This window comes from Pseudopipra pipra, chromosome 13, assembly GCF_036250125.1.
Source record: "Pseudopipra pipra isolate bDixPip1 chromosome 13, bDixPip1.hap1, whole genome shotgun sequence".
Classification (NCBI taxonomy): Eukaryota; Metazoa; Chordata; class Aves; order Passeriformes; family Pipridae; genus Pseudopipra; species Pseudopipra pipra.
This window is the reverse complement of record NC_087561.1, coordinates 13,984,257-14,056,345: the sequence shown is the minus strand read 5'-3', so window position 1 is coordinate 14,056,345 and position 72,089 is coordinate 13,984,257. Positions and strand designations below refer to the sequence as shown.

Sequence of the window (72,089 nt, the reverse complement as noted above, 5' to 3'; positions counted from 1 at the left end):
GACCTGCTTTCCAAGACGAAAGTCACTGACTAGGGCAGTACAGAGCTCAGTCCACCCTCAGCTAACTTCTTTTTCGCCAAAATTTAGCTTCAAAGTATCATCCAGGGCCTGTTGTCCCATGGAACCTTTCTTTTCACAAAAGGACAAATGGTCAATCGAACACAAGTGCATTATGCTCATTTTATTATGTTGGCTCCCAAACAGATCCTCAGCGGGTGAAGGATTCAATGAGATATTGAAGTGCTCAACACCTCCAGCTTACCAAGTACAAGTCTGTATTATAGTTTTCTTTGTACGCAACCATTTTTTGAGACTTGAAGGGCAGAAGGGTTAAAGAGCAGGAGGAAAGGTCAAGCCAGATAAGTAAAAGTCCATATTTCATAGAATTACTGTTGTACTTATCACTTTTCTTGAGATTTGACGGGCATACCAGTAATTAGGTTATCACCTTCAAATAGATTTATAGGCTCTCAGGAATTTTTATTCAATTTACCCTTGGGGATGTCTTAATATTCTGTCTCTATGTTGGAATTTGTGATTCTTAAAGGTCTCACAAAATGAAGAAAGACATATGCAGCAAGTATCTTTGGATTCACTATATATTCTGGTAGCAAATACACACCACCATTTCCAAGTATGCCTATTTGCATTTCACTTTGCTTTTGAATGCACACTGTCACTGTTCCAAGATAGTTTTAAGATGGTCAAAGTAGAAATACTGGTTTTCATTCACTGATATTGGTATTTGTGATCAGTGGTCTTCCTTGATGTAACATTAATTAACTTCAAGGGATTCTTTCATATTAATTGGACAGGTGAGCACTGAAGCAAACACAGTAAAGGGTCTAAACTTCTCAAATGCAGGAACAAGTGTGCACACCCTGGTACAATACAGCCAGCAGGAATTTAATAGGGAATTTTTCAAAAACTTGTGACTTTTGACAAAATGCAGCTGAAGCGCTGCCTTGAAACTAGGCATCATAAACCTATGGATTTACTCAGTAGTTGATTTCTCAGAATATTTTCAGTCTGTTTTTGACAGAAAGGTGGTCCTTCCAAGTTTGCCACAAAAGACATTCCCATCTCTACTAAGAAAAAGAGCTTCAGATACCATTTTATGTAAAATGTTAGAAGCAGCAAACAGAAGCGACAGCCAGATCCAGACAGACAGTTGCCTGTTCAGCAGTAACTCTCCACTGGCTGATTTGTGGGCTGCTGTGTTTCATTCTTCTGAATTTCAATGCTGTTTTTTGGTAAAATCAGCCAACAGCAGTAGGTAAGGCTTATTATGATGCCTCAACAATCACTGTCAGACTCATTTCAATTGTAAAGATTTCACTGCTATCTGGGTGACCCACCCCTCAAGTAAGAAGTCTCTCAATTTAAACCTAATTGCAGTGTTTCTGTTTCACTGAGCCAATGTACAATGCCTACACACAAAAATGAACAGGATCTTTCCTGTCCTTTGTTGTTAAGACCCATCAAATATTCATGTGGTTTGTACAGACACCTCAATATTATGGCAACTGTTCAGTGCGGCAAAAGAACATTTCCCCACAGGAAGAAGCTTACTCAACTTAACGTTTCTTCAGCTTCAGAAAGAAGATCCCTCCTGCTTCAGAGGCTGGGGAGGGAGAGGGGAGAGAACTGTCACTGTTCCTTTCAACCTTTTGAGACAAAAACATTGACCGTCAGCGAGTTTGTGACAATTGGCTGTTATTAAACTCCAACTTACTCGGGCCAGCTGTGCCTAATTTGAGTCACTGGTGCAAAAATAACCAGTCAGCAGGAATTGAGGCAATTATGGGTAATTCTGCTATAGAGCAGTCCTGCATCAGAATCCCAGGATTAACTTTAGGCTGGCACTCCAAGGTGATTGAATGAAGAACACAAGGCTTCAGTAAAATTATCAGTGGCTGAAATCAGCTTTCATATAAGCCGATTTTGGCAGTCTGTAACCTGTATTGTACTTCCTTACTTACAGGAAGATTGTCAAAACTCTTTTACAACTTGGATATGCATAGAAGTACATGATAATATTTTCGTGGGCTATTTTCTTTGCTTTTAAATATCCAGCCCTCTTGTCCAAATGGTAGCATGTAATAATTTTAGAACCAAAACAATATACGTTTAGCAATTTCTATACCTTGACTTGTTTCTGCTCTGCCGCACTTCAAAATAATACATTCAATTTCCTCCTTTTTTAAAAACCCCAAAACTTTAATTTTAAGAAAATGCTTCCTTCTTCCTTATTGAAAATTGTGTAAGGCTATTTTTGCAAGTACTGCTAAACAATAAACAAGTTCAGAGAATAAGTATTCTTCTAAGCAGTCAGCCCGAGTTTTGTTTCTATGTAAAAAAAAAAGAGTATGTAGAAATTAAATTTTAAGTACCCATGTCATTTTTACAAACAACTGCAGAAAAAACAGGTACAACTTTATACTGCATGACATATAGTTTATTTTAAGCTTTTAATATGAAAACAGCAACTAGTTGTGCTGTATCACTCAGATAGCTTCATTTAAAAAACAATGTGCAAAAAACTCTATGAAAAGAACCCAGCAAAAAGTGTAAATTTCATGGAGCCATTAACAGCAGTATTAGCCAGATCAAAATAAAATATCTGTAGTTATGTTTTCAAAGATGACACTGCATGTTCAGCCCTTCTGACTCTGTTGTGTCACTGTAATGGAGAAAACTTTTCATAGAGAAAATTAATAGTATCTTTATTGTAAATGAGAATTACTACAACTTCTAGTTTTTCAGCTTCTTCAGATATATGTGACAGACAAAAATATCAGGTATACTGACACTGTTTCCTGAAGTCAGCTTCTGTTGAAACAAAGCATAAGCTCTCTACCTCTAACAAGGTATAATTTAGGACATCAAGCCTCTATTCAAGCTAATAAGTAGATCCATGTCCTTTCAATTATTTATTCCTCTGGCAGACAATTCCATTAACCCCCTCCTGTGCAATAATTTGTTCTGCCACATGTTAGAAAAATTATTTTCCAGCTGCTCAGCAATGCTGCTACAGTAAATTGAAAGTATTTGCTGGTAGACAGCTGATACTCGGCAGAGAGGTGAGCAGTGATGTCCAATACATGGAGGGTAATGTAGGAGTAAATAGCATAAGACAAATGTTAAGTTTCTCCAGCACGATGTTTGTGGGCTGACAGCAAGAAGACATGCAAAAATACCAATGAATAATTCACTCAGCTCAAGAAATACGTTAAAGCTGTTCCTGCTGTATAGGTGAGACCCAAGCACGGAGTGAACAGCAACACTTGTTACACAGAAGTTAACTTAGTAGTAAATAGTACAGCACAAGCATGTTTGAGTTCACCCACCACAACATCTGTAGACTTACAATGATGAGACGTAAAATAGTAGTGAATTATTCACCTACCTTAGGTAAACAAGAAGCCATTTCATTTTCTGCACCCAGGAGGACTGTTTGGTGAGTCAATACAGACAAATGTATAACGAGAGCAGTCTCTGCTCCCATATTTCATTTTATAGAAGGCTGCATAGCCCAGAAAGCAACACACCTAGTGGAGGTTTTACACAAGGTTTTACAGCTGCACCAACTAGTATCCCCTCAATAGGTCGAAGTTTTTGAGTGGGTATCCAGTAACATATAAATCTAGACTGAGTGGTAACAGCAGAAGCACTCCCACTATGCTGGAAATGAGCAGCTATGAAGGCAAGACAACTCAGGCTTTGTACAAGTGTCCATTCTTGAGTCAGAACAGCCTAGGATTACTACAAGGTCATGTAGTTACTCCTAATATATGACCAAAAAACAGAGAATTAAGAAGCAGTCACAAGAAAATCAAACTCCTACACTATCCAGAAAGCCCTGTCTCATGGCTCACATACCAGATGTCTCTAAACAGAAGAGGTAACAGCAACTAGTAATCAAGACCAGGTGGCTGAATTCCTCTTTTGGTCTCTCCCTCTCTTAATTTTCCTGGAGGACTTATTTGTTTGTATTGTTTTTTGCAGGTTCATTTCCCATATATTCAATCAAAAGATAGACAGTTATGTTTTTGGTTTGATTATACATACACACATGCATATATATACAGATGAGTTAATCTTGTTCCATGGTTAGAAGACAGGAGGGCACTTGTCATGAGAAGTTTGACCAGAAAAGACATAGTTTTAAAAAAAATATAGAAAAAAAGAGAAATCCAGGCACCAGGAGAAGCTGGTTTAATGTAGAGAAGAAAAGGCACACCACTCTACCAATGCTATTGCATGTGACAGAAAATTATCAACATAATTTCTCAATAGAAAATTTAAAATTCCAAGTTTAAATGGTTTACGAAAAATTACACAATAAGTCACTGCTAAATTCTGAAAGTAATCCCAAACCTAATCCCCAGACCACAGTGAGTCTCTAGGGAATTACTTATGGGTGTATTTTTCACCGAAATTGTGCTTTCTCCTGTTTCCTTTGTATTTAATAGAAACCATGGCTCAACACCCTTTAAATTTATTATATTATATTTCATAAGCAGCAGGCAGAGATAAGCACAGGCTGAAGTCATTCCCTCACTCCTTGTGGGTTAGTCAGTCCTATGCAGATCCCACCCTCAGGAATTGGATGCCTTTGGTTGTGTGAGGGGCCCTTGAACCCCCAGATCACTTCTCTCTCCCACCAGTCGTCAGGTGAACCCAGGTTGCCAACCCCCCACCAGATCTGATTCCCTCTGCACTCCTGAAAAACAGTATCTGTAAAAACTAAATCCAGGTTTGAATCAAGAAATGCATGTTTGGGAAATTTTCATAAGTCATTGCAATGTGTGAATAAAATTGGGAAATAGGTATTATAACCAGAGCTGTAGAGACAGTGACCTACTACCCTATCAGTTCTTCCTCAAGCTGAAATGGTTCTTAATTAACTTGAGAAACTGTGTACCAAACAGTGGTTTTAAGCTTTCTACATCACCTATTTATTTGCTTATATTAACTGTAGGTAGAGCCATTATTTTCTAGACCATTTAAAGAAAATTTAGGGTGCCATAAGAAAATTTTATATATCCCAGGATGACTGTACTTACACAATAATAAAAGTGCAGCTGAAGAGGGCTCAGTACAGACACATCACCAAACTCAGCAGAAAAATCAATTTTATTCTAGAATTCAGGATGCTGCTGTCAGTCAATGGAAAAAAATAGAAGAAAGTGCTCTGACAGTATAGAAAGACATGAAATATCACTTATATGCTTATCATCTGGACTGAGAGGGACACTTAGGAAGGACTGAGTGAGGACACTGGGATGGAAAGCCTATTTCTGAATATAGAGGGACTGAACTAAAAATGAGTTTAGGAAAAAAACTCTTGGCTAAGTGAAGAGAATGAACCAAAAGAACAGACAAAGGTAGGGAGAAATGGCTTCTATGAAACATTGTATTGGATTGAGACACAAAACTGAACATGCTTTTTACAGGAGATATCTGAAATCTCCCAGTAAAGTGTTCCCTCCTACCCAGAGTCAGTTGATGTACCAGCAGTAAGATGTTATCCCAGCAAGGTGTTCTGCTGGGCTGAGCAGCAAAGTCTGAGCACTGCATTGAAAAACCTCCAAAACTGATGCTAGAAGTGGAAAAACAATGTAATGAAAAAACAATGAAGAAATTTCACCAATTAAAAAGGAGCCACGAAAGTGTCAGAGCTGCAAAACAAAACCTAAAACATGAGAATAAAGCTTGCCTGAAAAGAATGATTTGACTGTCTCATATTTAGTGACTGATTAGTGGATGATACAAAAACCTGTTGTACATTTGTTTGTTCCAGTTCTTGTAGAAACTGGAATGTAAATGTATCATTGTTAAAAAAAGAAAAAGGATTGTTTGACAGATGTTTTAAAATACAAATTAGAATTGCCTTTGTTGCACAATTCACATGTAGTGCTATGCAATACTTTAAGTTTTAAGATAGGTAGTCATTTTCCCATGGAAAGTGTGGTATCCATTAATTCCCAAACACACAGCTTTGAAAATTGATCTTGCCTATAGATATGGTATTACAGCAGCTAATCAAGTCACTGAAGCTATGGCATAAAAATACAAAGTTCCACATAATTATGAATGTACTAAAAATACCAGCATTTCCTTCCTTGTTTTGAGCATCCCGTACTGAGAGAGTATTTGTATTATTGAGAGAGTATTTCTATCTCCTTTTTGTACTCTGATTCCCTAGTTATAATTCCTTTGTTACCGGGAGATTTTTCATCTTATTGTCTTGACAGTAAACTTTTCAAATTCTATACAAAAACCAGATAGAGACTAATTCCACCTTAATAGAGTGATTTTACTTGCACATCATAACTTAGGACAAGAAAAGGAACAAAAATGAGCATTAGTTGAGCACTGAGCATTTTGTTTTAAAGGAGGTAGAGTCCAATGGAAATAGCATCATGGTTGTTTTAAAGACACTGAAATTCAGATTAATGACAGGCCGATTAAGAATGTACAGACAGCATTAATTACAGAAAACCTCAACTCTTTGTTAAATTGGAGTTGGTGTTTAGATAGCATTTTGTTTGCAATACTATGTATTGCATGTCATATTGTATGTCTCAGCAAAAAGCAATGTTTAGAATTGTAACTGGGCTAGAAAAAGTAGCAAAATGATAAATCAAATAAAAAAAAAGATAAACCCTGTAAGTAGTGCTCATGAAGCTTCAATTCATGCTAAGAATACAAATGGAAAGTTGTAAATATCTTTTTTCCTTGTCTTTTAAAAGAAGTGAGTTAGAACAAGCCCAAAGAAGGATGATTGATGGAATATGGTGGTATTATGAGCAATATTCTGGAAATGTCTCAACAGAGAGCCTATAAATTTGAGTTCACACATCCCTGCCTTTCACAGATCACAGTTCCACAGAGCAATGTCTTCTCTATGACCTTCCTCTGTCACACTTGCTTTATGCATCATCTCTGTCTCAGTGCAGACACTTGTACTGGGGTTTTTAGCAAATCAGAAGGGAGGGGCAAACAAGAGACCTGCCAAAAGGTTACCCCAAACCTTCAAATGAACTGTCTGACTAGAATCCAGTCAGTAGTCAAGAAAATATATATGCCTTCAAACTCAGTATACATTAATAAGAAGCGAAGGGAAGAACTCTTACTAATGCAGGAGAGAAAGTCAGGTTGGTATTTTTGCCTTCCCTTAGACCTGCAGACTGTAGATACAGTTTGGGTCAGCCTGTAGAGCTCAGCAGACTAGAAAAACCTCAGATGTGCTGGCTCCCTGTTTATCTACCCTTACAGGTTAGCTAAGGGGCAAAAATCCTTTGGGAGAGGAGCTTGGTCATCAAGAAGAATTTAAAAATATTTTAATTTTCTATTATATCTGATCATGGTGTCTAAACCACTATGAATAATTTTTAATAGCCATTGGTTGAAGTTCAAATGGATACAGAATCTATATGGCACTGACTTTAGGACAGAAAGGTTTCAACAACACAGAACTGATATTTGAGACTTGGTTACATATCAAGTATAATGAAAAGAATTTCTGTTTGGGAAGCTGAAAGTGTGTATAAATGCTTTCACAGCATTCATCATCACACTTATCAGACTAGTGATGCAGAACAGAAAAGGAGAAAATCTTTTTCTACATATACATAAACAGAAATATCCAAGGTAACTGATTTAGCCTAACTCCAATGATGAATTCCTTAAAAAGTGACAAAATGGAGATAACCAGATGATAATAATCAAATAGCAAATTATGGGAAATATTTTAAAAACCCACTTGTTTTGGAAACTTTGTTTTATAAGGAATTTTAGTTCTCCGAGAGTTGCTGTATTAACTCTGTCATATAACGTAAAATTTTATGAAAGGAGAATCATAAAAGGTTTCTTTTCAAGACAGTGATATTTGAACTCTGCTATCTCATGCATTCAGAGTACACTATGAAGTCCATTTGCAACTAATTTTAAATGAAGATTTAGTGTAGTAATAGATTTGATCTGAACTTGGTTCTAATTACCTGTACAGTTTGTCATAATAAATTGGCTTACCTTTCATCACATTACTTGGGTGACACAAAACATATGAATATAAACTGGCATAATATGTAATATACTTAAAACACCTTACTAACTCTTACATGAATGAGGTAGTGGAACAAATCTTCCCCTAGGATGGCAATTTACCTCTAATTATGGCTTCAACTGTTAAGACCTCACTTCTGGTAAGGAAGTAGCTTCTATGACAAAAAGAAGTGGAACTTTCTGAAAGCACCAAGACTAGAATCAAAGAACATTTTCTGAGATCTTATTAAGAAAGCTGAAATTGGAAGAAAAATTATGCTTTTAAAACCCTGATACAAGTGTCAAAAAGATGTGGCTTAATTGGGACTGGATAAAGTCTAACAGGATAATGCATTGCCACAGAGCCAACTTGTGCCTTCTGACTTGGAAGCAGGATCTGTCCAGCAAGATTTGCAAATCCCACATGTAGCAGTACAAATAGAAAGTCTTGAAGTGTTTAAGAGACTGATTGTGGGAACATGATATGTGCTGTTTTAGCAAGAACAATAAAAAGCTCATATGCCGTTGGGAAATGTGCCCTCTGAAATATTAAAATTTGCCTGAAATGTAATCTTAAGGTACACCGAAAAAATTTATCATGAAATTACATACCAAATAAAGAGTCTGAAAAGTAGCTTACACATACAGAACTGGATACATTGTAAAAAAAAAAAAAAATATTTTGAAGTTCTTTCAAAAATATCATTCCATTAATTAAAAAGGATATTACTCTATTGTTCTAACTGGTTGAACATCAATGTGAGACGAGCTTTTTAAAAGGGCCCCGAATCTAGGCCATATCAATTAAGAAGTTCAAAACTTTATGCTTAGTGCCCTATTGGGTGAATATCTGTTTACCTGGAATATTTTGTTTCCTTCTCTTCTGATAATCAAAAAGACAGTCACAGATGACTATCAAAACCAGAGCCTGGGTGGTAAAATGATACCATAACTGTTGATAGTACTTTTATTAGGGATCTTTAAGAGTAACTTTAGAAAAAAAATTATTCCTTTGGCTTTCTAGCAACAGATGGATTACCTGAAAAACTGCTTTCATACGCAGTTTAGACTAATTTGCTTTCCTAAGCACTATCAACTGCCACATATACCTGCCCACAAATAGTTATATTGGTGTTCAAAAACTGGGTTCCTTATAATGGAAGCTAAAAATGTTTTATAGGACAAATCCTATCTGCATGTATTTGCTTTACATTCACAGCCTTTTTTGATCTTAGAAACCATGGATTTTTTGAAGTACAGCCATGTTTCCTCCATATTACATCAAATACAGTGCTGACACAAATTGTATTGACCATATAGGCCCTATAGAACTGAAGCAACAGGAATTTCTTTAATAGGAGCCACAATTAATTTTGTTATTAAATTCACAGATGATAAGGCTGAGTAGAGTATATCTGAGATTATACACAAAAAGACATTATTGTTCAAAAGTTTATATTTGAACAACACAATAGTCTCTTGGTTTTGTGCCTAACAGATAACAAAGAGGACCATGAATGAAAAACACTATGTTACCCTAAGCAAACAGTTGTAAAACATTTAGAGGAGAATGACATCCTTCTATCTAGTGAAACTAATAACAGTCTTTCATTTCTAACAGGAAGAAACACATTGAATTCCATGTGTTTTGTCTTTTGGTAAACACATTCCGTATCTGTTATATCTGCTTTCCTTTTTTTAAATGCAACTCTTGTTAGTTCAACTAATGTTTAAAATGCCTTAAGCAACTGGTATTGAAAACTGATGACAACTCTATTCTATAGATAACTGGATAACTGGATATCTACCCAAATGTATAAAGCACCCTCATCACTGTGGCATGTGAGGGCACTGAAGCCCAATTATTGATGCATCAGCCTATAAACCATCTCTGGTTTACATTTTACAAGACTTCATGTCACATTGCATACATCATCCTTTTTCTGAGACACAAAAAGCTATATTCCTGTTAAATATGTTATAATTTTTAAATAGGCAACTATCAAATGAATTTGGAGTTATTGTGCACATACTAAAGAAACCTCCTTGAGAAGTATTTAGCAACTTTTTCCAATTTTTTCCCATACCCTGTCATTTTTTGCTATCATTTAATGCATCTCATTCACCTCCAGAATGAAATATATACAAAAAGTATATTTCTACCTCAATAGAAATTTAAAGGCATGATGGCTTTGTGCATTCCCAAGACAGAAAAAGTGATAATAATGAAATGTGAAACATCATGAATTAGAGGTAGTAAATTATTTAAACTTACTTGTAGCTGTTCTGTAAGTATGACACCCAATCCACAGTAGAAGGATACAAGAAAACTTGTCAGTGTTTTTTTCTTTTTCTTTTTCCTTTAAATGCAATTATTAATGCACTGAAATATAATTATTAAATGTAGTGGTTTTTCCAGTGGATACATTATACTCATCTCACAGTTTAGAGATTTTAGTAGACTAAATTTATGTCATTGCCTCTAAAATCTCGTGGAACCAGTATTTGGAAAAAGGATACCACAGCATAGAACAGAATGACACAAATTCATAAGATGCCATTATTCCACATTTCTGAACTGACATTCTTAGGTCTTAGACTGAAGAAAAAGAGGTTCACGGGTGACCTTATCTCTCTCTACACCTACCTGAAAGGAAGCTATGGCAAGGTGGGGATCAGCTTCTTCTCCAAGGCAACCAGAAGGAGTTCAAGAGGACACAGTCTCAAGATGCACCTGGCTACGTTCAGGCTGGACATCAGGAGGAATTTCTCCATGAAAAGGGTTGTTAAACATTGCAATGGACTGCCCAGGGAGGTGGTGGAGTCATCCCTGGAAGTGTTCAAGAAACAACTGGATTAGGCACTTAGTGCCATGGTCTAGTTGACATGGTGGTGATCAGTCAACAGTTGGACTCGATGATCTCAGAGGTCTTTTCCAACCTCAGTGATTCAGTGATTCTGTAATTCTGCCTGATCATACCTATACTGGGAATAAGTTTTTAGAGTGCTTAGACAACCACTTCACAGCAATAGTCAGGGATGAAATCTAATTAATTGTAAAATAAATCCTTCAACATTTGCAAATAGGATTATATAATTTAATTCCTAATGATAGAGAGGCCCGGACTCCCAAACCAAGGTACCTGCTATTTCTAGTCCTAACATTTAGTGTGATTAATTCAGAAGAATTTATCTGCAGACTAGACATTATATAATTTGAAAAGTGTGATTAGCCAAGATAATTTTTACTGAAATCATGTTCTATACTTTTGCTCCTTTTGCTCATGAATGGCTCATGTTCTAACTTTAATTTGGATGCAAACAATGGTAACACATTTCACATCACCTATTTTTAATCTTCTCTCCCTTCCCACAATGAATATGATTTTTATATATCTTCTCTGACTACATAGTGAACTCATTTATATCCTGTTTCAGCTTCCTATCTGATTAGTTCTTTTCCCTACAGATTTAGTTCTGCTGAACCATAATGGTACCACACAGACAGCAAAATAAAATATAAAATTCATACATAATCATGTAAGCAGAGATAGAATACCTGCAGCTGCTATTCATTTCAAAGAAGCTGCCATTGTTTAATACCTTTAGAAGTTTCACCACTGTTTATATTCAGCAGAATACCTTATCCCAGTATAGAGCACTGAATAATTATCAGCAGATGAATGCACACTGTAAAATAAATATCAGAACTGGCATAAAAAGAAATACCTTCTTTGCACTCCACTCTTTCTCCAGAATAATTATGTAATCTTCAGAGGGGGGAAGTCTGAAAAGACCATTGAATGAAAATCTTCCCATATCTTTAGGTTTAACAAGGGTACTGCTGAAAGAACATGTACAAAGCTGGTGAGGAAACTGAGAAAAGCAATTGACTTTCCATCAAGATTCCAAAGATTTTAGTACTATCAGCAGACTCAGATAAAACTCTATACATAAGCACTTCTCTGTCTTGCAAGAGTATATAATAGAAAAAGGAGCAGCAGATTTCGTTATAATTGTCAGTTCTGTTCGGATAAGCATATAGTGGGACTGTTCCCTCACACGAAGCATTTTCTGCAATTTATAAGGCCATTTGGAAATGTAAGCAAGCTGGCAGTTTATTACCAGCTGCATTTTACAGAACAGAGATGGGGCAAGCAACTCTATCTAGAATTAGAACACAGTGGTGGCAGTCTCCTACTGCCAGTAACCACATGGTCTAGTAGGCAGGATGCAAAATTTAGGTTAGAGGAGACCTATATTGCCACAAACTTTAGCAAGGCTCAGAATCTCCTACGTTACCCAGTGTTCTTTACACAACATGTTGGTACCACAGCTACAGCTAAGACTCTTCATTATGGCACATATTGTTCCTGTGCTCTAAATTAGTTCACAATGAGAAGTAACATTATTTTTTTAAGGTGATGGGTACGGCAGTGTCCAGCAACATCTCCCTACAGAAATTGCTACTAGTTAACGATTTTAAATTAGCATTAATATTGGTAGGCTTCAATTAATGTGGGTTAATACTACCAGTAAATTTAAAATAAACAACCAGGACAGCAGCCATGGATGAAATTAGCTTGAGTTACCAGGCTTGCTGAGATTGAGTCTGAACCTCTGGACACTTACAAAAACCTGTGTGCAAAATTTATCTGGTTCATTGTAAATTTGGGGCCAATATAAAACCTCAAATATCTCTCTTACTAAATGGAGACCTATTCTTCTCAGCCTTTTGCCTTTAACCCATTTGATGGCAAAATTAGAAACCACTGTGTGAAAATTCAACCACATGAATGGAAGAATTCTTCAGCTGGATCAGAGGAGTGTTATAGCAGCAGTTCCTTTGAGCAGTGAGAAGCACCTGGAAGTCTCTTACAGTTATGTCAGTTCCCATGTTGCCTGTTTAGGATAAGATGGCACTAAAAGTGGGTCACAAGTATACCACTTTGTGAGAATTGAGCCCTAAACAATTAAAACAGAGCTGCTCGAATGACTAGTGTGTGAAGAAGAAATGAAACAGGTTAAATATTTGATGGAGTGGTGTCAAAGCATCCCATTAGTATTTTACCCCTGCTTCATGGCTTTTCTGGGAAAACTTGTGAGCTCAGCAGCAGCACTTCAGTAGCACTGTCTGAATACATAAAAGCAGTCTAGTGAAACCTGTGACCAGAAAATCTGCATGAAACTGAGAGCAGGACATAAGTCAAAGAGAAATTTTAAACATTTACCATTTGATCATTGAAGAATGAGTTATTTCTTTGGTTTGCATGATTCAAGGTAATAACCTAAACTTAAGCTCTCTCAGCTTCTTGCTGTTACCCATTCATAGTCCAGTATAGTTACCAAATATCTTCCCAACAACTGGTAACTTTTACAATCTGATTAATTCACACTTCAGTGGTGGAACTTAGATTTAAGAGTTGCTGAAGTGCGTGAATATAGCCAAAGAAAGTTTGGGAACAGGGTAAGTGTCCCAGTCCTGCAAACAGATGCAACCTCCAGGTACTCATTTGAAATAGCAGTCAAGTCACGCTTTTAAGCTGTGTGTCACACTTTTTCACTTCATATCTGCAGTTCCATTTAGAGAGGTAAGAATTCTACTGTTAATGGTGACTTTACAGGGGAGCACTGAAGAGGACCTTTGGCAGCCCTCCTTCCTGGGCCAGAAGGTGTTGGTTCTGTTTTCCATGACAGGCTTTTGGGACCCAGCCAAAACTAACACTGCCTTCCATTATGTGCTATACTTTGGATGCTGTAGATTTGGGTTCACTGCTACAGATCTCACTAAACATTTTGAAAACAGATGGGGATAACCAACATTTCCTGGCCAGCATATCCTCCATCATAAAACACGACTGCAATATACCTTCTGTCACCAGAAATAGGATGTCATGCTGAAATCTATTTTACCAGCCACTGCTGGTCATATCAGAACTGTCACTCAGATGACAGTCTCCCATCACTGTCACCCTACCTTTACCAACTAATTCCCTCAAGAGATGCTGTATGATTTCAGACAAACTTCATTACAGACTATGGAGTAAGCAGAGTTCTTACTCTTTTCTTTGAATTACCTGCCACCTCATTTTGAGCTGAGGCAAGTGGTCAGCACATTAGTTGTTTAACTTAAGATAACTGAGTAAGCAGCTTAATTTCTTTCCAGAAAAACTTCACAGAGCTTGGCGTTAGTATTTTTTAGATAAATGTTTTTAAAATTACAAGATATTAATAACCTAAGACTTTTCAAATAGTACAGAAATAGCTATGACAAATCAAAATCAATTATCATGTGATCAAATGTTTTGCTGAGTAGTAAACTTGCTTTGAAGATTCTTTTATGCTCCACAACAGGGAATTTCAGCCTGACCTAAGTAAGAAGTATCTTTCCATAACCCCATAATTTGGATTCTTTTCAATTAATTAATTGGTGTACGATATTCTCATTTTACCTTGCTCTACTGAAAACAGAGGAACAAGCAAATCTCCTATACACGGCTTTTGTGTCCCTTTGATATCTCTATTTCGACATGAAAGTCCCAAAAAAACCCCAACCAAACAAAACATTCTTTAAAAATAATACAGTAGCCATTTTCCTGACAGCATACAAAATCTATTATCTATTTTAGTTCTGATTACTATTTCACAGGAGGAGAACGACATCACAAAATACGAAGCATGAGAGGACAAGAAAATCCACATCACAGACAAAAATCTACATGATTTAGCTGGGATAGTGCATTCTAACCACCAAATAGCTTTTGAGAAGCAGCCAGAGTTCAGAAACTGCTTCTTTTCAACACACTCACCAACAAAACAATATTTTCACAACTAGAAAATAGGTAATTTGTTCTGTGCTTCTTTCCATATGCTTCTGTTCTTGCTCTCAAGGGATGAGTTTGAAACTGAGATTCAGTATAAAACAATACATGCAACATCATGAAAAAGAATCAACTCCTTGCTAACTTCAACAGAAAGAACTCTTTTCCAGACCAGTAAAAGTGATATTTGTGTGGGTTGTTATTTTCGATACCTTCGGGCATCATCGTGCAGTTAATTGGATTCAAGGGAGTGCCACAAAGTATAGGTGGTATCTGTCAATAATAATTGTTGCTAAAAGTAGGGAGATGTTTTAGAAGTAAAATTACAGACTAGATATTCAAGGAGTGTTTATTTTTCTACTGAGAATACAAAAATATTTATGTACTTTTATGCCGCTATAGCAGATGTCATATCATTTCTGATTAAAATTGCTTGCCAATAATACATTTCGCTCAGGCACAGATTAAAATCACCTTCCATAGCTAATTCCACAAACTAAAAATTTTCACTGCATTTCCCAACATGTCCTCCATATTTTCTGATGAAAATAGGTAGACAGATACAAATAAGACATCAGGAACTGAAGTTAGGAGCCACAAGTATTCTGAATATCTTCTGAGAGCTTGTTCATTTAGAGACCCCACTACCTGTGGATAATTTATGTGTGCTCATTCCAACTATTGCTGATTTAAAATGTTAAGACAGCTCACTAACCTAAGTAAAAAGACTCACAGGCTTGAAAGATGGGAGAAAGCAAAAAGAACAAGCTTGCTGAGCACACCAGATGAAAAATTTATAATTTTAATATCTTTGTATTTCCATATTCTATTCTATGTTCATCAGAATCAGAAGCATGGAATAGCAGTTACTTCATTTCTTTTCTGCCTCCGGATATACACCAAGGCATCAGGCTGATAGGTTGGTTCATATGGCACCAGCTCCCTTTTTACTCCAGATAATTTATTTATAATGAGGATCATGTGTTTTCTCAGTAAGATGTTGATGCAATATGACTGTCTTTTCCATTTCTAAAGATGTATAATTGTTAAATGGATACAAATATTGATAAAACATCATTCCTTACACAAGAACAAATGTGTCGCACAAGAAGGGGTTTCGTGATGAATCCTAGGAAATACACTGCACGTTGTGATTTTCCACCCAATGAAAAAATTCCTCAGTATTTGAGGTCTAACTGCAAGGCAGCTCTAAAATTTTCACTTCCACATTAATTAACCTGTTTATAATTACCTGGAAATCCTCACTACATATAAGAGTGCTGTTAGTTCCTGGGGAATGGGCACTGAGGCTGTATTTGTGACTTGAGTTTAGAGAAATGCAGAGACGTGCCCATTCCACGCCTTAGACCATCATATAATGATCCTCTGCCATAATAAGATGCACAATAGATGCACAGGGTCACGCCAGATGTTGCACCAGTGCACAAAGACATGCCATGGGAGAAATGAGGGGGTTAACCAGAGAATGTGTCTTACTGCAGGTCACCTTTGCACATGAGACTTTGCTTGCATCTGCATGATCATTATCAAGTACAGGCTGATTGCCTGTGTGATTCTGGGCAGAATCTGAGCCCTACAATAGAAGTAAAAGTACTTGAAAACAGTTCACGTTGCTACACAGCAAGGTGATGCCAAAAAAAAAGGTATTAGTAAGCATTCCTCACCTTATAAACTCTTTAGAGAACTGAATGCAAATCTTTCCCAGGTTACTGGAAGTGAAAGACACTAAGACACCATCTGAGAAGCATTTTATACATGTGAGTCAAGTTATATAGATCAGTTTAATGAAGGAAAAAATAAAGGAAAACAAATGAAAAAAAGCTGTACCCATCTGAAGATATGAAGATATAGTTACAGTCAATATAACCTTCCTAAGAGGAAAATGAGATTCAAATTGTGTGATTCTGTTAAATTCTCAAAATATGTCAAAAAATAATTTTATAACTTTTAAAAGTTAGATATCAACACAGTTAGGTAAAAGAGCAGTACAACACTTTTTCAGCTCAGAAGTTACATTGTTCGCTTGGAGCTTTGGTTTGTGCCCAAATGACTTGGCAAGACTAAATTCAGCAATAATGAAACTTCACAGATTTACAGACATCCTGAAAACAATAGAAGCAAGTTCAGTACTATACTGCAGGACATAATTACTGTACTCTCATATTCTCATTAAAAAATTTTAAACAAAAAATTATGAAGTCGAAGAGACAGAAATTCTTCACAGAACTGAACAGCCTTATCAAAAGACACTTATAAAAAAGAAACCTTACCAGCCCTCCAGAAAAATGATATATTCATTTTATCTGGTGCTTTCAGTAGTTAAAATTCAAAATACTTTAATTTTAAAACATCTACAACATTCACTTTGGTATATAAGAAACCGTGACTTAAGTGAGAACATTACCAGGTAGCTCTGCAGTAATTAGCAGTGTATTCTATCAGTGCTTAAGCACAGGTCATGATGTCCTTACCAGAAATTACTCCCAAAAGATAAAGAAGTCCAGTCATTTTAGGCAGCAAGTACTTTAGGATCAAAACCCAGCAATGAAGGAGTCTGAAGTATGTGAAGAGCAGCAACAAAGTATCCCCCATACTTACCATATCATAGTGAGGTGAAAAAGAGTTTAACCTTCTTAAGCATTTTTATTCCTAAAATCTGAGTTTAGCCATATGAGACAGTCTACATCTACAGCAACCAACCAACCTCAATAACGTTTTCTGTTTGAATTTAAAACACAGCCCATGACACTTTCAGAGTCTCCCTCTAAAGAAAACTGTAAAATCCATCTGTTGTGATGAACAAAAATAAATAAATAAGCCCCTAACCCTTTTCACATTCCAAGCATGTCCGTTAACTTTCTCTATTAGCACTCTTCGGATAGAAATAGCATAGAATGCGCAAGAGCTAATATTGGAAAAGCTAAACAAAAGCTGTAATCAGATTTTAGAACAGACAATATAAAGCATTGTAATTAACTGGGTTGGAATAAAGTGGTCTTTATTAGTGCAAATGAGCTCATCTGCTATAGGAATGAATATTTCACAATCTAATCCAGGATGTATTGACATCAGCCAAACATTTACATTTCTTCCATGGACAGATTGTTATTGACCTTGTGATGTGACATATCTACTGTCACTAAGCTACAAAATGGGAATCTCATCCTGCCTCTCCTCTTTTATATACAGAAAGCAACTAATTTGTCAGCATGCCAGCTTTAACTAGCTGAGATGAAGGTAAGCTAATTTAATAGGAACTGTTCAATAGCTTCGACCCACCTGACACTGTCAGTTAAGGCAGCTCCACATTGCAGTGTCTTTCATTATTTCCAGCTCTTTTTTCAGACTACTTGAACAGCAAGTCAAATAATATGCTTAGGAGTCAATAGGCCTGACTTTTTCTCAAGGACATTCTTTTGATGCCAGGAACCGTCAAGTGGGAAAACACGTAGCGTGAAGGTGAGAGGACACTAATTAAATATACATAGCTCTGGCCAAAGAAGAATGAGGCACAGCTTGCTATCTGAAAACTCAGTTGCCTGCTTGGCTGAGGTCACAGCTGTTGACTTGTACAAGTTCTTAAGTTGCAGTCTCAGTATGAGACGCTTTAACACTCTTAAATACCAGACAAAGGCTATCTTCAAGGATTCTGTGTACAGTTATATGTGCCTTTGTAGTTTAAAGAAAGACATAATGGAGTCCTTATTTAAGTTCAGCTAAAATGAATATGTAGTACAGTGTTTCCTGAAGCTGGGGAAGAATCTATACTTGTTACAACACCAGTAATATTCTTAATCATGTCCATACAGAAACTGACCTTCTAAAGAATTATTTCAAAGCATCAATATATTCACAACATCCCTTAAGATTAAATTGACTATAGAGAACAACAAGCATTTACAAACATGGAGTTGGATTATTTCACAGAGGTAAGTGTGCGCATTCCCACCCATGTAAAACACTTTCAGGCCGTGAACTTACATTAAAACATCAAATAGCCTAACCCTCTCCTCCCTTCCCTCTGTTTTCTTTGCACTACTAATTGCTCTCATTTAATATATTGCCTAAAATCAAACTTTCTATTACCTAGAGATGGATATTTGCTTTATTTACATTATTGAAGAACAATTTTTCTGTTGGACACACCTGTGCAGTGCAAGTATCTGCAGAGTTCCCTGGACAGTGGTACCCTGCACTCTTACACTGACATGGCTCAGTGCTGTGCCAATGTGCCACAGAGCATCCCACTGATGCAGTACCATAAACAGTTCATTTACAGAGTCAGAGTTTATCAGGACTTACTGGCTTGAGCACTCTGGCCTCTGAGTTATACTGTACATGGACTGGTATCTCTGCATCTACTGCACAAGGCTTGGAGTACCCTAGCTTCAACTAGAAGTCACTTCCCTGCTGTGATGCAGGTGAGCCCTTTGAGATGAACAAATAATAACAATAGTCTTGGAGGTGAACTATTTCTTGCCTATCCATAAGACAAAAAAAATCCAAGTTCTATTACTGTAATACCACATCCAAAAGCTGTCAGAAGATTATAATTTTGACTGAAACTTGTGGCCTCTAGGCATCTTCCATCCTGGCCTGCAGAGTGTTACTTTTACCCTGCCATGTGTGACATGATTGGTGGATGTTTGCCATTTCACAGACACCTGGGTAGCAACAGCCCTACCTACAAAAGCATTTCTGATTTTGCTCACATATTTGTGCAGGAAGAGGAGATTCTGTAAGGCTGTTTGCTTATTATGAGGGCTATCCCTCTCTTCAAACTCAGGGGTAATCAAAACCCACATTATCTGTAAATGGACAGATGAGAAAGTGCTCAAAACTGGGCTTGTATGAGAGAAAAATTATGCAAATTAAGACATTGAATAGTTGCATAATTTCACACTAACAACTAAGCATTTAAAACTCCAACATTTTCTATTCCTAGAGCATAAATATAATGGTGCATTGCATTCACTCTTTATTGTTTCCAGCCTCCTGCAATTTTATCAGTCTATGGCCAAGGAGAGAGTGTTTTCCTGAAAGCTGAATTCTTCCTCACGGTTTTCCCTGCTGACCATGCAAATAACATCGCCTGCTTTAGTTTATGAGAATGATTTTTGCTCACCAGCCATCACAAAGAAAAAAAAAGGAAAACTGAAATTCTTTCTTTCTTTCTTCAGAGACTGGACTTGACCTCCTTCTTCCTTCCACCAGACTTTTCTGATTTCAAAGCTGAGGGATTAAACGCTGTCTGATAAATTACTAATATACTGTTTATCTTAGTCTCTAGAACTATTTGAGAGCAATCACAGGTCTCCGTTCAGAAGCTTTTCTAGTTAACAGCCTTTTTGCCCAGGTTGTAACTGCATTTACTCTCTGAACACATTTATATGTAGGTTGAGAGCAATACAGTTCATACTCCTCAGGAGCAATGTGTAATATGCTATTGCAGAAGGCCAAATCTCCACAAGATTAACACATGCTCCACTAGATCCTGTTTTTCACTTCCCTTTACCTTTGGTTGTGTTTTTTCATGCTTACTTGATTAACAGTCTCTGTGTATATGCACCAGTCCCTTTAGCTCAAGGCTTATCTGTCCATGGATAAGCAGGTTCCACATGGATGAGGGATACCCAGCAGCTGCCTGCATTACCTGAGTTCAATCTCTCCACGTGACGTTGCTACAGTTTTACAAACATAATGCAACAGCAGACACTTCCTGCCTCATTGCAATTACATGTTTTTCAACATCTTGTGTGTCACACGTACAGTTCACAAAAAGCTGGCTGAAGCAGCTGGAAAAACTAAGCTTTGTGGGTTTGGAGAGGCAGCTCACAAGACACTCCCTCACAAATCCTCCTCCCATGTACTGAGACTTTGCAGTGATGCTGTTCTGCTGATTGCAGAGGAAAGCCTTATATTCATGAAAATGTAACTCGTAGCAAATTTTGTCCTTTTGGGCTTAAACACAGAAGAATATTGGCTGCACTTGCTGGTTTCAAATCCTTTAACACATTGCACTCCATATTCTGATGCTGCACTACAATCACCCTTTCATCCAAAACTACAAAAAGAAAAATTATATGCTTTGATCTTTTCAAAAACATGTATTATTTCCAGAGTATTTCTGAAGCATGGTAATAGAGAGAGGAAATACAAACACAACCATCAAGAAAACTGTAAGCAATGGCAGCTTGTGACAGGGGCAAACAGGATGAAGGCAAAACGTTCAAGAAAAATATTTTTGACTTAGCATTCACCCTGAAACAATTGGAATATATTGATGGCAGATAAACAAACTAAGATACCAATATTTCTACAAAATAATACATCAACTCCCTCCCCAATGGCAGTTCTGTAATTAGTACACCTTAGGCACTGACCCACTTAAAAAAAAAAAAAATTAAAAAATTATTTTCCTTCCTTCATATCTTCAGGGTAGGAAGCATGTCAATGTTTGTAAACTGTTATGTAAATGCACAGCACTACATAAATTTTGCTAACAATGAAATAATCCCATTTCTATGCACAAAATCCAGATATTAAGAGTAACTCTTTTCTAGAAGCTGATATCCCAGTAGGGCATAATAAAGGGAAGCCCACGGCAGCAGCTTTGTTATGTCCCACAATCTTGCAGCTTTATGAGCACATTAAGGGTGGTCTCAAAACTGGCCTTATGAGGAGCAGCTGCTCCTCAAGCCATCACTTGGTGACCACCCTTACCCATGTATGACTGGCTTGGTCTGTCAGAGGGTATGTGCTCTGCTGTGTCAAATAATGTCCAACCTGCACTTTGGAGATGGAATAAGAAAATTCCCATTTTTTTTGTCGCTTTTGTAATATAAGGATATCCCTTTCTTTTGTTGCTTTTGAATATGTAAAGAAATATTGGGTATGATAAGTAGAACTTACTGCATAGCAACAGCTGAACTGGAGACAACATTCTGAGAAAGAGCACTGGTGGTACAAGCCAGAATGAGATTTTACACAGGCCCTGTGCTTGTTATGCTGCACTCATTTGGCTCTCAGAAGGAGCACAATCACAGCAGCAGGGTGTGGGCACAGAAAAGACCAAAAGGGGCTCTGCTGCATTAAAGCAGAATCACAGGGCTGCTCTAGAGCATCCCAGTCATGTTATCTGCCTCATACAGCTCACTGAGGAAGGACAGATCTAGCCTACAAATAATGCCTTATTATCTTGTTTTAAATGAAATTTTGGAATGGTACATATGTTTACAGGAAATTTATGTATAGCTTTCTACTTTTTTTCTGTTACTTTAAGGTGTGTTGAGATATTAAAAAAATCATCTTTATGATTGTATATTGAAAAACCCACAGGTCTAACAAGGACAGGTCACATTTCTAGATAACATGTTCAAATTTGGCTCAAGGAGATTTCCATCATCTATGTTTTTTTTCAGAAAATTTTTGATTTCAGACCTGTTGGGTACATGCCAATTTTGCAAGAATAGCAATGCATAACCACAGTTGTTTCTTTTGTTTGGAGAGGGCATTTGGTTTAAAGTTTTTATTCCAAAAAATAGAAAATATGAAATTATGCCATTATTAGTGTATGTGTTAAGATTAAAGTTCACCTGTAGGAATTAAATCAAAGCTCTGTTTCCCAGACTAGGAATGAGACATATTGTATACTAACCAAATCTTGCTGAAAAGAAACAATAAATCCAGACATTTATCTACAGCTTTTACAAATTATCATTAAAGGTTTTGCAAAAGCCAAAGAAATTTTGTATTTTAAAAATAAACAACATAATCTGATACCTGATTTCATAACAATAACCTGGAAAAGATGCTGTTTAAGCCTCTCAGAGCACCACAGCCATGTGATCTCTCAAATGCATGTAGGGTCATTGATGATATTCGTTTCTCAGTGTATTCCTGCACATTCTCTAGGACCTAAGAAAATAGGGTAAGTGAAATTGCAGAAATTCTAAAATTTGAATCCTAATCCACACCTTTTTCCTGCACAAATACTTATTCCATCCACACCAGAAAGTAAAACTTATATTTTTAACTGTTACAGCAGTGAAAAATTGCATTCACTCTAGGTCTTAGAAACATTACTCTGTCAGTTTAAAGGCAGAATCCTCAGCATTCAGCTTCCAGAAGCCAGTTTTAAACAGGCTGGAGGTCATCCTGTCACTTCAGCGATCACTTCTCACTGGAAAAAGACACCACTTCTCTTCATATTCATGATATTTTTTCTTGGCACTACAAACATTGACATTTGACCTGTTCCAAACCGACATTTGTATGGAACTGAGTGCAAGCAGGTTCTCACTTCATCAAGGAAAACCAACAGCCAGCAGCTGATGTAGATTTAGATTATGGAATGATCTTCAGCAAGAGTAACAGTGTTATCAATCTGCCTGGAAAACATTGACTGAAGATATTTTAACAGCACTTTCAACTTCACTCCTTTGTTATAAAAATCCACTGAGAGTATATTATAAGGTAATTTGATCGATCTATGGTATTTAGAGACATTCAATATTTTAACATTTTGGCCAAATCACAAAAATGAGATGCAAAGAATTTAGAGATCACGTCCATGGTTACCACACCAATGCTGCTCTGTTTCAGACCATGTATTTTGTAGCTTTGTTTAGATTATAATACTATCCTTTAAATTAATCAATCAAATTAATTACATAGTTTTTCAACAAGAAGTTATTAAAAAAATCATGTTGCATTCATTGATTTAAAAAAAGATAAGACAGGCATATAAGATAAAGAATTATATGACATAAAATGCACCATCTCATCATAAATGATCTGAGAGCTAATGAAAACTGGGAATTAATTATTAAAACAGACTTTTTTTTTTTAATATAATACATTATTAACACATGGAACTCGATGCTTCCAGGCACCATTTAATGAAGACGTTTATAAGGTTGGGGGGTTTTGTGTTGGGATAACAAGAAATTTCACATTTAATCCAGAAGGCATGTTCTGCTCCAAGACCAGGAGTATCATTTAAAAGGCTCAAAGCACTTCAGGTTTATAATCCAATAAACCATGAATATGCTACTGTGTATTTTATCGTTAGAAGTCACAAATAGATGCACTTACAAAATTTATCACTGTATTAAAAACACTTCTACTTTAGGTAGGGAGCAAAATGACAAATCATGGCTCACCCCAGAAAGGAGATTATTCTAGGCTTCATATGTCAAGAATCAGAAACACCACTGATAAACCCCAACTTTTCAGTCCAAAAATACCTTAGAAAGCATTAAAAAGAGCTCAAATGATTGATCAAAGAACCCTCAATGGCAAGGACCTGTTTGTCTCTATGTGGACTCTTAAGGAAACACTTGCATGGAAATGCTCCCACCATCCATCAGTTTGAAAGCTGAAATGTTTCCTGACTTTCTGAGGTCTTTATCTATTTGGAAAACCTGAATAAACTTTCCCTGAAGGAAACTTTCGAGTCTCTTTTGGAATACATGTATACTTTAAGTATTTTTAACACTATAGTAAACAGATGATTGCTTTAAGAGAAACTTCCTTTTCCATATACAGATATTTCCATTTACCTACATTAAATGTTAAAACTTCATTATGAGGGCTGTACCTCCATTGGAAGATGCAGCTACACAGTATTTTCCACTTCCCCAGGCATATATGCTGGTCTAAACTTTGATTTCATATGTAGGATCACGTTCCCCCAAAATGTCTTTATTTACTCTTGTACATTTAGGACCTGAAGTGAACATATTGAATTGATGGAAATAGACACAAAGAGAATTTTAGAAATGTCAAATAGATGTGTTTTAACAGAAGCATTTGACTATTATTCTAAAAGAAACAGATCAGGCAAAATAACTGCCAATAAGGCACAGACATGGTTTATCAAGACGATCCAATAACAAAAACAAATCTAAACTTTTGCCTGCAACAGGAAAATAAATATTTTTCTCTAGTACCAATGACATTTTAAAGTATCTTTGGAGGATTCTGAAGTCACATAAAGCCTTGTTTCTCATGTTAACCCTGAGGAAAAAGAAAAGTGAGATTAAAAGGACTTTGAAATCAATGGTTAAATTCAGATCACAGCCAAATAGGTGAGAAAGGGAGGAGAGAAGCATGTACTGAGACATGATACAGGTACACAAACCTGTGTCTGTCAAATGCAAAGGAATAAGGAGAATAAATACTTTGTCCAGTATTTGTGAGGATATGATGATTTCTAACTACAGAATTAAATACATTTAACATAGGGTTTCACTCTTGTGAGTTCCAACTTAAAGAAAAATTCCCCTGAATTACATCATTTTTATATCTAAGGAAACTTTTTTTCTACAATCTGAAGAAATTTTTATGGCAAGGACAGTAGTAATGTATAGATTACCAGATGGGAATGTACAGTGAGACTCTACTTAATACCTTACAAAGATACTTCAAGTATGTGAATTGTATTCAAGGTAAAAATATTTTTTCTTGGCAATTTAAACTATCTGTTCAACAACTGGTTATAATATAACATTATACCAAAACTTGCATTAGACATAAATATAACTAATACCTCAATGTCCAATTGGTCTATGTATATGTTTAGCATAGCATACATTAAACATTAGTAGAAATACCTGTGCTATTTTATTGATGCTGAGAAACACCACAAAAATCCACCAAGCACAATCTATTGTGAGATAAACAGAGGATTGGGTAAACTTAGATATTTTTCTAATACTAAGGCTTAGAAAATTGACCCTTGAAAAATTTTTAAACAAAATGGAAACTACGTGGAAACCATCCCCTCTCAAAAAAAAAAAAAAAATTGTCAGCAAAAAAGATATATTTTCACAGAAGATTTTTCTGAAACATTGTATGGAATTGAGATGGACAGAAAGTGGAAGAATTTCAAAAAACTGTAAAAAACACCAACACAAATTCACATTGCACTGCAAACACAGAAATGCTCAGAAGTTTGGAGAGTGCCCTAATCATCAGCTACAGCCAGAGCTTTTTTGCTCTCTTTGAAGATGTAAATGCATAAAATGAAACAGCTTCAACAAAAACGGTTGGAAGATCCTCTCTTTTAAAGCTTAACCAGTTAGACTAATATTTGAAATCTGAACTTGTATCTCCTCAACCTTATCTAGTGCTCTTATCATTTGAATATTAGGAGAAAACATCATCATTGAGTTCACAGTTGCACATCTAACTCATTATTTCCTTCTCTTTTCTTCCAAATAACTAAAAATAAAAGGTGTAAAAGTTTCCACTTTATCTTTTGTGAAGTAGTTCATGACACAAAAGACAATTAGAGGTAAAGGTTCCTTTTATTATTTATTATTTGGAAATGGAAAGTACAGTGAAGATAGATTTGAATAAATTTCTTTAACTTCCAGTTTTTTTACTGAACAAAAAAATGCAAATGCAATTTGCATGGCACCAGAATAGATTCTCTCTGACAAAATAAGATCTAAATATCAGCAACCAAGAGCTACAATAAAGAGAAACAAAAATTGGACTATAAACTGGACCCATAGCTATTGATCTCTGCTTAAGGAGACCCAAGCAGAGTTTTAAGACTGCAGGAATTCCTCTATTTCCATGGAAGGCAAAAGAGGAGAACTGAGAATATGCTAATCAGCAAAGTATTCCACAATATGCAGATGGTAAGAAGCTAATTTCCATCTGACTTTTTTTCTCCACTGGGTAATTACATTCTCCCTAGCAGAAGCTTTATGTCTACATTGAAAGCAATAGTCAGTTCTCTGTAAATAACCTACTTCCTAGAGTGGGACAGAGGAAAGGGAGTTTAGCAAAAGCATTTTTATCTTTTTTTGGTTAGATTTTTTGTGCTGTAATTTCACTTCAAGTGGCTACTGTAATTACAGGTTAAATTTGGTGCCTACACTCTACTAATCTAATATTTTCCTAACTCATTTAAGCTGTAACATAAGAGGAGAGAAAATTGGTTTTAGGCTTCTGTAATGTAATTATTACCTTTTATAAAAAAAAAAAAGCATAGCCAATTAGTAAATAATGAAAACTAATTTCTTTTTGGCAGTTGGCAAAAACAATGTGCAATTTCATTCTTACAAATGTTTAAAATTACCTGCTCTATATGACCAATTTTTCTTTCCCATACTAAGTTTGTAAGGACTTTTGCACAAATGAACATCAGAATTCTATAATTACAAATTAGAATCACTGATTACATGTATTTACAGTAATTACATAATTAGCAATAATTATGTTAATTACATAAACAATAGATTGCATTGAGCAGCAATGGAAAACAAGAACATTCTCACATATAAAAACCTGCCTTGAATTAGGAAAAAAGGATTTTATCATTAGCACTAAAATGCAGAACTAAAGCAAAGAGCAGCACCACTGTAGCGTGCCCTGCTTTGTTCAAGAGCTGAAAATTCTTTGGAAAATGCTGGTTACAAACAAGATGAAGTATTTTGGAATACATATATCCCAAATAACATTAGGAGCAAAGAAATACTCAATAGATGTGGAACACATTAAGAATAAGGATTTCTCTTTCCAAGTCCCCTAGCTCCTATTTTCAAGAGCCTGACCCCATGGCTGCACCATCAGTTTAAGCTGATCATGCCATGTGCTGCCAATGAACAGTGAGACCTTGGGTTTGGCACTGATGCTCCTCCTTCATGCTCCCGCCCCTTCCCTTGTGCTGCCTCTGTTGTTGTGACCACAGAGCTCAAATATTCATGATGACAACTATTTTTGTTTGGCCTTGTTAGTTTCCTGCCAAGCTGCTCCAGATCATCCTATGGCTCATGTCAGAAGGGAGAACAAACCTCTCCTTTTGAAAGGCAGCAGCATCTTGGACTCGATGAAGCAGACGGTGAGCTTGTAGATTTAGGTGCTTAAATTGGATGACCATGGTATGTAAAATCAAGGGAAGTTACACCTGGAAGACAAAGGCACTCTGGGGACACCTCACTACTCATCAGTCATACACAGAACCTACTGCAGGTGAAGTAAGAAGAGGTCACTGGAAGAAAACAAAGAAACAGAAACATACGTTTTCCTAAGAAAATTTAAACCCCCATCTTCTTCATAATTTCTTCTGTGACCAATGAATGGTCACAGTTAGTAACATATAGAAAGAGTATTTTTAGTCTGGACCTTGTAAGGAAGAAACTGTGCTTATATCTTCACTGCTAATTATGTCCCTACCGAGGGAATGAGTCACAGACTGCAGACAGCTCGTGCAGAGTGGCCCTGGATTCCTCTGAGCTTCACACCATGGTGTCCCATTCTTTCACCTGTGGGGTTTTTTTAATCAATATTGAAAAGATGTGAGAGCTGTGTTGCAGCCCACCTGTAGAGAGGTATCTGTGCCCTACAATGACAGGTGTGCTCTGTGCAGCTGTGAGTTTGCCTTCAGAGCACATGAGCTTCCCGAGAGCACGAAGCTTGCCACAGTGGTGTCCAAGGGAAGGGGCAACCAAACCTGAGTCAGTCTCCTCCATGGTGCTCCATGGGAGAAGTCCCTGCAGCAAGTGATTCCCAGAAACACACCTGTGTTTGGGAGAACTTAGACAGAAAACTAATCAGTTCAAAGCAAAAGAGAGATTATCACTGAATTTTTATGCAACACAGACAAACAAGAGACCAGGAAACTGGACTGAATAGGGAGATAAAGTCCTTGAAAACATAGTTGCTCCCATTACATGCATCAGAGTTGTAGTGTAGTGGTATAGGAAGAGTGTGAGGCAACCTGGAGTATATCAAGGCAGATTTTCTGAGGGTTTCATTAAATTCACAATGTCTGTATTTTATGTCAGACAAGCATGAAGGAATTTAGGCCAAAAATTCTTAAGTTAGCTGGGTTAGACTCCTCTTAAACATTGGGAAGATCTATAAGGTTGAATAAATGACAAAAGCTTCTGGGGTCCACTAGGATGCACATTTTTCCTTATCTGCACTAATCCTTATTCCAAACAACTACAATGAGGTACAGGTAAAGTGGTTACTGTTTAGAAATTTAGCTACAGCAGTCTGACTAAAACACTTCAATTATGCAGTTCCCATGCTACCTTTGTATTTAGTGAATGACAGCACTGGTGAAGGTTTAATGAGCTGTGAATGACTGTACAAAACTTAGAGGATCACAAAACCTGCTGCTGGTAATTTACATGAACAGTTACATCGAAGTGCCAGAATCTATGTCATGATCCATTGTTAATATACTCTGTGTGTTCCTTCTTAAGACTGGTTGGAATACAATTATTTTCAAGTCTCCAAGCTAAACCTGTCCGTTCTGGTTTTCCTTTATCTGAGTCACTCATTGATACACAAAAAGCCTGCCTACGAACATCACCTCCCTAGAGCTTTTAACAGTTAAAATATTTGATAGGTTCATACTTTTCACCTCACATGAGTTTTGGGGTTTTTTTTTTAAGAGAAAATGCTTTACATTTCTGTTTAAATCTGTCACATTCTGCTTGTGGATTTGCAGACTGCCAGTATTCCCTGCTGGAATACCTGCAGACCCGTAGCACTGCTCACAAGGCTCTTCAAGAGCAAACTGATGCATTACCTTACTTTGCAAATACATTTGATCGTGTGCTTTTTCCAGCTACCCACAGTGCCAGAGCTTTTGCTCTTTGCACACTGTAGCTGAGAACATGCTATTGCCTGAATGAGGGTTTTTTTCTGGTATTCTTGCAAAGTGTCCATATCAGATATAACACTGCTTACCTTCAGAGATTTAAAAATCCTATCTCAGAGGGACATAGATTAACATAGTAATCCTTTAAGCCTTCAGATAGTGTTATCTCATTATTTATAGTTATTCCCTAACAAAGAACTCTTCATCTCCTATATTCTCATCTTTACTTCTATCTCTACTTCTAAATAGTGGCCACAAAATTTAAAAAATTCCTACTATTAAGAAATGCTCTCTTTGAGTGTTCTCAGCTCAGAAAAAGAATTGACATCATCTATTCATTAATTACATAGATAATCAAAAGCTACATCCCACATTAACAAGGGAAAGCTATAGGAAACAGAAAAAAAAAACAAAACAGGACCAGAACTGATGAATGTTCAATGTGTCCTTCCAGTTAAGACAATTCAATTCAAAATATAAAATACATTAAAATGCATCCAGAAAAATAATTCACTTTTAACCCTTTAGATACCCATGCATAGGTGATATTACTATGAAAGGATCTATTTCTGTAGTCTATAGAATACTCAAAACGAAATTAGAGAATCGCTTAACTGCAGTAACATGGCTAATGCTGTGACAATAAAATCAAAAATAAAGTCAGAAATCCTGGGAAGTAAAACGTTCTGTATTGCCAGCTTGCAGAAAATTTAAGAAATAAAATCTGTAAAAAAAATCAGAACTTTTTTTTTAAAGTTCTACTTACAGAATTGTTAAAAGCAATTATAGAAATATAAAGTAATTGTCTAGAAAATTCATGCAAAGAATCTTGCCCTTGATGTTATGAAGTCAGATTCATAAACATACTTTTAAACCAAAATGTTACTACAAGCCCTACAGCACACCTGATTAACATCTTCTGAAATAACTCAACATGATAAAAAATCCCAAGAAAACAGGAGCACAAAAAAATAGAAATTTCATTGTGCAACAGGGAATTTGCTGCAACCTGGGCTGCTGTGGATATGGAGAAGTGAATGTGGGGTTTCTATTCAATTTCCAAAGATGAATCCAAAGTAAAGGCAAACATTTTTCTTCTTATATGTGAATTCTGCATATCAATCACTACAAACAGGACAAAGGTAAAAAATAGGAGAATATACAGTGCACAAATAATTCATCTTCTGGGTGAATTGAATTTAAAAGCCTACATTTTTAATTTTTCTCTGTGTATCTTAAATTTAAATAAAGAATAATTGATTGCAAGTATTCAATGTCAAGTGTCCAACAGTGTCTGTCCATGAGCTGTTGCAAAACTCCACATCTACACTGGGATTAACCCCAGCTTATATTGTGCTGTGTAGGGAGTCTGTTTTAATGTCAAAGCCACTTGTTCTCTGGCATCTTTTGCATATTGATCATGCAGATCAGTGGGCAAAACCCAATTAATTTAATATCACACTCAGTAGTTACAACAGTATGATGACCTTCCATGGTGTTAACAAGTACATGATGATTGGCCAGTAGTGATACACTTGTTCCCAAAGAAGTATTTCATTATCTTGCTACTTTGAAAAATGATAACCATCCTGCTTTACATGATGCTGGTTAGACTCTTCTTTCTTCTTTGTCTCTATGGCTTCTCAAAAGGAAAAGCAAACAAGCCAACCTCAAAAATCACTAAGATTTTTTTTCCATCTAAAGCGTGGGAAAAGTAATACACCTGGAAAACAGTCCAAAATTCCCAGTTGTAGGTTTGTTCCCATTTGGGGAGAATGTTCATCTTTCAGAATTTCAGCAGTTCAGGTAATGATTTCCCTACACAAAGCATAGGAATGATCATGAATACCAGTTCAAAATTGTCTAACCAGCACAGCCAGCAGCACACAGGAAGGAAAGGGGTGTTCCTCCCCCCTGAGCTATTGCCTTAATATTATCCACACCCCCTTATTTGGATCTGTAACTCTCTGGAGCTGAGTGCCTGTAGCTGCACTGGTCGCAGTCACCCTTATAAATCAATATCCTCTTTACCTCACTGTTGCATCCTCCTTTATTTAACAGAGCTATTGTTCTTCATTTAATTCAGAAGACATCATTTAGAAGACATCATTTGAATGTTTACTGAACACAAGGCATAGTTGATAAACAGGTAGATCAATTAATCTGAAAAGGTCCTAAATTGCTCTTTCACTTCCCTTGAAAAATTACAATTGATGAAAATTTATTTGAAGACAGAATTCTGCAATAGACTTCCATAATTAACAATCCAATGTAACAATCATTCTGATTCCCAAAGGTCCAGAAGATCAATTTTATAGAATTTTTCTCACTCAAGTATTATTTATTCATATGATAATTTTAAATTGTGTAGTGGTGTTTTTTTGCTGCAACATGATGATTTGTCAAATATGAAGCATTTTCCAGTGCTTTTTTTTTGTCTTTTATAACATCAGCAAGGTGCTAAAAAACCAAGAGAATAAATTCAAGGCCAATTACTAACAGAGAGCCACCAGACTGCTTGAAACAGAATTTTCTATTCCAGACATGTAATCAGAACTGCCTCTCTTGTATCTCAAGTTAGTGTCCTAATCTAGTGTCTACATTGCTTCATTTCCTTCCTCTCTCACTCTTAAAAAAATTCCAAACAAAACCCTACAACAGAAACTTATGCTTCAATAAAGATAGATATTTCAAGAATATTTAAAATGCCTGAGCTGATAATGTTTAGGAGACGGACTTTATATTCAATTTCCAAAGGAATAAAGATATGTCATAAATGCTCCACTTAAGCTATAGTCAAAAGGAATTACAGCATAATAACTGCAGTTGTGAGACCTTTCAGAGTTCATCAATAAATCTCTCTTTGATGCTATATGAAGATATAAGGAAGTTTAATCAATAATTAATGTTAATCACATTCAGTCTTAGTCAATACCAGAACTACTACTTTTTGCAAAGCCCAGAGACAGTTCTGTTGGGTGCAAAATCAAATTTAATTAAAGCTGTGCATGCAGAAGAGAGTTTTTAAAGCCATAATAATTAGTTTGTTTAACACTGCAATTTCCAAACTCCTCTGTACATTTTTCAGAGGACTTGATTATTAAATTTATTATTTGCACCTGCTGTAAGAGACAGTTGAGTTGTTCATGTGCAGCACTCACACATGAGACTGCAAAGAGAAAGAACTTCTCATCCTTCCAAGCCCATTGGAAAGTTTGCCCAGAAATAAGTAGATAGTACCCAGAAATCCGAGCCCTTCTGAAGATGAAAATAGTCTGTGGAAGACGCATCAGAGTCACTCACCTGCCTCCTGCCAAAAGCTGGTTTTATATGTGTGCTATGGCTACCTCAGCCTCAGAGGATCATCAGGTCACACTGTGGAGAACAACAATTTCAGTCACTGCAAGCTATTGGGGAAAAATTTCTTCTTTAACTTAGGGATCAAAAAAGGTAAATGCTGCCCATTATTCCACCTGATCTCCTGAGAGATGTCAAAGTGAGCCTATTTCCCTTCTCTCTTGCAAGAGGAGGTCACAACGTATAAGTCAAATATTTAACAACCCTCCAAACAGTGTATTCAGTGCCAGAGGACCTGAGTCAGGGAAGAGGGGTAAACATTACCTGAACCGTGCCCTTGGAAAGACTGCTCTCTTTCCATCCCAGCTCTGCTGTTAAGTGTCTATTTTCACACATTATAAATTAGGTAAATGTTAACCCATTCACACTGACAGCTGCCTATAATGGTACATTTCACACCCCATGCAAAGAAAAGAAGAAAAAAAATCCTGTTTGTTCTTCCTTCATTTCTCATTCACACTAGCAAATGTCACCAGTCAAAGGACTGTTTGATAACATGGTTTTGCTGAGAAACAAGACAGTGGTGTGCTCTGATTTTTACTTGATTAAGATCTAAGTTTTCCTTCTGAAAACTAAAATATTTATATTTTTTAATTTATAAAGATAGACATTCTCCCCTGCATTCAGTCTTAGCCCACTTATGCGTTAATGTAGGAATTAATATTGCAACTCACACCAATATTCTCAGTTTCATCCATTTGAATAGCTTCCTCAAGCTCCCAGGTATAAAATTAAGCTAGTAAGTAAGTAGAGATTTGTGAGCTCAAGACCTTAAAAACACAACCATTCTCCAGCAGTCAGCTTTAACTAAAATTAACAGTAAAAAATCCTGTAGCATGAAATAAACAATCAAAAGACAAAATCACAAAATGGAAATTTTGTGAGCAAGTGTGCCAGCAAACACAATAAGGAATCCCATCGATTAGCTGCCTGAATGGCTGTTATTGCTCCTTTTTTTTTTTTTAAATTAAGCACAGAAAGAAATTTCCTCTGTATGTATTTTTCTGCCTTAAGCATTCCTGATTGCCTCAAGATTCAGTCTTGTTAAAGTGCAGTCTTGCATCATTATATATTTCATTGACCATTTACTGTAATGCTGAATGACCAATCAATTGGCAGTTAAACTGCTCATTAAGAAAAAAGTACAAGTTTCTCTAAACTCAGCTGCTCCATTTTTCTCCCAATCATTTCCTTGGTCTATTAACAGGCAGCTTTTGTCCTGCTGTTCAATAGTTCAAAGTTAGATTTGCCTTATTCTGCTTAGTGTAAAGCACTTAGGCAGTTTTAAAGTGAAAGTAATTTTTGAGAAGCTTCTTTAAAGCAAAAATGACAGTAATAACATACCTCTTAAATGCTAAATTTCCATGTTAAAGCATCAATTCAATAATCTGTGATCTGTGAAAAAGCAAAGTTATTTTCCTGTGATTTTATTTGTTACAATGAACTGAGTGCAATTCCCAGGAACAAATTATGCAGGCTATAAAATTTAAATTTAAAAATTTGACACTAATGGAAACTTCAATACGCAGACAGAAATCTACTTAGTCAGCAGCCACAAATCAGGACCAACATTTTCTTTGAATAACCTTTGCAACCTGTCTTGTAAGTTGAAAGGGCTTATTAAAGAAACCAAAAGCAAATGCTCCCAAAGGTGCAGCCCCTCAATTTTTCAACCCTCCACTCCAGCTCTGCAAGGTGGAGTCTATACAAAGCACAAGAATCTATCCGTGTTGCTTCAGATGATCCCAAGTTATATACATCATATAAACCTCTTTTTTTGTTCTTCTTTACAAGATTGGGACTCACATAAACATAGATGTATGTGTATGCAATTAAGACACATGAGCAGATCTTCAGAACCAAGATATTAGTGACTCATAAAACACAAGTTAGTGCTCATCTGCATAAAAAATCATAAAACTTAGGGTTAGATTGAGCACTGTCCTATTTATTACTTCACTGCATATTCCCTTTTTTCCCAGATAAATGGGTTTGCAGCAGTTTGGCTCCAAACTGAAGAATCAGATGCCAAAAAGATGAAAGGCACCTGTTTACTTAAGCTCAGAAGCAATTCATCCATCTTATAACACTGTTACCAGCCAAAACTTGCTAAAGGCACTATTAAAAGTTACATTTCTCCATTCAGAAGCCACTGAAAGAACAGAGTTATCATCTCAAACACCTGCACATGAAAATGTGCCATTAAATACCCCCACATGCCACCGCAGTGTCGACAAGCTGATCTCCACAGGGTGTGGAAGCAGTGGAGGTACAAGTGAGGAAGAATGTATGGAGAGCATGAAAACCTTTGAGAGGAAACCTGTAGGATTCTGAAGAGCCCAGAGAAGGAAGGGGACCATGAGAAACGTGTGAGATGTGCATATCCCCAATAAAAACAAAGACCCAGCCTTCTGATTTAAGAACTAACTGTTTAAGTGATACATAACTGTTTAAGTGAATCCCTATCCTGTTTAGTTTTTGTTCCTGTGTTCCTTTTGTTAGCTGTGTTCCTTCACCTAAAGCTTATTATGGATAAATGCTCAGTCTCTGACCTTTACACTCTTATTTCACTACTCAAGGTGGAACAATTAAAGTAAAATACGCAAGTAGCTGGGGAAAGCATCTGGAAAGGCATTTAATATGTTTGTATATCCAAGCAGCTCTTTACAATAGTAACATGAAGAGATTTTTACCATTACAGATTTTTAGCTTTTCTCTCATTTTGCAAAAAACTTTGTTTTACACAGAAAACTCCAGTTTGGCTCCACCCTAATTCGCAGTTTTTCTGCATGATTCCAAAACACAGGAACCACAATAGCACTTCATGACATAGTAATAAAGATAAAACAACCACCATAATCTTTACTGAGATCTGAAAACATAACCTCATAGTCACTCTAATAAAGGCAGCATCAGGCACAGATAGCACTGAGTAATTGTGCTCTAAAACTTTCTAAAAGAAACCCAATAAGGTTTCTAAAAAGCCATAGAGCTTTTGAGATTCAACTCTATTTTAAAATGAGAACAAAATGTGTGCTTGGATTAGTCACTCCTCTCTCTATATATACATATTTATATGAAACTAGGTATATATTAAAAAGCCTTTATTTCTAGATCATATAAAGTTATAACATAAAACAAATAAATGTCAAGAGGTGGATTTTACTTAAATGTTGAGCCTAAAAGCTATCACTGCCCCTTTAACTTTTAAGGATAAGTCTTTCTCACAATAAAATAGTCAACTACCTCCCCACTGAGCTATAAAGAACAGATTTAGTGGATACATTATTAGCACTCTACACCGTTCATAGACCTTTGCAGCAGAAAGCCAAATTAAATGCTGACCTAAGCAAGATCAATTCAGTTGCAGTCAGCAGAGATGCATCACCTCACCTGTGATCACACCACCATTTGCAAATGAAGAATTGCCAATGCTATATAAATAGTGATGAGCATTACTTGAAAGTTTTGTTTCCTTTACATACACATGGCTCCTGAATTAAGTCCAAAAGTAATGATTTGATTACCTAATTGAAAACAATGGCTTTTAGGAGCTCTGCATATTAACGTTGTTGAGAGGGATCTCTGACAGCAACTGTAGTAGTGCACAAGGAGGAATTAAAACATATCCTTCTGTTTCAGCCACTATACACACTTTTCAACACAGAAGAAAAGAGATATTAAAAACATATTAAAGAGGCTTAAAAATTAAGTTTTAAAGTGAGAAGCAGCTTTTCAGGATACCATAAAATAACAACAGGAAAGGTCTTGTTGAATGCAGCAAGATTTATGACTATCTGAATAAATAGAAATGAAATGCAAGTTCCTCGGGCTGTGTTGTTCTGGAGCAGCATTCCAGCACTCAGAAGCAGCAGAGTCAACATAAAGATCCTAACTGCCTTTGAGATGTAGCTTGATCAATTTATCTTACAATCCCTTTCCTATGCCTGACTGCACCAGTAGGAAACTGGATTCAGTCATGCAGGGTTTTCCTTCCAGTACTCTTCCCTGCTAAGAGATATAAATAATATCTTAAATGCCTGTATTGTTTAATTTAAAAAATCAGTGGAGTGAATTTTCTAGTTAGCTGGAGCTCTTATACTGGTACAGAAGGAAGGAGGCTTTGCCAAGGTAAGTATATAATTTGCAGTGACTGCAATTTGAGTGCACCTGGACAGAGATGCCCAAGGAACTCTATGGTGAACTGACAAATTCATCTCAAAATGCAAAGAAAGTAAATAGCTGACCCCAGCTGTGCACATGCCTTTTAACCAACAATGTTTTGACATAATCCTGCAGAGATTAACACTGATACATAACTATGTGAAGGGACTTTCTACAATGGAATGACATGTTTTCATAGGTACAGTTAAGCAGTTTAGCAAAACCATTTACAGCCTTTCTGACTTGATATCTCTCCATGCATGTGTAACCAATCACAGGTAGACTCGTGTTCAGGCAATCTATATGTAATATCTGAATCCTGGTCTGAGACTGCTTATGTTATGAGCATCACATTAGGAGCTTGGTTTTACTTCTGGAGGCATCAGCTGGATAGATACCTCCGTTCCTAGTTCACAGATCAGAGGGTGGTGATGCACAGTTAAGTTTGGGCTAGGAAATAAAGCTACATCTTAAGTTTAATTTTCTGTGAATACTGAGTGTATCTTTACTCACACCTATTTCAATAAAAATGGAGTTTAGTGCTCTGGGACTTGAAAGCAGCTACCAAGGACTAAATTTTGACCCGATGCCTTTTGCTAATGTTTGACATTTTTTCTCCACTGACATGCTGAATTCTTCCACATTTGTTATCAATATCCGGGGTGGGCCTTTCCATGTATGGAATGGCCATAAAGGTTGATTAAGTATGAAAGAAAGGGTAAAATGCAGATAATTGGTGTTTATATTTGTTAATGAGTTAGTTAGAAAATTAGGAAAAGAAAGGTGTTCAATATCATCATCGTTACTTTTATTACTAAGATAAAAAGTTTCTACATTTTATTTTCTTCTGTGGTTTTTTTTGTTGGTTGGTTGGTTTTATATATTTTCTGGGAGGAAGGAGGTGGGAGGTGTTTGGTTGGTTGGTTTTGGTTTTGTTGGGTTTTTTCTATTTTAAACCGAGTTGACAGTGATCACTGGTTTTAACATGGGTGTACTGGGAGTAACCAGAAAGCCAACTAAGAACTATGAAGAGATACTAAAAGTTCACTTTATTGTAATATACAAATTCCATTACTATAAATCTAACAACATAAATATTCAGTTGTTTCCAACAAGTCTTGAGTTGTGCAAAATTTTAACTTATAGCTCATTACTTTCAGAGTATACATTTTTAAGTCTTTTAAATTAACAAAATAAATAAAGATCTGGTCTTCCCAATTATAATTTAATACAGTCCTCTTCTAAAATGCCATATCCTTAGATTGGATTACACCACCATCTAGCTCGGATCTTACAAATACATTTTTAATTAATCACAGTGTTTGAGGTCTTTTTTTCCTCATGAACTTCAAAGGTTTATCCAAAACACTGTAATCCAGAAATACTTCCATGTCATATAACAGAGCTAATAACCTTGCTAACCACTTAGTTGCTGACAGAACACACTGTCCTCATTTGCAGAATGTGAAGAATTTAGAATTTGAAAGGGAAAAAAAAGGCCTTTAACAAGGTGCAAAGCACAATTTTTAAAAAAGCTTCATCACCTAGCTACATTTAGACAATAGCCTTCTCTCCTCTAAAACCAGTCTAATTAAATACAGCTGGAGATGGCACAAAAGAATTCCATTAATTAATTGGCAACCTGCTGACACTAATTAAGCTATGAAAATTCAACTCCCTCACACCAGATTTTGAACATTAGTCAGTTACATTTGGTGGGAAGTTTGCCTTGCATCTCTAACACCATCAGAAATGAGAAAATTAACTTTGTGGTTCACATTTGTGGGAACAAAATGACCTATTATTGGAAAAATTAGATATTAAACCTTGCACAAAGAAATGCTACAGAAGCTCTTACTGATAGACTTCCTTACAAGGGGGATTAAGGGCTTCACTACTACAGCCTGCTTCTTATACAGGAAAGAATCCCAAAACATTAGTAGCACAGTGGAGGGTGGTCACCCTCATTTAATCCTCTGCAACACCCTCTGTACGGTGTCCAAAGCTTTTCTTCAGCCATCTACCAATCAAGATTTCGGGCAGTAAACAGAAAACATACCACCTCTTTTACCCATATTCTAAATCTCATCTAAAGCATCCAATGGGACCTCACTTAACATTTTAACAGTTAATTACACTGTAACGAGGAAGATTTATTATTTAATGTCTCAAGACCTACTGGTAATGAGTGGTTCTGCTATTATCTGAGTGGACACTAATTAAGACCATCTGGTGCTCCTTCCTTTCCAAAAACCCACACCCATATCGTGAGTGAGATTTCAATGCCATGTTGGAAATGTGCTAATCCTGATCTTTATCCACATTATTTACCGAGAATCTAGACAAAAAGAGGAACATAATGCAGAATAAAAATATTGTCTACTTTTTTTTTAAATCCTGACGCTTATAGTGCCAAAGGAACCATAAGAATTAGCAAGCAACTAATGTACTTTAAACTAAAGGAAAGAAGTAATTGTAGAAAAGTAGCGTATAACATTCCTGTGTATGGGGGTTTTTTTTTAGTTTTCTTTTTCATATGACATTTAACAGTTAAATCACACAGCCCTCATATGATACACTACAGCACAATTTGCCCACCTCACCATATTTTCAAAAATCTAATTAATGAGAAGCTGTCAATTAATTTTGAATCTACAGGAAAGTATTCTTATGAAATAATTTTATAAGAATTGATTTATATAAAAGTTCTGTAACCTAATATGCCTTCAGTCCTGAAATTCTCAGTTAGTACCTGGCAAATCAGCCAGGAATGTGGCAACCTCATGTTAATGAATGGCTCATTTGTTAAATGCAAAAATCTTGAAAAAAATAAAATAATAATACAAAAAAAGGAGTCTACATATATACAAGTCATCCTCCTCCCCTCCAAACACACAGCCACTGTTTTAAGATATGAGCTTTCTGTTGAGGTTGTAGCTTAATGTAAAGTCAAGTAAAATTCATCCTTCCTGTGCGGGTTAAGCTGACTCACTGTGAGTCTCAAGGCTGGCAAGATCTGAAGAACTACACCTGACTGTTTCCTTAAATGCTTTCTTGCTATGGTTGAGGTAACCCAAATGGAGAAAAGAGGAGCACATGCTTAAAAGTTTCTTGAAATGTTGCCAACTAGGAATAATCAGTCACTGAAAATTAAGGGAAGTCCCATTGCCTCAGTCACTGTGCTAAAAATCAGCAGAATCAGTCTCTTTACAATGTGTTGATTACAATGCACAAAGTATAATAAAGAATAAAGAATATAATAAAGAACATTTGCTTTCCATTAAGGGTGAGAAAGCACTATGTTAAGCTGTGTAAAATTCCTACTTCTAAACTTTATTATACTCTCATTTACTACAGTCATAACTGTAATATTTTATCATAAGATTAGAGTGCAATTGACAATATGTTGGATAATGCATTTGATTAATAACTGAACTAAAGTACATGTTGGCTTTTATCCCACAGTTTTCACAGGGACCCTTTCATTTTTCAGCCCACCTCCTGTTACACTACTTTGGGAACATCTTCAAAATGCTGTGAAGTCAAACTGGCAGCAAAGTCACCATGGTACAAGACAACATTGAGATTACCAAGTGCACCAGAATCTACTTGGAGGCTTTACTTGGGTACAAAGCAAGGTCAGACAAGATCCAATGGGATGAAGCAACTTTAGAGATTGATCTTCACATTTAGACACTTAATTATTTTTCAAGTGAGACTCACAAATTAACTCCAGAGTCATCATCCAGGTGACTACCAAAAAATACCAAAACTACCAAAAAAATAAAAGGAAGAGAGACAAAAAAATGAAAACAGCATCTTATTTTAATAAAACATTTTTACTCTCTTGTAATCAACAAATACTTAGATATTACAGGCAAGTAAATCACAGTAGTCAAAAGTAGCAAGCTTTTCAATTGGGGACTGGATCCTTCAGTTATCATGAAGACCACAAAATGAAAACTGAGACAATGAAGGTTATATTGACAATAGAAAGGAAAAAAGTTCAAGCCATGCCTGGGGCATGAAATGGAGAGTAACAGTTGAAGGAAAAAAAATAATGAAAGATGCATGACTATCAGATTCACATGTATTACTGTTAAGTGCATTCATTAAATGGTCATAAAGAATATATGGAATAAAAATGAAAGAAAAGAGCATAGTCTCTAATTGAACCTGATAATTTCAGAATGTGAAAAGCAGCAGACCATGACAACAATTTAAACTAAGAACAGTAAATCTTGCATCCAGCTTCCACTGCAAGTAAAAGAAAAAAAAACAAATCACACAGTAAATGACAGAAGTGACAAAAGAAAATAAGATATCAAATTTTAAGGCTACACTGGTATAGCACACAGTGAAGCAATAATTTGTTTTGAAAGCATCACAAAATTATCTGGTCATTAACCATGTTGAGAAATGCATTGGTTTTGAATGTACACACGCTGCAAATCTCCTGAAAACACATATCCTAGTAATTGTGACCTGGGTATTCTGCCTTTGAAGCTTTTCCTATTCCATTGTGGTTTATATCATCTGTATTATTTCACATAACAGGTTATAAGAGTTCCTTTGGCCAGGGTTTTGACACCTCTGCATGAGACTATGTTTAACACCTCATCAGTTGGTATACATATGCTAATAGTTTCTGTTTAGCACCTGTTTTCTCCTTTCCTGCTGTTCAGGCACAACACAAAACTACCACAACTCTGCCTTTACAGTGCTTGAGGAGCTTTACCCTATTTTACAGTGTAAATCAGATCTTTTGAAAATGTAGCAGAGAAAAACCTGTCCCCATCTGAATTAGAGTAGTAAAATGGCCGAAATAACCACTTGTCATTAATTACTTTTTTCCCCACTAGTTTTGTTAATATAGTAAAAGAACAGCAAGTCAGGTTTGGAAATGGAATGACTCCTCATCATCTTTGGAACTTCTTTGTGACCATTGTCCACCAATTTCCACTCCATACCCACACCATCACACTCGTTACCTGAGCATACTTCATTGTAAAATAATTCTCAGATTAAACACAGTCCTCCCATGAGTTTGTAATCAAGGAATTCAGCCACTGGAATAAAAGTAGGTGATGAAGCCAACAGGGATTTCTCAAATGCCTGTTCCCAGGGCTCTGTCTTGATTCCACAAGGTCTTAGCGGAGTTTAAAACTCACCCTCTGTCATCATCTCACTGGTGGTATGAGTTTCTTCTTGGAAAGTAAATGAAGGATGTGAGCAAATGGAGAGAACGTTAGAATTTCTGACAAGAACTTATGCAGAGTTTTTCATTAGATGATTTTAAGGATAAATTAGAAGATAATCATGGAATTTCAGGGTAAAATGACTGTATTCTTTCCTTCAAAACATGAGTGGAAGGCCTGCGTAGTGAGAGTGAAAAGGAAAAAATAAGAATATACTAAATGACTCTAATATGAGTAATCCTCTTGAACATTCCCATGATACAGACTTCAATACTAGTACTGAAATATTTGTCAATACTAAAAGAATACTGATGATCTCTCTCATATCTCTGCAGTCCAACACAGCAAGGTCTTCACAACGAATTTTGAAGTATGTGGCCATACATATTCCATCTTATGAGATAAACTCTGCATTTTCATAAAATATGATTGACATTGATGGATGCAGTTGTAGTATCAGAGAGAAAAGGGAATATTAAGGCAAGGAGCACTGGGGAGGTGGTCTCTCCTGTGCTCTCCCTTCTCTATTACCAACCAATGGTAATGCCTCAGATTCAGGCATCTCATCTAATATTTTTATTCAAAGAAAATCCCTATGAGTGGACCTTCAAAGTATCAAGCAACACAAGGAAATCTTTTCCCATTTACTTGTGGTCAAGTAAAGCAGATCATAGCCTTTGACAAATTCACCTGTACTCTACTAGTACAGTAGAGCTCAGAGAATACATGGCCTTTGACTATACAATTAAAAAAAACCACCAAAAACAAAACCAAAAGTAAAACCACAAAAAAAACAAAACCAACCAACCAAACTTAAAAAAAAAAGTGTCAAAGTATACCAAAATAGGAAAGATAAATGGTCTAATTCACATCATTCAACAATCTGTCCTCAAAAAAGCAGTTAATGGAGATGCATCAATAAGACCAATGGAATTTAAAGTATAACACTTTCAACAAAACATAGGCAACCCCAAAGACTGTACTGACAAATCTCATCTCAGTGTAAAGGGTGGCTTTGATGAGTAGCTTAGACTTAGAAACTTCAGAACAAGCAGTTGACATTTATTCAGATGAATCATACCCAAGAAGTCCTTAAAAGTCCTCATTTACCAGCTCCTTACTGTTTGACGAAATATCTAAGAAATTTCCAGACATGTTAGAGTTTAAGATTATTTTTACTTCTAGTTTAGTAACATTTAGTAATAGCTACAAAAACCCACTAATCTTAAATTAGTAGTCATCTGCACATACAGAAAATGGCTTAAAACAGCTCATGGTCACATAATGATCAAAAGTATTTTCAGTGCATGGAACTGATCAGTTACTGTTTGGGTGTTCATTGCCATGAGGACACTCCAGCAATGGCTGATTGAGGCTGCTTAGAGACGTTGTGGATGCTTTCCAAGAACAGTCTGAATGAGGACCTGAGCTCATTGCTGACCCCGTTTAGAGCAGGAGGTTGACTAGATGACATCCTGAGGTCCCTTGTAACTCCAGTTATCCTTTGATTCCATATTCCCAATGCATAACAAATTCTGAGTTCTCTTTGTCATAGCTTTCTAAGGCTTTATTTTTGCACTAAATACTGATATGCCCTCAAATTAATTTTGACAGGTAAATATCAACTATGGAAGTAGAATCTCACATATTGCAAATTCTTGCCTTCATAGAATCATACACTGTGCTCTTGAGACATGTTTACATTGTTATATTTACTTATTAGTACAATAGAATGTCTCCTTCAGATATTAGGATATTTTAAAACTCAGAACAAAAGAAGGACAACATCAGTGCTTCAGGCTCTGCTGCTTGAGCTTTCAAGATAACCTGAAGCATAATTTTGCTTCATGTTGTAAGCAGGTCTGGAGCCAAATTCAGCATTCCCTGCTGAGCTAGTCTAGATATCACATGTAGCTGTGGCATAGAAATGTATAAAAGAACAGAAATTTGACCAATTTAATTTGAAGAACAGAATATATTGCATAAAGCTTTCCAGCTCCTTGACATTGAAAATAATGGTGTCTGACAGTTCTAGGGTTAAGTAGCCACTCATTCAGCACAGCATCGTTTATCTGCCAAAAGTATGTGTCTCTTGTTGTTACTTCAAAGAAAAAATTCAATAAAAATTTAAATAAAAACAGATCTGTCAGTATAAAGCTTTAATATTTTACACTAAACTCAATCTTTTTCCTTTGTAAAGTGCTTTCATACTTCCTGAACTTGCCCTGCAGTACACAATTCTCGTTTTTTAAAAGAAAGAAATCATGAATCACCTCTAAACATCTACACTTTCCTGAAACATTAACATTTATTTTTAATAGGCATCACTTTGAAACTGGCTTCACTAAGTACTGTAGAATGGTAAAGAACTCTGTAGATTGAGAGAAGTAAGAATATATATGTTAAGTACTTCAGCATCATTACATAGAAGCAGGTTACTTGGTTAAGCATTCATGATTCAGAATATAACAGTAATTATTTCATTTCTAAGCATAAATCTTTTCTTTTGCATATATGAACTATACAACTAATTCCAAATGCTGTCTCATACAGTACATTTGTTGTTACAGACTGCAGGTTGCACTATAAATATACTTTGAAAGAAGTGAAACAAAGGATTCACTTATTCAAGTCAATGTCCTCCCTCTATATTTTTGCACATTTTTTCCTTTGCCTCCCACATACTTTATGAAACTAACAATTAAATACTGCAGCAACCAGTGCTTGTGTCAGACTTTTTGCTTTAAAAGTACTAGATTTGAGAAATCAAAGAAAGTTTATGAGAGATAATTAATGTCTCTCTTCTATAAGTGCATATGGCAAGGTATAATCTGTCAATTTTAAGCTTTCTCCCACATATATTTTAATAATAAAATCATTACTTTATTTAGAAACCTCTCATACTATTTAGCAATTTAGCTCTGGATGGTAACTACTTCGAGAAGAAAAGATGTGAGCCACTGGCTCCATGTAACAGACTCAGATTATAACCGCAATAAAAACATTTTTTTATATATGATTGCATACCCTAAAAGCAAAATTAACAATCTGCCAAAGCCAATATGTTCAAAACAAGAAAAGTTGTAAAATATGATCATGATTATATATATGCAAACAGGCTCACTTCTATTTGATTTTAAAAGTTTCTTCCAGTCTCTATTTTCTATCCCAGTCACAAGTTTATAGCCATGCTACAAATTACAGCAGTAAAATTTTGTGAAAAATATTACGATAAAATTGTCATTTCATGTTAACTTTACTGGGCAAAATATAGGCATGAACATGATAACAGGAATAATCTATTACCTTATTTAAGCATCTTCATTATTTGAAATGCTAGTTGCTCCACAGTATTTGCCAAAATACATTAAGTGGGTTTGGAAGCCATAAATCTCTGCCACTCTTTTCCTTATACAAGTGTTAACTATAAAGTTCTATCATAAATTATGGAACAAAAGGGTTTAAGTCAACCCAATAATATTAAATCTGTTCTTTCGATAATAAAATCCACGCAGCTGGGAGCTGCTCATTATTTATTTAGCTTCTGCAAACCAACACCTCTATTTGTTTCCTTGTAACTTCACTTCATTGTTTATCTTGTTTTGCCTAGAATGAAAAAATCTAAACGGACTGTAGCTGTATCTTCTCACTCCTGTGTGTGGCACTATTCCATGGATTAATCTACCTGTATCACCCCATTTTGTCACTGTTGATCAACAACCCCAGTGATCATCACACAACAGTCCAACGAACTCATGTTTCTATCAACATCACCATTAAACATAATCTGTCTGAAATCTCAACCTAAATGTGATCCAAGACACCCCTATGACACCACCATAGATTTTTCATTTGTTAAATAGCTCATCTGCTTTTGTGACAACTCATTACGTCTCCCCACACAGTAGGAAAAACAAAGATATAGTAAGATAGAGTGAAATACAGTCCCACAAATAGTAGAATCATAACCAAATACTGGTCAAAGCTATTGTTTCCGAATTTATTTCAGAAATACATCCACAGTACAACCTGCACATCCAAACTGTCAAACAATCCTTCCATTATATTCCAGAACATACATGGGTTCATCTGCGGGCTCTCTGTTATTGCATTCTCTGAAAACCACCTTCTGAAAAGCAAAAGCAGAAAGGCATAGTAGATGCAAAAAAAAAAGATAAGACACAAAAAAGAAAGAACATGTGGATTTGGAGAAGGGTGAAGGGTGCCCTGTGTTTCTCGAGAGGCTGCTTTCACACTTCCAGCCTGGCTCAGCTGATATTCTCTGGGCAGTCTGTAATTCAGTCTAAACCAGGAAGGATCTGACACAACTAATACTGAAGAAGAAAGCGTTGCAGCCTGCAGAAGTGAAGGGCTGGGATTCAAGCAGTCAGCACAGCTGTGCCAGCTTTAAGGCTCACTTGTCAGAGCAGAACAGGATCAGAACAGAACAGTGTTTAAAACAGAACAGAGCTTAAAATATTTGAGTCCCCTTAGGAAAGTACAGTAATGAGGCAGTCTATCTATAACATCTAATTCCAAGCAATAGGCATACTGGAGAGCTCTGCTCACTCCCACAAGTCAAAGGACAGGAATAATCTCCTTCTCAAAAAGTCAGTAGAATTTCTATAATGGAAGTGAAGAAATAAAATGAAGTAGGAGAAACTAAGTTCAGTTTTGCAAGTCCAGGGTGGGATACAAGACCCCCTTCCCTATTGGCATATGTCAGCAGCCAGTATGCACCTGGCATTTATTAGTGACACAACCTTTTTTGCTCCTCTGAAAGAAAAATCTTGGACTTCTGTTGGATCATGAGTTCACAAAGAGCAAAGTATATAGCTGGGAGGCTGCAAAATAATTTAGTCAATCAAAGAGCCAAGGAAAATAATGCTGAGGACTCTAAAGTGCATTAAAAAGCAGCTGTACTCCAGATGTGGAAGGTGTGAGTGAAGGGGACTCCTTAGCCTAACCTTGATTAGACAATTGCAAAAATAATGGCATGGAAGGTCACCTGCTTGCTTTTCTCAACAGCAAGAGATTCAGAAAAACTGCTTCTCACAGGAAGGACTGGAGAGAAGGTGTCTGGATGTGGCACTTGAGGATATGGTTTCGGGGTGATGTCGGTAGTGCTGTGTTAACATTTGGACTGGATGATCTTGAAGGTCTCTTCCAACCTTGATGACTCTATAACTCCACCTGAAAAGTACACATATTTAGATAGTCCTCTGCACATATTTGTACCTCCTCCCACCTGCCTTCCAGACGGCAGAAGACAGCAACACCCGACTGGGACCTGTATTGAATGCATCCATTTTAAGAGAATAGCATAAGAAACTTATTTTAGCAAATCTGGAACAAAGTATATAAAAATTCTTGACACTTCAGGGAAGAACATTTCTTCCCTCTTCCTGATTTACATCTGACAATCGCACCATAATGCATACAATAGACAAAACGCTCTTTTATGGTTCAGAAATACTACACAAGTAAAGTTTGAAATCTGCCCGTGGAACTGTAAATGTGCAATCAATGAAAGCCCAACAGTTAATCAATGGTAGTTTCATCAGTGATTAGTTTATGTAAGGGCAGCCTTTCCTGAAGTCTTTGAAAAAAAACCTGAAGTTAATTCAAAGCAACATGAGGCAGCCGGAAAAGCATTGTCTGTCACCTAAAAAGTCACACATTTGAAAGTTATCTTATATACAAAAGAAAGCCTGCTGCTAATAATCACTACAAATGTAGCAGAGGATTTGATAACATACCAAAAAATTAATGTAATCAAAAAATATGTTTTTCAGGAAAAAAAAAGGCTTTTAATATTTGTAGAAGTCTGGTAAAACAGCAATTGGTACAGCTAAGCTTTCAACTAGCAAGAAAACAATGAATAGCTTGCTGACTCTTCCTGTTAATTATCTGTTATAACATTCATAAAATCTCAGTGTTTCAGACAACTTTAAATGAAGACATAATTCTCTCTGAAATTCAGAGGCATTATCAGATAAACAGAATTAATCAACACTCAAAATCATTGAACGTTGTAGATTTTAATGCCAGTGGTAGCTTTCATATCTGCTCCATAATAATGTAATATTAACAGGTTTGTTGCTGTTCAGTGGAAGTGTAGGTCAGTTTGTAACCCACTCCGTGTTAAAACATAAACTTCAAACACACCCTCATCAGAGAAGAGGAGATGGAAATAGCAGTAGGATTATCCTGCTTGGTTCAAAGAAACCTCTGCCAAAAAGGAGGAGAACATAACCCCAAAGTGATGGGCAGACAGAATAAGCACTAGTGCAGCTCCATCTGAAGAAACAGGCCTGCGTCTTCAGGGCTTCTCTGGCTGTTTTTGCACTGTTTAATTAAGGCCAGGATATTACAGAGAGCTTATATAGAATACACAGGGATAGATCACTTCCAGAGCTAAACAGCAAAGTTATATATCTGCAGAACTCTTATTGCTTTTCAGTCTTGGTCAGTTCCTCAATTTCCCTTTTTGTTGCCTTTTCTACTTTTCATCACACTTCTGCTGTGGTACAGACGGTAACCCTTGGCTAAAACTGAAGAAGAAAAGATTAGTTTTGCTTTAACAAAGAAAGATTAAAGCTACAGAACATGTACCTTCAAGCCTATCCACTCTAAGGTGAGGTCTTCTTGACCTATTAGATATATGTTCAAAAGTAGTTCATGGTATTTAGTCAATCATTAAATGTAAAAACACCTTTAGTGAATAATGTAAGTGCTATATTTTGTCCTTAATTCTTTGTCTCTCTATATCATTCTATGTTAATAGTAGAGAAGGAAAACCACTCCCAAACACCTGCAATTTTCCTTCAGCAGATATGACACTACTGTGAAAGCCAAATTGTGTAAGTACTCAGTCTTATTCAGAGAAATAGATTCTATAGTTAAGAAATTAACTTGATTGTATCAGGCAAAAATGTAACATTAAGAAATCTTAATTTCTGGTGTTACTATAGCCATAGTACCACCTTTAAAGGCATAAGAACAGATGCTTTAATAAACAGGATTATTCTTGGCAATGTTGTAAAGAGTAATAACATTTAAGACTAAGACTTTAGACCTGTACAAGATCTTTAAATGAAACTGGTGAACTGAGTTTAATTTATTTTTTCTTCATTTTCTGCATTCTGTAATATGTTTTACCCCTTTAAAATGAAGTATTGGTGCACACTGTTGGTAGGTGTGCTTAAGAGCACTTAAACAGAAAGTTGTATTTGTCCTCTTTGGATTTGCTAGAAGGAAGTCACCAGGGAAGTCACAGGTCATGGAAACACACATTGTTATGTGCCCTTCTTCAAACTTACCTCAGGCTGCACTTGCCATTTTGTGGCAGCTGAAGGCAACAAACAGCATTGTTTTTACAGAAATAAAAAATAAAAATAAAAAAATAAATTAAAGCTGTTATCTTTTAACAAGACCAACAAGGCAGTTTAAGTACCAGTGAACTGGAGGTGTTACTTCAGAGTCATATTAAACTCTTCAATATACTGCTCTGGCAAATGCCTTAACCTACAGGGTCATCTGGCAACAACCAGCCTTCACCTGGGACTATTCCTTCTTTCCATCTCTTATGGATACTATTTAGCTCTCTGCTTGTAATAGTTCTCCTTGCCCTCCCAAAATTACAGCTTTGACAGAATTTATTCTTCTGATGTCGGCTTTTTAAAAAATGTGTTCCCCTTGGCATTTGTCTGGCATCTGCTCACTTCTGAATATATTTTTCCTTCTAATTTTTTTTTTTTAATGGTGTCATGATTGATTTCTTTCTTTACCTGGAAAATTAGAAAAACAAGAAAATCTTTCAAAAAAATAAAGCACCGTTGGTAATTTTCCAATAAGAAGCAGTAACTCCTCCTACCTACCACTGGATGTAGCTATTCAACATTATTAAGTACCTCTAGTTCCCCACAGCTAGACAAATCCCAAAGTATCTTCTTTATTGCATTTTTTTATTGATGAGGTTTGTCATTTTATGGGATGTGGTACAATAGAAAGCAATTTAGTCACTGATGCACACAAATGTTACCTTTTTGCAATGCGTCAGCAGCAATAATCTTCTTTCAAATATGCTGAGAAGGAGCTATAAACCTTCTCCTGCCAGAGGCAAGCTCTGGTGAGTCTAGTTGTGCTAAAAGATCCTCGTAGAATGTGTTGTTTAAGGTGCACATTCATCAAATATAGCAATAATTAAGGTGGCACAAGCAGTTGAATTTTTACATGGCTTGAAGAAAATAGTCACTGAATCATCTCTCAGCTTTTCAAAACAGTTTATTTGATATCTTTTTAGTGGCTCTGTGTGAAAACCTTGAAGAAGACACGAGGGTCAGATACTATTTGCATGTCTTAATCATCTCAGGAAAGGGGTTATTACATGGGTCACAGGAATCAATGAACCTCAGGATTTTAACTTTCCAGCTGACAGCAGAACTCCTGTGAATTGAAAGTTTTCAGGTGTAGGCCCCTGATTTAGGTGGATCAAAAGCTTTTTCCTTTAACCTTGGTGAAAGTATCACTCTTAACTTTACCAGAAGCAGAAAGAAATGAAAGCCTGATCCTCTCCTCAACCTTTCGAGTCAGCTAAATAAAAGGTATTACAGCATGCAATTGCATGAAGCAGTAATACTCATTGAAATGAAGAATTTTTTTCCCCAAGTACTAGAAAACACTTGATTTTCGCTAACAGAAATGGAAATATTTTGTGGAACAATTTATAGAAGTGGCATTTCCACTAGAAACAATCTGAACTAAATCATTCAATCACAATTTATATCTAGAAGTGAAATGTTGGACAGATTAAAAAAAGGGAACTCGTCCACAAAACTTGTTTCTGAATAAGCTGGAGCTGTAAACTATGATCATCATTCATGGAGAAATAGCTCCCAGGGCCAGTAATTCCAGGAGTGACAGACAGGCACGGGAGACTCTGCAAGCACTGTTACAGCCCAGGTATCAGGCAGGAATCACAAACTACTCAGTAATAATCTTGATTCCAATTGCAGTTTATGGCCCTGTGGAAATCACTTCATTTCTATCTCAGTCTTTTTTCATTTATATAAGGAGGAGGTTGTACATTTTCCTATAAACCTTCTTCAGAGGGGTAGTGGGCAATTACTTATGACTTGAAAAGCTTTCTGAGGTAACAAATCTCTTTTGACCAAGTTTTGTATTTTAAAAAGCCTGCCATTTTCATAAATCTACCTCCTAACAGTTCATGGCACTAGAAAAACTAACCTAAATTTTGATTATACTTTCAAACTGAAATAAAAGTGACCTAAGAAAGTATAAATTAAACGTATCAGTATCAAATATTGACCCTCACTGTGCCTGGGGAGAATTTTCTCAGCATCAATGATGGTGATGTATTGCAGGACCACTGCAATTAACACCACTGAAAGCTCCTAACCTAGCAAGTATTTCCACTCCAGGAACTCTGGTGTGTGTATATATATATATATATATATGTATATATATATATATATATATATATATATAAATGTATATATACACACATACATATGTATCCCAGATGAGTTTGTAAATCATTTTTTTGAATGATTTTTAGTACACTCATATTTCCATTTCATGTTTTACACTATGTAAACACACAGATGGAAACTTAAACATGTCAAAAACTATTCCAGCCAGTAACTATGAGATAGTGCTTTATATTTTATACCAGCCTTCATTTTTATCATTTCTATCAAAGTAATTAGAAAACAATTGTTTCATAAGCTGACAATAAGTAGCAACAGTAGTGAAACACTACAAAACCTCAAGTTATCCATCAAACTTCAAACATTTAACTATGGAGTTAAAAGGAACTGTAGATTCTGTGCATGGCCAACAATAAGATGCAGGACTTAGAGAGCACAATTCCTCTCATATCACCACCATTATCCAGATGTGCATCTCTTTTTCTCCTTAATGACTAGAGAGGGACTCTGTGATCATAGTTCTTCATCTGGGAACTGTGGACAGATGGGAGAATGCTGGGTCCTTGTTTTGTCTGTGTCATCCAGTCCACAGATATGTGATCTCAGATATGGCAGATGAAACATGGCCAATATTAGGAGAAGGAAGCTCTCAGAAGTAAATCTGTAATAGTATTAGAATTAGTCATCATCTAGGAATACTTCAAGTTTCAGGCATAAGCTCTTGCTTTTCATATTGTTTCCTTATTCTTTATATGTACCATTGTCCTCTAAAAATGCATTCATCTTGCGATTATTTCTTCATTGACTGGAAAACACAATGAAAATAAAGCCTGTAATTTTTTTTTCCAGTCTATTAGGCATATTCTAATGATCTTAGTCTTTCTTTCTATTAGCAACTACCTACAGAAGGCTGCATCAATCAACACGGAATGGCTTGAGAAAGTGAAATGCACTTACTTTGTCCCCCAAGACCAAAAACTTCAAATTCCTACTTTTAAGTTGCTTTAGGCTTGAGACATGATTCCATTCTCCTAAACAGTAGCACTATACACTGCTGCAATTCCACTGGGTCATTCTTTATGTAAATTCTCATTAAGAGAGGCTTGGGTAACATTACACTTGCAATATCCTTCTCTAGATTCTGCATTTTGCAATCCAGCTCTAAAGCTAAAGCAGCTCCTTCATTAACTCACAAATGCCACACAGAACACTTGGCTTGGCAGCCACATACAAGTTTTTTGGAATGTTTACAGACAAAAATCCTCTCCCTTGACCAAAACAATAAAAAGAATTATACCCACAGCTTTGGTCTGAAGATTTATACATAATACAGCTGGAATAGAAAGTTAATGGTAAGTCAGTGTTGGTTGATACAGCTTCATAGAATATTCTGATCCCATTGACCTTCTGAGGCTAATGTGGCTCCATTATTTATTCAAACTGTGGACATCTCAAGAGAGAAAACCACAGTGTTTATTTTTCTTAAATGTTATTTTTTGTGCATTGCAACACAAAGGATGTTTGTAGAAATGGCCATAATAAACACATTTAAATAAAACTGCAGTTAGAAAACCATTAATAGATTCACTTTCCACAGATGGATCTACCACATCTTTGAGGTAGATGTTAAACAGTCTATGGTTCTCTGGCCCAAAGTAGCAAATTAGTCTCCACTACATATTCTACTACTAGATTGCACAGGTTAGCTGTTTGTAAAAACGTGATTATAAAGAAAAGAAAAAAAAAAAGTAAATTTTCCTTTTTGTTTATTATTAAAACACAACAGCTGGATGTGGTACCTCATGCAATGGTTTAGTTGACATGCATGGTTGTTCTAACATTTTCCAAAATGAATAATTATTAAAGAATGGACATGAAACAACTTGGTTGACCAAATAAAGTGTGTTTCTTGATAAAATTTGTTTAGCATGTGTTTTTGGAAACTCCATCATAGAGACTATGGCACCACGTACAACCGGATAAACTTCATTGTAGTGCTGGTGATTAACTGATACCACCATGGATTTTAAGCAACACAGTGTGGAATTGCACAGGGAAAACAGAATTCCTCAGAAAAAGGCTTATCCAAGTTCCCATGACTCACCCTACCATATTTGAGAGGAATGTGCCAAGTCCTGGATGGTCTCTATTGCAAGGGAAACTCAGTTTCTTCGTTTATATTGTCTCTGCTTTACAAGAGATTGAAGCCAGGCCTCACATTCTAGATAACTTCACTAATTAAGCTAATTAGCTCTCTAGATAAATTTCTTCCCATAAACTGATGAATTTTAGATTATTTAGTACACATTCAGCTGCCAGAAGGCAGTGAGCTGATCTATCCCCAGAACAGCCAGTGCAACTCAGGTGGAACAGTAGTTTCACCTCAAATTCTGTTATAAACACAGAACTGTTATATATAACATCCTGTTCAATCTTTAAAATAGAGCTTTGTGTCGTTAACTCATAAATATATATCCTACAAATTACACATTGTATTTTCCCATACAAGAAAGATTTAAACTGGAAAATAAAAAATATAACCTCACAGATCATTCTAACCTATAAGCCAATCTATTAAACTGAATCAGTATAAAAGCAGTAAAGCCAGCTATCACAAAAAGACATAAAACACGGGGCAGAATTAAAATCTGTTAAGACAACTGAAGTCATACTCAGCTTAAGTTATAGTTTCATTCTACTTCTGATTTTGTATGTAACGTGCACCATGGGTGGCCTTAGACATTTATTATTTGGTCTGACCAATATAACCAAAATAATTTAAATTCCAAATCATAATAAAATGCCATTTTATAGTCTGCAACTTTACTTATAAATAGGAGTAAAAATATTTTTAGAGAGAATAAAATAGGAATTCTGTACTTTCTGTTAAATTGTAATTTCAACATCTCTTCTAAGAAAAGGGAAAATTCTTGCTAATTTACTCACAACTTGGAACTGCTATAGTTTATCTGGTCATTTCCCCAAGCACAAAAAGAAGACCTCCCATGACAAGATGCTCATAATTTACATCATGCTCACAGACAACAGAGCTGACTGATTGAAGCAGTTCAGGGATCTGACATGTCTATACTTGTGAACTCCACATATGGCAATAAACACTGTTTTCCCAAAAAGAATGTGTAATAATGCAAATATTAAATTAATTATTTTCATAAAAATACACGCTTCAGGAGGAAATCAGTGTTTATATTTTTAATACTGTAAAGATAATGTTCCTTTGTAAAGGAACATTTGTGGATCTGATCTTTTTTTCAGTTTTTGGTCTTTGATTGAACTCACCAGCTAAAATGAGAATATTTAGGTTGCTTTAGTATTTGGAGTTTGTTAAGGAAAGATTCTGAAGTTAGGATGGAAATTCTAGTTCAATTAAGAGTAAGAGAACAAAATAACCATAGAATAAAGGGGTACTGGACATAAAACTGAGAGGAGGAACTGGGGGCTCTACATCTTTTATAGTTTAGGTAACTCCTCTCAGTATCCAACTATCACTCACCCGGCACAGTAAATAATGGTTTTACAAAATGACAGAGATACACAACACCCATGTAGCCAAAATGTTCACATGAGATTCAAGAGATGAGCTAAACAGTGCTGTAAAATGCCCTGGCTATTCTAAGTCCTCCTATGCCTGCTTTTCTGTTTGCTGGTGGGAGAGAGGAAGAGATATGGATGTTGGATTTAGAGTATTTTTTAAATTTCAACAAACTTCAGAGGATAGGAAAGTGAAGTTCTATGGAATATTTTCAAAATTCATTGCATGTGTACTTTACACATTTTCCAACCGCATTTCTAAGCTTCCTTTTCAGAAGTTAATGAATAAAAACGGTAACCCTATGGGCAAAACGCACACTAAACTGCAAGGTACCAATCCCTGAGCCAATAAATGTACACTGAACATTATTCCCTGGGAAAATGGCAGTAAGTAGTATCAGACTCATTCCTGTGATAGATCCCTTTCCACATTCAGCCTTTGTCTTTTGATAAGTCATTAGAAAAGATGACATGTGTATCCTGGCACAACTGGGTCCCAGGGAAAAGTTGACAGATGTTACAGTATAAATCAGTTCTGATGCACATTGTGTTGCCTCCAGAGGCATCTTCTGGTCTTCTACAAAAGGTTACTGAACCATATATAATACAGAAATGCAGATACAATTGTAAGGAATAAATGTAAGGGTCTGTTCTACCCCACTTAGAAAGTCTAATGCATGAATAATGTTCCATCTGCACAATGGTCAAACGCGACTGAAATTGATTTTAGCTGTACCACGTGGAGCAGCACAGACCTTAACAAGCTTAGTGACACAGGGGACCTTGTCAGGAATCTGTACAAAATTCATGATACAAGAAATCTCTCTAAATGAGAATGTGGGACAATGAAGAATGGGGGTTATACTATGAGAAACTTTTGTACCAAGTAATCAAAACGAATCACATACTGGAGGCATTCTCAAGCAGAATATAACAAAATTTAGTCACATTAAATTTATAATAAACACGTGAAACATGTCAAATGTGCAGCTACATATCGTGACCATTAACTTTTCTGGATGTATGAATAAAACCTGAGCAATGGGAACAATACACTCCTCTGCTAATGTATTTAGCTGGATAGATTTTTTTTTTTTTTGCCTGCAGCTTGAATCTTTCCACCACCTACCTTTGTCAGGATCAAGGTAGTGTGTCTCTCACCTGCATCCGTGATAGTCTGGAGTTGCTTTAGGCTTCCACATATCTCTCCTAAAATTTTACACACTGATCCAATGACATCTAGCAGTTCTGCAGAGGAAAGAAAAAATATTTAAAAAATTATTAAAAGAATGAAAAAGACTGTAAATCAAAAAAGCAGTAAAGTAAGTCATCTGAATTTTGGAAACAGCCTATGCCAGAACCTTAGAATCAACAACAATCTTTGGACAAGCACTCAGAAGTATTTTACCTTTCAACCTGACCTATAATTTTCATCAATATGTAAATACTATTGATGATATTTACATCCATGTGTATTCATTGCACCCTGTTAAACTCATTTTTGGAATATAAAATAATTCTTTTCTTCATCTGCTTTACAAATCTTTTGACTATAGTAGCCCAACACCTAAAAACAGGAACTGTCATAGCCTGATGAGGCGATATTAGTGTTATCTTCATTTTCTACATAGAGAAGAGAGTCAGAAAGAATAAATTTTCTTTTTAATTAGGATATCAAATCTAAAATACTTAAAAATAATTTTATTTCAGAGCACTTACATTTATAGCACAGTGAACATTAAATTCACTGATTTAATTGACTTGAAATTGAAAGCCAGTGTCTAATTCTCAAGTTGGAAGCCAAAACACATGAGGAAAACAGCATTAATATTTGTTTCAGTGTTTTTAAATATTTTTCCCAAACCTCCAAACTGGATAAAATTCAATCTGAACAGCCTCAACCAGGACACTGTGCTCTGAAATCCTCCTAGCTCAATTTCACTGCATTTGGCATTGGCAATTCCTCAGCCTTTCTCACAATCAAAATAAATTTTTATGTATAAAACCCTTCTACATTCATTGTGTTGGTTCACTCTCAGACTTGGCTTTCCCAACATGGTAAGTCTCAAGTTGCAGGGTGCATCACAGTTCATTTAAAAGGAACAAAAGTCTTCCTCAGTTTTAATACCTCTAAACTCAGGGGTTTATTTTGCAATCTCGGTTTCCTTTGGCAGTGTTTTGGGTGAATAGCTTTCCCTATGTTTAACCACACAAAAAACAAAACTAAAAAATTCCCAGTAATTTAATCTTTATTTTCTCTCCCTTGACTTGCTGCATCTCCACCAAAACCCACCAATATGGGGTTCCAAGCCTAGGCAGATGTAACAGAAGAAGGATGAAGGAAAGTGATGTAGCCTGAAATAACAAAGAGCAATGAAATCCAAACGGCTGAGAACCAAGACAGCAAGGCCAAAAATGATGAAGTTTGAGAAGAGGCTTAGCACACATCAGATGTAACCGTATATTGAGGAAATCAACCCTCAAACCCAACGGTTTTGGTTTCAATAAGCAGTTAATTTTCCTTACCTAGTCCCCTCTTTTACATTTCAAAATATCAGAGCTTTGAACTTTTAAGACACGAATGACATGAGAACTGTGGATCCAGTTTAGCTGCACAGGAATGATAAATGGAGAGGACCAAAGCTTCTTCCTTACTTTCCTATGAGATGATTGTTTCAGAGCTCAGGCTGTGAAGTAGACTCACAAAATATGTCTGAACAAATATGTTCTGTTCAGGAAGGCATTCAGGCACCACAAATTCATGAACTAAAAGGTCTGTCAGCCCACCAATTTAGTACAGTGATTTATTCTTACATGTTGAAATGGCATTATGAGCCACATAATACTTGCTTTGAAAGAAAACAAGAGCAGCATTTTTCAAATCAGGTTAAAATTTATACATTCATTCCATAATGTTTCAAGCTGCTTTCTCTAACTCACTTCAAGATTTTGATTATGGAACCATAGAATTTAAAGACAAGAAACTGAAATAAAAGTTAATATAATAAAACCAGTTAAGTGTTTCTTTCTACTGTCAGTCAATTCAATTTTCACAGATAGGAAACAGAAATAATTCAAATAGTCATTCTCCCAGTCTTCTTTTCTGGATTTTAACATACTTTGTTTTGCATTCTTTTAAATGCATCACACTTTAAAGTGGTTAGGGATCATATTCCTTGGCATACAAAGATTCTTCAGTATAGGATTTATACAGAGGGGACTGCAGCAGCTTGAATGATGGAAGCTAATAACATCAACACAGCATGCATATGATTTTATGCACAGAAACTTGGCAAGACTAAGAGTGTTTTTAGTGGAATGGGGCTATGCTAATACTCCCTCCTGTGAATAGCTCCTTTTCAGTGTATAATCAAGACCTCCATGCAGTGATCTGAGATGGCTTTGCACAGAGCTGCTTTCAAAAATGAAATTATCTTCATTATTATTAATTTTATGAAAATAAATTGCCTTAGAGTTTAGTGCTAATTACTGTCCCTGTCATATAGCCCAAGAAGGGGAGGTATAGAATTTTATGCAACAGAGTCTCAAGAATCCAGGCCACAACCTTGCAAAGTAAGAAAATTACTTCTAATAAGCTTAATAGAAACCTTCAGCTAAAACGTCTCTAGTTGCAATTACTTCAAAACAGAACACAACACAGAGCACATTCCCCCTTTATTTTAAACTCCAGTTATACTACTTTTATATTTGGAGACAATTGCAGAATAAATAGTACCGTTTCTCTGCTGTGTTTTATAAATTGTCGACAAGCACACATGGCTGGCAAGGAATCCACATGTGAATTTTGGCAAGTCTGCTGTCTTATTTCCTTGTTTTGCAAATAAGACTTCTTATTGAAATACTATTGAAATAAGTATTAAAAAACACATATGAGAATCCATTAAGTCTTCTGCCTTAACATCACCTACAGATAAAGGGTTCAAGAGCACAGGAAAACTCACTAACCTTGATTCCTGTTATCACTTAAGAGCAGGCCAGATAAGCTTTTGGATCAAATTTAAGATACTTCAGTCTAAAATCACCTGCCAAGTGCTCAGTCACAGGCTTAGGCTGAGCTTAGTGCCCAAGACAGTATTGTCTTACATGTCACAACTCAATGGCAGCAGCACATGAAATAGGAGCTCTGACACAGCCCTGCACACCCAATCCCCAGAAAGACTTTTCCAGGATTTCTGTATAAAATTGAGTCCCAAGATGCTGTGAGCAGTAACCTGAAGAGCTCTGCCTGATGAGACTGAAAACCACTCAATAGCTTATGGAAAACCACAACGCTAATAACAGTTCATCTCCTCAAAAACTAGCAATTTTGAAAATCACTAGTTTTGTTCTCTGACCTTAAAAGTCATGAGAGAATGGAGCTAGAGACATCTGAAACACATATCAAACCCCACAAAATCCTAATTCATGCTGTTTCATTCAAAGAGAAGTACCAAAAGGCTGTCTGCATGAGAAGAGGTGAATGTGGAAACTCCTGCTGCTTTTAATGCCTTTCTATATACTATAGTCAGCAGAACTAAACAATATGATGCAACATTTCCTACACAAGAAATAGTTTAGCAACTGCTAGGTAAGAGAAATAAAAGTTAAAGGAGAAAATACTTTTTCCATTCTCTCTTCTCTCCCCTCATTCAAAGAGGCATGTATTACACAAAGCTGTTCAATCTCAGGGCTTTAGTAGATAAAAAATTAAGAAGAAAGGAAGAATTCAGCAAGAAATCAGTCTTTGGGTACAGATGTAAATACTACTTTAGTTCAATACCAAGCCAAATGCAGCACAAATCACCAACTATATGAAAATAGCTACCACTTAAACAGTAGTGCAAGCAGATATGTTACACTGTACACCCCTGAGATTTTTGGGATTAACAGCAAAGAACATATGGATCTGCAGAAACACCACCTTCCTAATTCTTTGGGTTTTTAAACCTAAAGTATTTATTTAAGATACTGTATGCAGTGAACACTTCAGTTTTATGAAAAACCCACCCTGTATATTTAAAGTGAGTTTTTTAGATATCTAGTTAAATAAATATACTGAACAATTATTTTTCTCATAGTTTGAGAAAGCAAATGCAAATTTTCATTAGATGTGGAAAATCAGACAAAATAACATAAACATTATATCAATCACAACCTCATTCAGTTAATTAAATTCAGATGCTCAGCTGAGTAATTTTAATTAGTAATACTGGACACATTCTCAAGTTGTCTGGAAGTTTTTAATAATTTATCCTCATTTCTTGGAACTCAGAAATATATTTCATATTTGATTTTAAATATCTATGCCCATAAATTTTTTCCATAAAACATGAATTATTGTGTGTTCATGATTAACAGGTAACTAAATAGGAGTGGAGCAGAGCTAGAATTAACTGCTGCTCATCATTGGAAGATGTTATCTTGATGAAGGCAGAGTAAATGATTTTCTCTTTTCTTAATCAAATCTTAAACACAAGTCTTCTGTAAAAGCATTTTTTGTTTTCACATGAGTTAAGGTTGTACTTCAACTCACTTACAGTATTCCCAAGTGACTTCATGAAGTTGTTTTTCCATCTAGAGTGGTAGCTGTACTTTTGACCTCGGCAAGTAACAAAAAATACTGACACTGACTTTTTCTTGGAAGGAGAAACTGATAATGGATGTTGCTTGATACTCTGGTAATTGAGAATCTGTTGTTTTACAAAATACAACTTCTTGAGAACAGGAGATGTCAAAGCAAAAAAATCTTTGTCTTCAATAATATAAGTACCTACACAGGTTTTGATCAGGCAACTGTTCATTTTCAGCAGCAAATTGTAGTGACTTCTCATAGCTGTCTTAAATGACATATATCCTACATTCTTAGTTAAATTATACCTAGTTCATAACCACCTAATATAAACCAAATTTTTTCAGAGCTAAAAATGGTGCTAAAATTTCTAATTCAAGCACTGAAGGCTGGAAAATGTCTCCAGGGTTTCCTGTTCAACCTTGGTTTACCTCCTAGGCATCATTAAATACTGTTAATTTTTAATAAGCTGCTAATATCCCAATTTTTTTCGCTGACTACATTACTGGGGAGTCATTTACCCATTGAAGCAACAGCATTCCTGATTTCAGTTGATATTAAATGAGTGGTGCAGAGGATCACAAAAAACAATGCACAGATTCATGCTAAAAGTAGCAGAATATGTCTCAGTCATAAAGATCCTTGCTTTCTTTACCATTATCCTTATATTAAACAACTCTAAAGCACAAAAGGTTTGTCAGAAATATGCCACCATGTGCAAAATTCTTCAGTCTAATAGCTGATAGAGCAGTTGATAAAACAAGGCATTCACTATTTACAGAATATCAAATGCTAGACAGGTGCTATTGCTGAGATTCTCACACATAATTTTGGTTTATCAGTCAATCTTGTCAATATTTTTTATAGGGAGAAAGTAAAGTGCCACTGCATTAGTCTGCCTGCATGAGAGCTCAACCTGAAAGCACGATGTTCTACTTTTTCCTGTAGAACATCTGTGAAGCATAATTATAATTAAGCACATCTTGAATATTAATTGTTCTAATGTCACTGATGTAATGTCCTAGGATACACTGAATCAGTTCTGTTTCAAAGTACTGTTTTATTTAAGAGCTTTGCCAGATGTTCTAATCATTTCACTTAGATATTTCCACCAGGAAAACAGTTGCTGAGACTTGTGAATCTCCTGCCTTTGCCAACTGTCAAGGAAATAATTTCATCCCCAAAGAGGAGGAAAAATCTCCAAATTTTGTTGAGTTTTTTTAAGAAAAAAGAGAAGTGATGTTTCAGAAACATTTGTGTTGCTGCTGCCTTGGAGAAGATTTTGCTGAGAACACCATAATTACTGTAATATTGGGCAACAACAAGCCCTTTTGTTCACTCAAGTCATCAGTTTAGGTTTTTATTTGCATCTTATTTCCCATCATATCATGCAGCAGGAATTCAATGCAGTTTGTTTCTGTGCTACGGAAATTAGAAATGACCATTTTAGAGGACTGTATCCTTAACCAATAAATCACTGTATTTTTACTGACTTGAGTGCCAGAGCAGAGCATCTGAGCATCTGATCTCTCTCTGAAAAAGAACTTTTGTTATAGTGAAGGGAGACTCAACAACTGCTCAAACTAAAATATATTTTACAATTACTGGTTCTGATATTCCCAGAACATTGAATCTAAATTCACTTGCATTACTTCACAGCTGCACTACCTTAAACATGTAATTTTAGTTTATTTGTAAAGAACAATAAAAGAACAGCCTTCACATCAAGGTTCAACTGTGACAATGAGTGACTGAAGCATCAAACTTGGCCTCAGTAAGAAGCCTGTTTGCTTGACATATTTGTTCCTAAATAGTTCTTTCAAAGTAAGTAAAAAAAAAAAAAATTGCTGAATACCGCAGGAGTTGAAAACTTGATCTCATAAAGTGTCAAGTGCCTTTCAAAAAACAATAAGCTTTTATTATGCTTTGTTCTCAGCAAGAACACAGATTCTATGGAGTGGGTTAGAATTTTTAAAATCTGCATGAGCTTAACGTGGGCTTGACAGATTTTGGAGTTAGGTTAGATCAGGATGACCTCCAGACACCCCTTCTAACCTCAACCATTCCAGGACTCTGTGAGTGAGAGGATCATTTACACCTGGGGAGAGGAAGGAGCAACATTGCCTGGATTGTTTCCATGATGAATAGTACTGAGGTAACTGCAGATAGAAAATGAATAGTGAGAACAGGTTGATGTGTCAACCACATACACACAAAAGAAATGAGTTGTACAGGAGTTCTGAGATACCAGGAAACACAAACATTATCCTGCCCATATTCCTTTCAAAAGGGTAAGTTCCATGTGGCTAAATGACTTCACTTAGAGTACACCTTAAACAATTAAATTTTGCTTTAAAGGATTCTAAATCTAAGTTTGAAATAGAGGACACAATAACACATTTTGGATAGGACATACCTTATGCAAAATACCTTTCTTTCTTTTGATACACTTTGATCAAAATCTCACAATAAATCAGTCTGAGGCTGATAATATTTAACAGAAAATGAGTTCTTGAAAGCATCTTCAAAGCAGATTATGATAGGAAAAGCAGGAGAAGTAGTTTATCACTGTACTCATTAACAGATGGTATTATCATGTGTCTCTTAAATAGAAAGGAAAAAATAGATGAAAAAAATAGTTTTTCAAAGGTGGCCGGAGTTTCTAATATTAATTTACATGTTAAAAGAAAAAAAGTGAGAAAGATAAGCAGTAACAAAAGTCATTGAGGTGAAATCCTAAGAAAAAAAGGCAAAGTTTTACCCAAATTATTCAAAATATCACAATTGTCCCTCTTTTTCAAGTCTCCTGTCAGAACATGGTCTTGATATAAAATTTCAAACAGAAATTTTTTTTGGCATTTCTCTACTAACGTGATACCGAAATTAAGTACCTCACTACACCAAATAACTAATAAAAGGGATGCACATTTATCCATGGTGCAGCAATAAAACATTTAAAAGATTACTGGAAGTTTCTGTAACAAAGTAAAAACTACTTTATTTTGAAGTATTTATATTTTTATCCCAGAATTTCGTCACAAGAACTCAGCAGACCATACCCTTTACTAGACCAATCAGGCACCAGCCAAAGGTAATGCAGAAATACCTGACTGAAGCTTTGAAAAGACTGCCCCCATCTCGCAAAACTGGTGTTATCAATGAACAGCAACAATAACATATGTTATGTGATTATTTTCACACTGTGACTGATTAATTTTGACTTAACTGGTTGTTTATGAAATACTGGGTAAGTGCCAGAGGTAACTGTCTTCTTTCCCTTTTTTTTTCTGGAAGCTTTCTTTTACATAACAATAGAGTACTAGGCAGTCTTCTCAAGTCTTAGCAAATCTCAACGTCCTCTTGTCAGCTGATGAAGAAAGAAGAAAATTAATTCCATTATCTCTACTAATAGAATGTGTTTGCCAGCTTATAACTAAACAAATGAGCACATGAAAAAAACCATCAAGATTTACAGAGCTGTTCTTTATAAAGCAGATTTGTGTTCTATACCATTACCATAATTTTCATGCAGGTCTGTGACCTTGCAATCTTACAATATGTATTATCAAAATCTATTTTCCAAAGACTGATTTGCAGAAGTTCACAGAATTACCAGCGGGGCTGGGTCCTGATCCTGCAGATCCATGATTTCAGTTCTCTGTAACTGCTCTCCCTCTTTGGGGAGCTTTGCAGCTGTCCTCTCACCAGCGAAACAGATGGGAACATTTTTTATTTCAACAAAGAAAGTGAGTATATAGTGCACTTGCTTCCACAGAGAGCAAAGGTTCCCTTTAATGGGCTCACTGCATCCTGATTTCCATAATTAATTCTGTTAATCAAGAGGCTCAAGTTTAATCCTGTGTTCTCTTTTTTAGTGTAAACCAAAGACTGATGGCTTAACTGTCTCATCAACACTCACAGATACTGCTGAGCAAACCAGAAGTTTCCACCAACAGTAACAGTTCTGCTTTCATTCAAAGCCTGAACTACTAAAAGGGGTGTAATTAAGGAATGAACTCTAATCTAATAACTTCCTTGGTTTTAATATTACCTTGCCATGAAATACATTAATCATCAAAATTTATCAGTCTAGTCATCAACACCAATGACTTGAAAAGTCCTGCTCTTCAACTGAACATCAAAGTGAAAAGAAGTCATTTCTAATTATAAACAATCAGAAGAACCAAGACTGCTTCTTGTTAAATATATTTAATGTTAAAATGTATTTTGCTTTTCAGAGTTTAACTGAGGTCACTGTGTATGAGTTCCTTGAGTAGCAGAAGAGCACAAAGAGTGAAAAAATTGCAAAGAGTTGCTCTAGAAATCCCCTCCAAAATATCTATTTTTGTAGTTAACGTGCTCTTAATTTTTTTCCCTATCAAGAATATATTTAAATTTATTTCATATAAATGTTAGATAATCATAAATATCACTGTGTTCATCCTGTCTTGTGTGACACTTTATTCTCATACAGTGGAAATGTGGTGAATTTTTTTAATTTCATGCATTATTAAGGAGTCCAGATATATAAAGCATTCAAAGGGATGCCATTGTCTTGACACCCCTAGTAATAAAGAGCAAACACCCAAGTACACATCATAGCCAGCAAAAATACAATTTAACTCACTAATCATCACAAGGTTCTTTATGTGTATTACTACATATTTTAACTTTGAAGCCAAGGAGTTTAATAACTATCATTGTTTTATCCAAATTTCCCAAAGCATTTGTGCATTTTGTTGCACAAAAGCTGATAAATTACATCTATTTAGTAAATAGTACTATTGACCTACCTCTACTTCTGAAAGGAATCTCTTATTTAATTTTATACCTCACATGAGGCTGGCTCCACTGAGAAATGGAAAGAAAACTTCGTAAGACTGCCAGTAAAATATATTCGGGTTTGGACAGTGTAAGCCATAAACAATATAATTTGTTTCTCATTACATTTATCCCATTCAATACACCAACTTTTGTTAATTATATCAATATGCCCTGTGCTGCACAGCTCTTTTTTTCAGCTGAGAAGTAAAAGAAAGTATGGCTCAAGCACTATGGCTGGGGAAAAACCAGCTAGGAAATGATCCTTGAGTATAGTTCAACATGATCAAATTCTTATTGATTTCAAATTGTTAGAGGTTGACAAACACCCAAAATCTCTCTCTCTTGCCTTCTGATTTCATTACTTAATGTCCCAGGCTGGATGACAGTTTTCTAATGTGCTTACTTGCTGCCATCACACTGTTGGACACAGAGCAAATACCTTCTAGAATTCTTTTTAATGGAGGCATAATGAAAATGGAAATGTGTTAATGATAATAGTTGTTTATTAAATTAAGGCACATTAATATTACTTGAAATATTTTAAACTGTCTAAGCAGAAAAGTATGTTTTAAATTTCCATGTGACCTTGCAGTTGCCACTCTCTCTACTTCAAGACTAAAAGTGGCATTTTTCCTAGTGAAGGCAAAAGGTTGTCCATCACTAGAAGATGTTCCATAAGCAGTTGGGTCATAATTCATGCAATACACTTCTGCTAATGACTGCATTAAAGTAAAGTTCCATGTGGGTTTGGTCCCCTACTGATCTGCAAACCCTTCTGGTGACACTGCTGATAACTACAAGCAAAGAACTAAATGCTATATATTTTTATCCACTAACATTAACTAAACACACAGAGCAAACTTCATTGTATTTCCTATTACAATCCACACATGACATCTTTCATTCTTATTTGAATACCGCAGAGCTTACTTTTCACAGGAGTAAAAAAATTACTATTATTTGAGTGATACAACTACTTTCTTTATATAAGACTCTTTCAGTAAATAGAGGTTTATATTCTGACATCAAGTGGAAGGAGAAGCAAAACATAAGTACTAAGGAGAACAAATTTAAAATGCTGATATATTGGGCTGAATAAGCAACTGTACTGCACACAGTAACAGTGTGATGCAAGCACGTGGTCTTCTGTTCTGGATATCAGACATCTATTTTTTGCTGAGCACATTCTCAGCATTGTTAATATTCATATCTCCTTGTGAAAATTCTTAGGACAAAAACCATGCTGAATTTTTGCCCATTATTTTTCTAAACAGAAAGACATTCACAACGATTTATTTCAGCTCACAAAAAAAGTGAAACAACATGTGGTCAATATATATGCCCTATATATTAAGAATAGAGTAACCAAGTAAAATATTTAGGAGTTTTTGGTGTCTGTCTAGCACTGAAGAGGAAAAACAAAACAGATAGATAATTTTTTTCCCTCAATTATTACTTTTTTAAAAAATCTAGTCTTTAAATATAATAGTAATCTCCTATTTTCATCATGGTGAGAAACATCTAGAGAGTTTCCCATATTTAATGAACATAGATAAGCATAGTTAATCAAAGAAAGGAAAAATACTTCATGGCAAAATAAGCATAAATGTCTCGATCAGAAGTTTAAAAATGTTGGCAAAGAGCTGGAATCCTACCATACAATCTCAGCCATATAAGATCTTACGATTCAACTTCTAAGAATAAATTTCGAATAAAAAGTGATAAATACCTGAGACAGTAAGTTTGACAGCCTGTGCTGTCGGCTCTGACACTACATAAATTACTGTAATCCAAAATGAAAAGGGTATCATTCAATCTTTTCTTTCCTGAAAGACCTTGAGCTCTTATTAGTTTCTTAACAATCTCTACAAGTTACTCCCATAGAAAATGATAAGTGACCTCCCTGCTCTTGTATATAAAAAAAAAAGCCCCAAACCAAACCCAAAATCCCAACTGGTTATTTTTCTGCTTTTATTTTACATTGAGAGTCTCAAAACTTCACCTAAAGTTTGCAGAACTTTAAAGTCAAGGGCAGAACAGCATGTGTCTTTCTCCAATGACATCCAGGCAGGAGACTCAGCCCTCTGTTTCTTGCCAAGAATTGAGAGGATTTGCTGTGTTCGAACCCCGCAGTGTCGAGTGAATTCAAACTGCACTCAGCTTTGTCAAGTTGCCTGTACATCTATCTGCTACACAGAGATAGGGGTGTACACAGAGTGTTTAATCTGCATTCAAATGATGAATTCCTGTACAGTGAGGCTTTCTTTGAATGAAAAAAGTGGAGAGTGGTGGCGTCTACTCCAGGCAGCAACCAGTTCTCTCCCCTCTGCCTCTTGAATGATTAAGCCAGGCAGTACTGAAATCAGAGAAGTTCAAGACCATTAACTCCTCTGTGGGAACATATTTCAAATGAATGTAGCCCTACTAGTGCCTAGTGGTAGTGGGCTTTGACTAGTGGGTAATACAGCCCCAAGGGTTTCACCAGTGGGGAGTACAAATTAAGTAACTTACTCCAAATGCACTCCAGAAAAGCTACTGAAAGTAAGTGCATTTATTTTGTAGCACACCTCACAATAACCATCTCTCAGTACATAAACCTGTTATGTGTAATCTTGTGCAAATCACTTGAGGTCTGGATTATGCCTCAGGATCCTCCTACATGCTTCAAACCCTGGCCTAGGGATTGCTGGGGGATTAAACTCAGTCTGAAATTTCCCTTAGATGTACAAAATGCTACTTGAACACTGAAAAAGAGATCCTACATTTTTCTCATATTTTAATTTGAGAGCACTGTTTTACTGTAGAATTAGAAGTTTCAGAAAGCAAGTTTTCAGTAAAATGGTTACAGTTTTTGGCTGAAAAAGTCACTGATGTTTGAGATTGAAAGGATCAATCATCATCTTCCACACTGAGTTGCTGTATAGCAATACACACAGCAGGCTTCAGTCATGACTCTCAAATATAGCCTAAAATTTCTTGTTAACATACAATGTCAGGCACAGAATTGAATTTAATTACCCCCAGTAAAAGACAAATCTGTCCAATCTCTAACAATCAATTACAATAATACAACAGATATGCTCTTTCATAAATCTTACTTATAAAATTAATTTCAACTTGCCTGTACATAAGTCCTCATAAAAGGGACTGAAACACCCAAACCCATAATCAATATGCCACACTGCAAAGTTTGATGTAGGAAATAAGTAGAGATATTTTCACATATCATATGAAAAACATCCTGAAATATGCATAAAGTACACATGAACCAGGAGGAAATAGAGACAAAAATAATGAAATGGGAATAGATTCTGAATGTGAGAAATATATAATGTACTCAAAGAATAAGAAAAGCAATCTGTATGGTGGGAGAAACTTGAAGAAAAGCATCCTTACAGCCTACAACTCCTGCCTCAGGAAAGGCTGCCTTTGCTGAAAAACATTTTAAAAGAGAAGCAGCATAATCTTATTTCTTGGGAAGCAAAACCCACCATCCCAGTGACTAATATACTGGAGGAAAGGGAATTGAGAAAATCCCTCATTTATACATTGTATCAAATAATTGTGAAAGTAAAAAGATAATACCTTACAGTGTTAACAAAAGGGGAACTTCTTATAATTATTCATCTCTACATCTCCAAATAATTTCTATAACACATTAAAATTATATGTCACTGCAAAAGCACCCTTAAAAAAAGATATCTTTGAAGGTATTATTTCTTCACATTGCACTCCACTATTGAAAAGCAGAAATATGTTCTGCTTTCTTATATAACATCTAGGGTTATGTGGGACATCTGATGGGGAAATATGACCAAACATCATAAATAATTTGAGGAAAGAAAACAGACTGCTTGGGCTAAAATTAAAGAAAAATGGAACAAGTTGAGTCCAGCAGCTTTGACACAATTAATCTAAACACCTATTCATACAGACACTGGAGGGATACAAAAATTCCTCAGTGTGTTTTGAGTGGGAGAACAATCTTGCTCAGGTTAGCAACTTGGAAGTGTTACTGAGCATAAGTGTGTAACTGAGGTAGTATAAGAAGCCTAAAAAAGAGATCTGAAGAAACTTCTCATTTTAAAGTGAAAGCACTATGGTAAATAGAGAAAAAAGTTATCCCTGAGTACTTTCAGGTAGTTCCTGGTACTGCCTTTTGCAACAGTAGGAGCAAGGCCAGATTCAAAGAGTTTATCCAGCATCAAATTATCAGAGATGGGCAGTGATATGTTCACGAGACAGCTCATCCTTGAGTGAAATTTCATGTTTCTACCCCTTAACTTCTCTGATTATTGCCAATGGGGACATAGACAATATTCCCTTATGACTTCTCTCATTTTTTTTTGTAAAAAAAAAAAACAAACCTACAAATGTGTATGATTTGCAAACTGAATTTAAGCCAGGCAGCTGCAGGTGGTTATAGACACATTCTGAAATGCATTGGACTGAAGGACATTGTAAAGCATTCACAAAGCCTTTGCTTCAACTAGGTGGCAATGCCAAATTTGTCAAAGAAACAGATGATAAATGGTACATGTAACTGGTAAAGACACTGGAAGTACTATCAGATGACCAAAAACATTTCTTACACAACAAAGAATTAAAATGATCACCACTTTCTCCTCACAGGCTGTCCTTAGTCTACTGCTACCTGAACAAGCAATGAAAATGTCAATTAAAGATCATATTTGTACAGATTTTATTAATAAATCTGAATACAAAATAAAACTCATAATAAAACCCAAAATCGACTATCCACCAACACTTAAAACATAGATTTTCCACCAAAAAAAGATAAGTAACCTTTTCTTGTAAAGTTTTCTTGTATCATATTAAATAATATTATCCCCCCCTTTTCTTCAACATCACTGACACAAACACAATTAACTACCAGAGGAAACAAGAGGAAAGTCTTATTTCTACCCTTTATTTCTCTATTCTTGTGGGGAATTTGCTTTAAGCAAACTTTCTCCCCCTATGTTCCCAAGATCTTGGCTGCCTTTACCTTTCATTGTTCCTTTCCATTTTTTCTGGAATTGCTGTATTTCTGCACTCCCTGCTGTCCTTGCTTTCCTCTGCTCCATTCCCAGTGACTCCCCTGCACTTGATTCTCCCTAATCACCAGGACATTGTCCATAAAAGCTCATTCTGTCCCAAAATAAGTTTACAAACTGTCTTAGGGAATGGCACACTGGAGGGTCCTAGAGCCACAGGTACTTTGAATCAGGGAAGTTGTGCCTGCAAGACAGAATTATTCTTCTCTCGTCTTTCTGCACCCAGCATGACAGATAATTTACTTAAAGAAAAACAAAAGGACTGTGCATGCAGGGTACTTCTAGGTGAACAGACTGAGGTTAATCTGAGATAACATCCTTTGTAAAGACCTCAGAGATGAAGTCTTGATCCTGCTCCTAAACACACAGGCGGCAGCAGCAGTGCTCTGTGCTGAGCCAACGACTCCTATTAATGTCAGTGAGGACACAATTAGTGCTCTGCACAATGTGCCTAAAAATGTCAACTTTCATTTCTACCAAAAAAACATTTAAGCTATGAAGTATGTACAGTCTAATACACAGAAACAGAGCAAGTAGCCCAGAAATTAGGAACAAGTGAGTGAATATTCATATCTGCCATGTAAATTATTTTATAGATTCGTATGTCTATATATAGTCTATATATATGTCCTTATATAGTTTTTAAAAGCCATCCCTATACAAGTCACAAAAGTCAAGCAACGATTAAATCTGATCTGTGTTTACACAGCATCTAAAAGCACAAGGGTAGTTTCCAAATTCTGTTCTTTCTGGTGATGCTAAGGAAAAAAAAAACCCACACCTTCAGTTTGTGTTCAGTGTTTTAAGATTTTCCACAGTGAATAAAACTGAATGAAAGGGAATTTAAATTGTAAGCGTGACTTTCAGGACTTAAACCCTTACTCTGATTATGATTTTGGGTTGCAAAGCATGCATTTTTGTGACCCAGAGATAACTAAATCTGCTGCCTTACTCAGTCTCAGCTAACATGGAACACAACCTCCATATGCTACAGCACTGCAGTGATGCACTGTTATAAGGGTACCAACAATACAAAAACGTTTTCTATGTTTTTCCTTTGAGTGGTTTTTTTTCCCTTATATATCTTGAGTTGTTCTTGTTAGTCTTTATTTGACTTAACATGAAGATGCCTGGAAGCAGCAAAATATTTTCTCTTCCTTATTCTACTGTCAGCAGCATTACTTTGACCTTATCAGACAAATTTATGTTGAAAATTTTCTCAAGCAGTATTCTCTTGTGAGCTGCTATAATGTGCATCTTTATGTTATCTGGTGTAATTTAAATGTGTGAGGAATTTCTTAATTATTAATTTTGTCCTGTTTTAAAAGTACATATTAAAAATTGAAAGAAATCCCTGGACACATACATCTATGTTGCACTTTATAAATAATAC

The 72,089-nt window shown here is 35.9% G+C and overlaps 1 long non-coding RNA gene across 1 annotated transcript; it reads right to left on the bottom strand.

Moving 5' to 3' along the window:
* Positions 1-50,511: 50,511 nt before the first annotated feature.
* LOC135421199 (uncharacterized) lies at positions 50,512-56,489 on the bottom strand. Its single transcript, XR_010433898.1, has 2 exons — positions 56,376-56,489; positions 50,512-52,499 (listed from the first exon to the last, which is right to left on the bottom strand). It is a non-coding gene; the product is annotated as an uncharacterized LOC135421199 (long non-coding RNA).
* Positions 56,490-72,089: the final 15,600 nt, after the last annotated feature.